The following is a 72,089-nucleotide window of genomic DNA, read 5'->3' on the forward strand; positions in this document are numbered from 1 at the left end:
ATGAATAAATTGTAGTACATTAATATAATTTGGTATTATAGAGCTATGAAGTGTGTTGAACTGGCACTAAGTGGATGTATTTTATTTAAATATATAATATTTAAACAAAAATAGGTTGGAGAAGACATATAATACTATTTCCAACATTATTTTTATAAAGGTCAAAACAGATAAACCTAAATAATAAGGAAACATTCAAATGTAATAAAATAATAAAGGTAAGAAATGTTAAACATAAAATTCGGGGTAATACCTACATCATTGAGAGTGGAAGGGAGAGAAATGGTGGGGGAAACATGGGGAAATTTAGTGGAATAGGTAAAGTTGTATTTATTAAGTTGGGTAATGGGTACATGTCTTGACCATAATTTCATTATCTTTTATGCAGAATATAATCGTTGAGATATTTTGTGCATTCTTTAAGTCATTTTTAAATATATGAAATCACAAATCAAGTAATAAAATATGCTTTTTGTTTATCAAATTTATATGGTATCTTTTGACTCCTATGGTGAAAACTACAGGATTTTGTGTAATTGCAGTTACATTCCTTGTCACTTTTCCTTCTCTAAACACTGATATTTATTAGATTACTATATTTATGTTGTCAAGTATTATAACAACACTTTCTGTTTTAATTGCATTGAAGCCTGCTGAGCTTTCTCTAAAGGTTGAGTGTGAATATTTAACTGCCGTAAGCATTTACATTTTCATCACTTGGTGGCTCACATCTGTAATCCCAGTACTTTGGGAGGTTGAGGCTTGTGGATCACCTGAGGTCAGGAGTTCGAGACCAGCCTGGCCAACATGGTGAAACCGTGTCTGTACTAAAAATACAAAAATTAGTCGAGCATGGTGGCGGGTATCTGTAATCCCAGCTGCTCCAGAGGCTGAGGCAGGAGAATTGCTTGAACCTGGGAGGCGGAGGCTGCAGTGAGCCAAGATCGCACCACTGTACTCCAGCCTGGGTGACAGAGCAAGACTCTGTCTCAAAAAAAAAATAAAATAAAATAAAATACACTCTACTACTTGAACGTAAATTTAAAATGTTATGGTCCCATGGATTAGCCTCAATTTTTTTGAATTCATCAGTAATTGTCAAACTTTATTGCACATTAGAGTTACCTTGGGAACTTTGAAAAATGTTGATAACCGAGTGCCACTCTTAGAGACTCTGATTTTTTTTCCAGCCAGGTTTGAGGGTAGAAAATTTGGGTACAGGATTGAAAATTTTACAGTCAATTCTAATCTAGTTATACCATGATTCGTTAGCTATTATTTCTATTAAAGAGTATCCCATATTTTCTTCTTGTTAAAAAACATTTCTTCATTTTTTTTTTTTTAGCTTTCTACTGAATTTTCTTCAAGTAAATCTTTCTTTTTCTGGATGATATATAAGTTTCAGAGTACTTGCCTATTTGAAAATTTCTTATTTTGGTCTTATATATTTGATTGCCAGCTTATCTGAGTATACATTTCTTAGGGCAAAAACACATTCAAAGAAATTGTATTTCAACATCCAGTGATGTTGAGAAGTGTGATGTCAGTTTGCTTTTTAAATTATGTGGATTTATGTTGATTGTTAAAGTTTTTAATATTTTGTCTTCATTCTTGGGGTTCTAAGTTCAACAGGGTGTCCTGCTATAGGTATTTATTATTCTTAGCACTAGTAAGCTTCTTTCAATATGAATACTATTATTATCCTATATTACCTCTGGAAAATATCTTCTGATTTTTTTTTTTAACTGATTTCTAGACCTCCTTTTCTCCATCTGTTCTCTATTTCTGAAACTTCGTTACAGCAATATCCAATAAGCATGTAAGGAAAGACATTTATGTAATTTTAAATTTTCTTATAGCCACATTTAAAAACTAAAAAGTAACCACTGAAAATAGTCCAAATACATTTAAATCTAACACGTAAAAATAATTTAAATTTTATTTAGTTTTATATAAAATTTATTAAACATGTAGATAATATGAAATTTATTGAGACATTTTGCATTATTGTAATTTTTGTTAAGTTTTTGTGAATTTTACACTCTGTATTTCCTCCCACCCCTCGTCTCTCCTTTTTCTCCTTTCCCTTCTCTTCCCTTCCTCCCCTCTGTCCCTTCCCTCCTTTCTTTATATATCATACATTCATTTGCCAATAATTATGTCATATTTTGTCTTGTTAATGGGTGCAATATTTCCTCAAATCTATCTTGGGTGAAACATTATTGTTACTTCCTATTCATGAATGAAGCATGTGAGTGATTAGTACAGGTGATGGATATGTCCCATGGAAAAGATGACCATCTGTTCCACACAAATATCATGCTGACAGGAGGTCTTCTCTTGAGCTGCAGTAGAGGTGAAGAAGGCAGAGGTTTTGAAGCTTGAGGATTTTAATCTGGAGTGTGTGTGTGTGTGTGTGTGTGTGTGTGTGTGTGTGTGGTGTAGCTCTTGGACTATGAATTCCCTGGGGATGGAGAATATGTCTCCTTTTCTCTTCCTTTCCTTTCCCTTCCCTTCCCTTCCTTTTTTTTGGTGGGGGCGGTAGAGTGGTGTAGGGGTGGGGGCGGCAGTTTCTCCTCTGTCACTAAGGCTGGAGGGCAGTGGTGCAATCATAGCTCACTGTAGCCTAGACCTCTCAGGCTCAAGGAATCCTCCCACCTCAGCCTCCCGAGTAGCCAAGATTACAAGCATGTGCCACCATAGCCAGCTAATTTTTAAAATTTTTAGTAGAGATGGAGTCTCACTATGTTGCCAGAGCTGGTCTTGAACTCCTGGCCTCATGCAATCCTTTTGTCTTGGCTTCCCAGTATTGGGATTACAGGTATAAGCCGCTATGCCTGGCCTGGGAACATGCCTTTTCTATTTTTTATTATATATTGTCCAGAGTTTTACACAGTTTACTTGACAGTTAGTAGGAATTCAATAGTTTGAAATAATGAGTGATTGCTTCTTTTTATTCTTCCTTACCACTTACTTTAGTTTTCTATCTTTTGATACTTGATTTTTGCTTTTCTGTAGTCTTTTTATTTGGAAGCTACATAATTCTAACAATAGCTACCTTTATAACTTAAAAAGTGTTGGATTTAAAGCTATATGTCAAATATAAATGTGTTTGTGTGTATATATATGTAGATAAATATATATACACATACAAAATGTCCAGTATAAAAGTGAATGTGTTGACTCCCTTCATAACACATTGTAAAACTGATTAACTTATATTATCTCCTTTCTCTTCCTTTTCTACTTCTCTTTCATTGGCATATTTATGATCTTAGTCCCAGTCCACTATTAACAATTCATTATGACTATTACAGGTTTCTTTCAGGATTTATAAAATATATACATCTGTTTGTCCTCATTATGAATAATGTTATTGACCTTCTTCTACATTCAGATTTGATGCTTTCCGCCTGGTCTGTCTTTCTACAATTAAACCACTGAATTAGAGTTTTTAAAATTCTAATTCAGCTTTTGGTTCCTAGGATTTTTCATCTTCAAATGGGTGTGAAATTAAGAAAACATTAACACTCTGTTTCCTGATTTTTTGTTTGTTTAGGAAACTGTCTTCCAACTGGAATAAAAACTTAGGTGCGTGCACAGTTTTTGAGTCACATCTTTGTTTCCGAGACATTGTAGATCAATGTCCTGGCATCTAATGTTGCTTAGAAGAGGAGTCAGAGGCTGGCTCTATTTATTTTTATTGCTGAATGCCTTGCAGGTTTGGACCGGATAATTAGGAAATTCCTTTATTTTTGAGTTTCTGTAAATCTACTGGGATATGCTTTAGTGCAAATTCCTTTTAATCATCTTTCCTTTGAATCTTACATCTCAAGGTCTTTTATTTCAGGAATTTTTCCCCATATTATATATTTGGAAATTTTTTCTTCCATGTGTTCTGCAAGAGCAATTTTCTTCCTTGTCTTCCGCAAGAGCAATTATCCATAAATTTGTTTTCATTGCCTTTTCTTCATGGCGTTGTTTTCTATGTAATCATTGCAATCTCTTTATCTTTTTATTCTGAATTTCGTGTGATTTCTTCCACCCTCAAACGTTACCTTCTTATCACTGGATAGACTTACTCTACTTTAATTCAATTCTTTCCACTTTTTACAGGGTTTCAAATACTTTAAAGGTTTTAATTTTCTCTTCAGTTTCTTTCTCAGGTTTGTCAGCTACCTTTCCATTGTATTCTATTTTTGAATATCTTTTGATATCTTGCATTAGTTTTGGTGTCTTTTATCAGTTTGTTCACAGACTCTATGTTGTCTTTAAATTCCTTAGGAATACAGAGAATTTTTTCACATTTTCTTCTGTTTCCTTTGGATACATTTTCCAAAGAATTTTTCATCTATATTGCAGTTGTCTCTTTCCTTATTTTATTTCCTGTTTTGCTTATTGCCTTACACTAATGAAAGCAATTCCTTCCCAGGCTACTATTTGCCCCCAGATTTTGAAAGAAACTTTTTCTGGACTTTCCTCTTTGTTAATCTTATCATTTGAATTGTCTCCCTCAATCCTATCTCTGATTATTTTTTCTCTGTCTGGAGAATCCGTTAATTACCCTAGCCAAGGGAACTAAGAAGCTAACTACACTAGTATTTCGACACAATAAATAGATGATTAATGCATTATTACATATAAAGTTTTCTATTAAGACTTGTTAAGCTCAGACAAAACATATCCTTTCATTAAACCTTTTTCTACTATCCCACATCACAGTAATATTTTCCATTTTTGTATTCTTATGAAGCTTCCTGTTAACATGTGATGCTATGGTAAATATATACTACTGTCGGCCGGGTGTGGTGGCTCACGCCTGTAATCCCAGCAATTTGGGAGTCCCAGGCAGGTGGATCATGAGGTCAAGAGATCAAGACCATCCTGGCCAACATGGTGAAACCTCGTCTCTACCGAAAACACGAAAATTAGCCAGGCGTGGTGGCACATGCCTGTAGTACCAGCTACTCAGAAGGCTGAGGCAGGAGAATCGTTTGAACCTGGGAGGCAGAGGTTGCAGTGAGCCGAGATGGTGCCACTGCACTCCAGCCTGGTGACAGTGTGAGACTCCGTCTCAAAAGAAAAAAAAATTATACACACACACACACAGACACACACACTAATGTCATGTAATTTTCTCCTTAGTTTCTCTTGGGTCAGTCATGACTTTCCAGCTTCATGACAAGGAATACTACCTTTTACGTCTGTTTCTTCTATGACTCCAAGCACATTGTAGAGCATAATGTAAATATACCAGTAGTGATTCTTGATTGGCTTATTGTCTTAACTATTATCTTTTGGAAAGATAAGGTTCAACAATCTTTTTGATTCAAGCAATTAGATTGGAAAGGAACAAATATGTTTAGAGCATCTACAATGTCCCAATAGTTCCTTATGTCCTAGTATTTGATGGGTACTATCAAACTCATTGCATATTTTTTTATCCTTTGATAACTTAGTGTTATTGACAACATTCTGTGGATTAAAATACTGGCCCAATGATGAATTACCTCCCAAGGTCTTGCAGCTAATAAAGGATGAAATTAATAATTAAAGACATCTTTTTAACTCCAAAGCTCATGCTTTCTTATTCAAGGTGCTGATATTCCTGCCATCATTATTTCTGTAAGATATGCTTTCCATGGCTTGCAAGTTATTTCCTCAAAATTTAGACAAGATGTACCCATGTTTTAGAATTTAGTAGTTTGAAATTTGTACCTTGTATAATTAATCTGAAAAAGTTTCATAATTTTCTTTCCACTTGATCCTGACACTCCTAAGATATGGAACTGATCCTCATTATCCAAAATGACTGCTAGGTCTACAGCCATCACTCATGTTAACAAGCAGAATGATGGAGGAGGAGGGAAAGATAGAACTTCATTGAAATCATGTAGCCACTTCTAGCTGTTGTTTAAAGCTGATTTTTTAGGTGTCCATAGGACCTTTAAAGAATGGGCAGAGGAATCAGATGGCAATTTGGGTTGGCAGAAATTCTTATAAAAATCACTGCAGCCTAGGAGAACTGGAACTAGATTGTGTGACTAGATCTTGTTAACTACAGCAATCATCATCCTGTGGATTCAGAAGATATTAAAAGAAATGAAGAATAATTGACAATATTTTATGCTAAAATGCATATTTGAAGAGACTATTATGAAAGAATTGTGTGTAACAGGGTTCCCCTTCTCAGAAATATCTCTCCTTACTAAATGAGGGGATACCTTAACTTCGAGTTGATCTTTCATTTCGTTCATTCAACAATTTTAATGGCTTTGTTAAGATATAATTCACCTACCATAGTATGCATCCATTTAAATTGTATAGTACAGTGGTTTTTAGTATACGGTAGTTCCCCCTTATCTGCAAGGGTTGTATTTCAGGACCCTTCAGTGGATGCCTGAAACTCTGGATAGTACTGAATCTTAACTATACCATGTTTTTTCCTATAGATACAAACCTAGGATAAAGTTTAATTTATAAATTAGGCACAGTAAGAGATTAACAACTACTTATAAAATAAAACAATTATAACAACATGCTGTAATAAAAAATACGTAAATGTGGTCTCTCTATGCTGCTAAGTAACTATGGGTTGGGTAGCATAGATTGCGTGGGTGGGTGGTCCAGACAAAGGAATGATTCACATTCCATGCAGGGGTGAAGTGTGATACTTCACACTACTCAGGATGGTGTTCAATTTAAAATTTATGAATTGTGTATTTCCGGAGATTTTCATTTAATATTTTCATACTGTAGTAGGCAGTGGGAGTACTATATTTACAGAGTTTCACTATCACCACCACCGTCTAATTTTTGAGTATTTTCATTATCACAAAAGCCCCATATCCATTAGCAGTCTCTCTCCATTCCTCACTGCTCCCCTACTCTTCTCTGCTGCAGGCTTAGGCATCACTTATCATCTTTGGATCTCTATAGATTTGTTAATTATGGATATTTGACATTTATGGAGTCATACAATACAACTCTTTAGTGACTAGCTTCTTTCCCTTAGCATAAAAATTTCAAGGTTCATCCATATTGTAGCAGGGACCAATAATTCATTCAACAACTATTTTTGAGTGTGAGTTGTATACCAGGCTCTCTAACTAGGAATGTAACTACAAATGGGGGAACATGATGCCTGTCCTCATACAGCTTGAAACCTAGTGGGAAGATTTTAAACAAATAGTCACATAATTAGTTGACATAAAGCTATTATGAGAACCCATGCAAAGATATCAAAGTAACTTGAGATGTTAAAGACTGTAGGTGAAAATCATATACAAATCCAGATCTCACCTATGAGAAAGATTTGGCCAAAGAAAGAGACAGCAACGTATAATTATTGAGCTCCTGCTGTATATACTAAGCAAAATACAAGGTCAGAAACTAGAGAGATAAAGGTCAAGGTTATTCTATTGAAGCAGTTTATAACACAGTGAGGCATGAAAATAAATCAATACAAGCTGGTAGTATTGTGATCAATTCCATAAAAGTGATATACTTGGTGATTAGGAAATTGGAGGAAAGGCACCTGGCATGGCTAGCAGACTGAGGTTTAGGGAAGTCTTCGTGTGAAACATGGTGCATCAGCTGAGCTCTAACAGACAAGAAGCTGCCCACTTGATGAATGATGAGAAGGCTGCTCCAAGCAAAAGAAACAAAATCATCAGAGCCTTGAGATAACAAGAGAGCAGGCTGCTTTTAGGAAGTGCATCCAGTAACAGAGCTTCTAGAAAGTGCTATGATTAATTCAGGGATCTGTAATGGGCTCTAATCTTCTATCTATTTTCTAACATCATACAGATTTGGATTATCTCCAGTCATGAGAGATGTAGCTTCAAATCTTGAATGTGTTCATTTTATGCAAAACATTTTAATAAAAGCTTCAGTATTCTAAGAATGTAACTACCTCATCACATGAGATTGTTCTGCACTGGTGCGTGTTAAAATGAATCATTGTGTGTAGCACTTATTCCATATCCGGGAGATTACTCTGTAGATCCGCATTTAGTTAGGCTGATTGAATTTGGTTCGCATTATCCACATTATTGTGGAACTAATAATGGACGTGTGTTTCATTCTTCACTGGCAAGGCATTCTAGTTATAACACTCTAGCCACAGCTAGAACTGGAGCTCAAGAGATAGTTTTAATAAAATATCCCATTTATAGTTTATAGTGAAAAAACACCCCTCTGGTATAAAGACTTAAGTTTACAGAAATTTAACTTGGTGACTGAAGGGATATTTTGTTGAGTTATACTACCTAGATCTTTGAGAAAAAGGTTAGAGGAGAGAGAATTCAGGGTTTGTGACTAGGAACTCTTGATCAGGCATTCAGCTTTCAGACAGCCTTAGAGCTGTCACAAAGAAGATCTAATCTATTGGCTGAATAAGAAAACTCATGAGCCTCAGATTCAAATCAGGAATTTGTCTAGGGTGTACTTTGGCCCTAACTCTACTTCTGTGCTCTATTTCTAGAACATAATATGGAGTGTGAATAATGGAACAGGTCTGGAAGCCAACTTTGTATGATCAGCCCACTGAACCCTCCTCACAGAAAACCCACTTAGCCTTTATGATTCAGAATATGTTGGAGGGAGAACAGGAGCTGTTGCTATTGTTTTTAAGATCTCTGAAAAATTTGTCCTCCAACATCTCTTACACAATTAGAGCATCCTAATGTATAAAATAATTCACCTAATTTTCATCTGAAAGTTTGGAGAAATCTATATGTCTCTGGACTGCACTGTGGGTGCCCATCTTTAAGCCATCTTGTCTCTACTCTCATTCCAACCATTAACTCCTCCAGGAGTTTTCTACCATTTTTTTTTGGTGTTTATTTTTTACCTGGTGCCTTAGGGAATAATGAAAAATGAATAACATTTAGCAGCAGGGATTGCTAAAATGTATCTTCATATATATAAATACAGAAAAGGGATGGTACAGGGTTTGTTTATTCAATAAATGGTTCTTGAGCAGCTACTATGGGCAGTTCCTGTTTTAAGTTCTGGCAATCAGTAGTGAACAAGAGACAAAGTCGTTAACCTCATGGAACATGTGTCCCGGTGTTTAATTACAGTCTAGGAAGGGCACAGGATTGAGAAGAAATGCTCTGGCAAGATGAGGCTCCTTAATATTTCTGGTCCTTGCTCTCTGGTATTTGTGTTCAGAACACGCAGAGGTTAGAGTGGTTGTATTTAGGTGACAGGTGTAGAAGAAGGCTTCTGTATAGGAAGTCATAAAAGGAACTTGACCCAAGATATGGAAACAACTGAAGTATGCATCAATAGATGAACAGATTTTTTTAAATGTGGTAAATATACATAATGGAATACTTCAGAAATAAAAAGATAAAATCCTGTCATTTGTGGAAACATGCATTAACCTGGAAGATATTCTATTAAGTGAAATAAGCCAGGAACAGAGAAACAAATACCACACGATCTCACTTTTATTGAGGATCTTAAAAAGTTGAACTTACAGAAGTAGAGCATAAAATGGTGGTTTCCAGAGGCTGGGGGAAGGGCGTTGAATGAGGAAAGGGAGACATTGGTCAAAGGGTACAAAGTTTCGGATAGGAATAAATTCTGGTGATATATTGCACAGCATGGTTACTACAGTTAATATATTGCATATTTCAAAGCAGCTGAAAGAGAGGATTTCAAATGTTCTCATCACAAGAAAAGAATAAATATTTAAGGTGATGCATATGCCAATTAGCCTGATTGGAATATTTTACAATGTTTACATCTTAAAACACTACATTGTACCCGACAAATAAGCACAACACAATTGTCAATTAAAATTATATATATTTTAAAAGAGGAACTTGAACTTAACCAGGAGACATTTCCATAGCAGACCCATGCTAATGAGTTGACTATTCCTTGTGTGAAATGTAATCTGACTTCCATCTAATATTACATGCTTATTTCAATTTTGCTATCCTTTAGCCTTTTCTAAAGTCTCATCTTAAACTACTTATTCTTTTCTAGGTTTCTAATGAACTTATTGCCCTTCTTCTGTTAAAGTAGCTTGATAATTCCATGATCCTTGTCTCCAGGGATAGATAAAACAAAACTCAAAAAAAGTTTCTCTCTGAGGTATGTTTCAAAAGCTTAGATCCTAAGGAAAAATAAAATCACTTACAACAAAGCTGGGCACAATGGCACCTGTAGTCCCAGTTACTCTAGAGGCTGAGGCAAGAGGATCTCTTGAGCTCAGGAATTTGAGACCAGCCTGGGCAACACAGTGAGACATAAAATAATAAGTAAAATAAAATCACTTACAACAAAGGTAGCAAGATTGAGACAGTTCAGTGAAAGCAACTGGAGCAGAGTCATCAATTTCTCAAGACTAGCTATTTCCCCCGAATAAATCCTGGGGTGAAGAACTCCTAGATAGGTTTTTGGGATCTGAGAAGATGATTATTTGAATCCATTCTGAGGTAGAGCTCCCATGTAAGACGGTAAGATGCTGGAAAAGAAATGGCTGAATGATGCATCTGGGCAGAGGTAGTCTTAGGTAATCTCAGTTTCCCAAGCCCTGGCATATTGTCAAAGCAACAAAATGGTTGCTCTGCAATTCAGATGGTGGAGGCATAATAGAGCTGTCAGACACAAAGGTGCCATGTGAACAGAAATGAGCTTCATATCTGTGGCAGCCTGTGTGGTCAGGTCTACAAAGCCCTGGAGTAATGATATCACAGGATCCTTGGGGTGTTACTTCACCAGCTGAAATCTCTGTGACTGGAAGCACCTTCTGAGTATTGTTAGTGCTTGCTGGGCTCATTCCGCCCACTGAGTCCAGCAGACTCCACTTGGCTCATGCTCCTGGCCCAGATCCCACACCTGCCAAGGATGAGCCAGACATGGAGTGGTGAGGGGTGAGTGAGCAAGTGTGGGGTCCAGTAACTGTGCACAGCTATGTGTGTCACCTGCAGTAGAGTGGGCAGCTCCAGGCATTGGCACAGGTGCCATCTCTTCAAGGCTGTGGCTGGACTAGGCGTATGGCAAGCAGCTTCCACTGCAGGCACCAGGGAATGCAGTGGCACCTGGGAGCTTGCAGATGTCAGGAACTGCAGAGCCCCAAAGAGGGTGGGCCACTACCCTGCCCTGGTACAGCTACAGCTCTTCTCTCCTTGTCACCTGCAATGTGGTGAGCAGGGGGCATGTTTCAGCCCTGTCTGTGTTACAGCTCTTTTAGTCTCGCCATTCAGTAGGTCCTGAGTTCTTGTTTCATGTCCAGGAAGAATGAGGTATGCGGACAACTGGAGTAAGGCAGAGAGGAGCTTCACTGAGCAACAGAACAGCTCCCAGAAGACCCAGAGTGGGTAGCTGCTTTCTGCAGGCAGATCTTCCCATTGAGTATCCATCTCTCAATTCAGAGGAGACCCAGAGTGGGTAGCTTCTTTCCACAGAGGTCTCTCTGAGTCTGGCTGAGTCCAGGGGTTTTATGGGCTTCAGAAGAAAGAGTGTGCTGATTGGTCCATGGGTAGCCACGGGTGGGCCCAGGAAAAGAATCCTAAGTTCTCACTTGGGGCCTGTGAACTCCACCTAGAACTGACAGCCCAGCCCCCATGCTTCAGGCTGTCCCTGGCTTCAAGGTGGAACTTCACTGGGGACCCACTTCTTTCTACTCAGGAGCCTGTCTGCCTTCTGCCACCATCAATCATATCGTCCATGGCAACCAGGTTATTCCTGCTGAGGGGCACCTGCAGGACTGCGCTAAGCTGTCCTCAGCCCTACCCCAGGCTCTCTCCTGTGCTTGTTGGCAGCCACAGTCCATAGGGGGCTGAAATGGCAAAGGGTTGCTGTGTCAGCACCACCCCAAGCATGTGCACACCCAGCTGGGTTGTGACAGCACCTGGGCTTGGCCTCAACTTTGCTCCAGATTTGGAGCAGTTGCCAGGAGTGAGGAGAGGCCAGGCCCAGGAGCAGGAGCAGACATTTCTGAGCCTGTGTGAGAAGTGGGGCTTCCTGGGTCCCCAAGAGCACAGGGATGCCTGGGTCCACAGCTGCAGCTGTGCCCAGAAGGGTAGGGATCCTACCCTTTCAACTCAGAAGGGGGCTGGTCTCCTGCCTATTTCCAGCTCCTGACAGATCCATGGAGTGTTCATCCCCAGCTGCAACTCCCCTGCTGCAGCTGGCATCTTTACAGCAGCTGCTCCAGATTGGCCACCACTGCCATCAATGAGGGGTGCCTTAAGGGGTTCATGTTTGGTCAGTTTATACTGACTGTCTTGTGTTGCTTCTCCCTGACAGACCCACTCTAATATACCCATAGAAGTTCTGATATCTGGTATTTACATGAATCTCCCATGGCAGAAACACATCTACGGCTGAACAAAGGTCCTAAATAGAAACAAATGGAAAGAAGGAAGGAAGGAGAGAGGAAAGGAAGGGAGGGAGGGAAGATATTTTGTAGACTGAGATTCCTACTTGCTTTACTCGATTTAGTATTTCAGCCTTGTCTCAGTGAAGCTGGAGACCATTATGAAAAGGGTCTTGTGAATCAGCTTAAGAGTGTTTTAAAGCAGCCTAGCTCCTCCTCCTCTCCAGAGCAATAGTAGAGTGAGTCACTATTCATAGAGAGGATGATTCATGAGAAATGTATGGTGATTCTGGTGTAGATCATGTTTCTCATGTGGAGGACTTCCCTTTGTTTCCAATGTGGTAGATCTGGCTTTTCATTAGAAAGATGGTGGGTTAGTCCATTTCGCATTGCTATAAGGGAATATCTCAGGTTGGGTAATTTGTAAGAAGAAGTTTATTTGGGTTATGGTCCTGCAGACTGTATAAGAAGCATGGGGCTGGCATCTGCTTCTGATGGGGCCTCAGAAAGCTTCCAATCATGGGGGAAGGCAAAAGAGAACAGGTGTATCACTTGGCCAGAGAAGGGTACCAGAGAGAGAGGAGAGGTGCCATGTCTTTAAATAATCAGCTCTCAAATGAACTCACTCATTACTGTGAGGACTGCACTAAGACATTCATGAGGGATCTGCCCCCATAATCCAAACACCTCCCACCAGGCCCCAACTCCAGTATTGGGGATCACATTTCAACATGAGATTTGGAGAGGACAAATATCCAAACTATATCAGGTAGTGATTTTTTTTTCTACGCAGTATGTCTGATAACTTTATAGTATTTGGATGTCATTGCATTCTACTGTGCCTTGTTTCCTCCAGAGTCTTCCACTAGTCCCTTATTCCTTTCAAAAGAGAATAATAGCACTTATATGCATAAAAGTCACAAACTAAATTTAAACTACTTTCCACTTACATTCGGTTTTCATGTATTTCACTACTTACTATAAACATATCCTTGGCATACTGTAAAATACAGAATCGGGGTCCTGGGAGGTCAGGCTCCAAATTGTGACCTTTAAATTGTTACTTCTTACTTTTTCTTTATCTTCCCAGTCAGTGTCTTAAATTAGAGTTCTTTTATTGGTAAGAATAAAGAAGACATTTCTTTACCATAGCCAAGGATATGGGGGTGGGAGGGCGGGTGTTGAGAAGCAGCAGTATAGAAAAATCTGTACTTTTAGTGTATATTGATACTGTTGAAATTACTTCTTAGATTCCTGGCAAATACTGGGAATTCCTGTCTCAAAATAATGTGGTGAAAAAACTTTTATCCATCTTTATTTTAGCTTAATTTTATCTCTAAGCACCTCTCTGAGTTTTTTTATTGTTCTCTGTTTTTGAGTTATTAAGATCTGATAATGGTTAGTAAAGAAGAAATCTGAAAAAGCACTAATGTTTCTCATTTAAAAGTCACAAAAAAGAACATGGGAAGTGGTTATTAAATTCTTTGTTAGATTGTTAAATGAAGTAGAAGGTTAAATAGAAAATCTGTTGGGTTTAAATTATTGGGAAGATGTGCATTTATAGTGTCATTGAATAATTTTATCTTCACTTTTGAATTCTTTATTTTAAAATGTCTTTCTCAATAAGATATTTGGGCTGATAACAGTGAGGCTAGAGGGAGAGGAAATAACTTATTCGTAATGTGGAAGAGAGAGCTGATATTAGTTATCTGGGTTCATTGGTGATATTAATCCATACGGATTCATGGAGTTCTAAATAAGAAGCAGAAGGAAAATCCAGTGGGGGAATTATTCTGAAGTTCGTATTTCATTCCAGCCTCTAGAAAGTAAGGCTATAAAGTAGTTGGGGCAGGCTTTATGAGGAAAAGGTGGGCATGAGGTCTGCTTTACTAATTTGTATTGTATTAAAGGAATGTCTGTGTGCTCTGGCAATGAGTTCTATGTTATCTCTCAGTTTGGTATATTGATGTCACCCTACTTCATGCTCTGTGCCTCAGAGTGCTTCTCTGGAGGTTTCTGATACTATTGCAAAGAGGTGTCTCTGCTTCTGAATAGTTATTTGTCTTATTCTTTATGTCATAAGCCCCATACAAAGTATCACTGATTACAAAGGACTGGAGCAAGCCCTGCAAATGCCTGAATAGAATTTTCCTAACTGGCGAGAGGTTGAATCAACATTTCCCCTCTCAACTCAGAAAACAAGTGTGTAATGGATAGACAAATTAGCACCTTCCAGAAATGTGGTAATGAAGAATGTAATAGAAGGAAAATAAGCTCAACTCTCAAGAAAGGTAATAAAAATAAAGAGAAAGCTAAATTTTCCTTATTTACCATGATAGAGCTGACCTTCTCTAATGTCAACATTAAAAAGGTTTAAAATGTCACTATTTTACTTGGACTTCTGATGTCAGCTCAAATTTTAATTCTAACATACATTTGCAATGCAAGTTTGAAACGAGCAATGTATATGCGATTTCATTTTAATTAAGCCATCTTAGAATGATGGCACTAAAAAAGCACCTGCTTTAAGACACAGGGTTGTGCCTATTTCCTTCCGTTCCTATTCCTGCTCAAGACTGTCATTCTATGCTGCCTTTTGAGTTTCTAGCTATTTAAAGTAAAAGTTTTTATCAGGCTTGATGTCACTGTTGAACATTCATAGCCATATTTTGGCAAGGAAACCAGAGCCTGGCAGTCTTTTTCTATAATTTTATATAATGCAAGAGGGCTTAATGCCCCTATTATAGAACTGATTCTATTATACTCTCCTTTCCAGAACTAATGGAGCACTTGACTTATTCATGTTAAAGAAAATGATTGGATATGAAAAGCTTCCAAACCCTGTTTCTTGCCAGGATGAAAACTGCTCTGTTCTTTATACTGACCAGAAAAGTCACCCTTTAATTAAGTTTATTGTGATTTTTCACCTGCCAGGAAGTCCTGTACAATGCACATAAAAGCCCATTTGTTGGAAACTATTTTAGATCTCTCTTTAAAACCTTTATTTTAAAATATACAATAATGATAGCTAACATTTACTGAGTCCTTACAACATTACAAATACTCTTTCAGTTCTTTATATGACTTGATTAAAATCTCACAAAACCCTAAGAACCTAGGTACTGTTATTGTCACTATTTTATAGATGAAGAAAGTAAGGTTTGAAGAATTTGAATAGATAATAGAGTAGAGATTTAAATATATACCATCTGAGTTATTAACGACTCTGCTAAGCTCTTTTTTTCACTTGGCTAAGAACCTAAAAAAGTGAATTAAGCTTGTAGATTTGGAAGCAATACATTTATTAAAAATTTACTGAGTGGCTAATGTTTGCAGCATAATTATAGTAGCAAAGTAGGCTAGATACTAATGCAGGTAAAATATAGTTGCTTAGTTAAGTAAACTTTTCATTCAGCAAATTAGATAAGAAGGAACTAAGCTAATTAAAATGTAAGGTAGTGGGTATTGTGCTATACTACAAGTACAAATTGAATAGCAGGCTCAGAAGTATAAATTTATAATTATTCTTACAGCATCAGGTAAAGTTTTATGGAAAAGGTGACAATTGAGCATGCCCTTGAAGATTTGTGGAAGGCTTGGACAAGTACAGTCTTGGAGATGCAGTTTCAGGGTAGAGGAAAATGTATACATCACAGAAAAGAAAGGCCAGGCTTGTTTCTAAATTGCTTATTTTAGTAAGGGAGGGAGTCAGTTTGAAATTTTTATAGCATGAAGGTAGCATAGAATGAGATAATATTAGATTTGGATGAATCCACAGAGATGGTTTCCTCTACAGAATTTTCAGTGATGTAGAAATCAAATCCCAAATAAATATTTTGCATCTATTTTATTTTTATGAGTGCTTATTGCAGAAAGAAAGAAGGTTGCAAGAGAAACATTAACTTGAAAAAGAAAAATGACATTCATCTTACGGATGAAATAATTATTTATAGATGAAATTTCATCTTATATAATAATTGAATGTTCAATTTGGGAATTTACATTCCCGTGAAGAACCAATGAAGTTTTTTCTTTAAGTATGCTTGGCAGTCTATGCTGGTCTCTGGACTCAGACCAGAATTTAAATTCTACTTCTCACCTCTAGCACTCACTCACTGTATGATTTGGGGCAAGTTCATTAATCTGTCTGCTAATGGTAAAACTATTTCCCTTAAAGATTTACTTGAGTATAGCTTAGATATTGTGTGTGAATTATTTAGCTAATATGTGGCATGGAGTAAGGATATCATTCACGTTCAAGTTTTATATCCATGGCTTGATAAAATTGGGTTTTAGAATAATAACTGATGACAATGTAGGTCATATTTTTCAAGATGTAGACATTGGAAACAGGTTGGGAGACATTATAAAATACCAAGAAAGAGGTGAAAAGTTACTAAACTGGATAATTAAGAGAAGAAATATGGGTCAAAACCCATAGAATGTGGCCACTGATTAGATATGGAGAGTTCATAAAGGAAGTGTAGACAATAACTCTGATCCTCAGAACATGAATGACTAAGAGAATAGTGAAGACATTGCTTGATATAGGGTGCAAGAGTCAAGACACAGGTTGGGAATGTGCTTGAGGAGTTTCAGATTGTACATTTTGTGGGAGGTCTTTTGAAGGTAGCTGGAAAGATTTAAAGATTAAGAGGGAATCTGGAATTAGAAAACAAGCCCAAGAGTAATCTGTGGAATCAAAAATCATATCTGTGAAAGGACATTTTAGGAAGGTCTGCAAAATAGAAAAGGATGAGGAAAGAGAAGACAGCAAAGAAGAATGAAAATTGCAAAAAAGTTCATCAACTGAGTGTATAGCAAGGAAGTGATGACATGATTTCCACAAAAAGGCACTGTTGAGTGTTCTGCTGCTGCAGAAGGGGAAAAACACTAGGAAGTGCCTACTGGATTTATGTTGCTGACTTTTAGGACGGCAATTACTTTTTAAAAATATTGAGATTGAAGACAGTTTATCTTAAATTGTGGAATGACCAGAAGAAGATTAGAAGCAGGATATAACCAACATTTTAGTTTCCATAGTTAGTACAAAAGATGGTGTAATGAGGGCAAGTAGCATTCAAGTCAGGTTTATTTTTATAGAGAATGTCTGAGTATTTATGAAGAATGGTCCACAGGTGAAAAATGAATTGAAGATACATAAAGATCCCCAGGGGAAGCTTTTTTGAACATGACATAGGGTAACATCAGGTGTAAAGTCTGAAGGATTTACTCTGAAAAATAACAAGAATAGGGCGAGGCCAAGATGGCTGACTAGAAGTGGGCAATCCCAGGCTCCCATCTAAAAGAACCATAACAGCATGCAAATCCTGCACCAGCAACTGAGGTATCCAGGTTCTGTCATCAGAATTGACTAGGCTGCTGGTGTGACCCATAGAGAAGAAGGAAGGGCAGTGTGGTAAGGTGGCCCACCTGAGAGCCACGTGGGGCAGGAGCCAAGAGAGGTGGTGAGTGAGCATACTACCCAAGAAGGATTACCCAGAAGGGCATTACATAATGGTAAATAGATCAGTTCAACAAGAAGAGCTAACTATCCTAAATATACATGCACCCAACACAGGAGCACCCAGATTCATAAAGCAAGTTCTTAGACACCTACGAAGAGACTTAGATTCCCACACATTAATAGTGGGAGATTATAACATCCTACTGTCAATATTAGACAGATCAATGGGAGAGAAAATTAACAAAGATATTCGGGACTGAAACTCAGCTATGGATCAAGTGGACCTAATACACATCTACAGAACTCTCCACCCCAAATCAACAGAATATACATTCTTCTCAGTGCCACATGACACTTATTCTAAAATCAACCATATAATTGGAAGTAAAAGACCTCTCAGCAAATGCAAAAGAACTGAAATTATAACAAACAGCCACTCAAACCACAGTGCAATCAAATTAGAACTCAAGATTAAGAAACTCACTCAAAACCACACAACTGCATGGAAATTGAACTACCTGCTCCTGAGAGACTCCTGGGTAAATAATGAAATTAAGGTAGGAATCAAGAAGTTCTTTGAAACAATTGAGAACAAAGAGACAATGTGCCAGAATCTCTGAGACACAGCTAAAACAGTGTTAAGAGGGAAATTTATAGCACTAAATGCCCACATCAGAAAGCTAGAAAAATCTTAAATCGACACCCTGACATACAATTAAAAGAGCTAGAGAAGCAAGAGCAAACAAAACCCAAAGCTAGCAGGAGACAAGAACAACTAAGATCAGTAGAACTGAAGGAGGTAGAGACCCAAAATCCCCTCAGAAAAGTCAATGAATTCAGGAGACTATTTTTTGAAAAAAATTTATAAAATAGACTACTAGCTAGATTAATAAAGGAGAGAGAATCAAATAGACACAGTAAAAAATGATAAAGGGGATATCACCACTGACCCCATAGAACTATAGACTATCAGTGAATACTATAAACAACTCTATGCAAATAAAATAGAAAATCTAGAAGAAATGGATAAATTCTTGGACACACACATGCTCCCAAGACTAAACCACGAAGAAGTCAAATTCCTGAATAGACCAATAACAAATTCTGAAATTGAGGCAGTAATTAATAGCCTACCAACCAAAAAAAGCCCAGGACAAGATGGATTCACAGCTGAATACTACCAGAGATACAAAGAAAAGCTGGTACCATTCCTTCTGCAGCTATTCCAAACAACTGAAAAGGAGGGACCCCTCTCTAACTCATTTTATGAGGCTAGTATCATCCTGATGCCAAAACCTGGCAGAGACACAGCAAAAGAATAAAACTTCAGGCCAATATCTCTGATGAACATTGATGTAAAAATCCTCAGTATGATACTGGCAAACTGAATCCAGCAGCACATCAAAAAGTTTATCCACAACGAAGAAGTCAGTTTCATCCCTGAGATGCCAGGCTGATTCAACATATGAAAATCAATGTAATTCATCACATAAACAGAACCAATGAGAAAAACCACATGATCTAAAATTCATATGGAACCAAAAAGAGCCCCCATAGCCAAAGCAAGACTAATCAAAATGAACAAATCTGGAGGCATCACACTACCTGATTTCAAACTATACTGTAAGGCCATAGTCACCAAAACAGTGTGGTATTGGTATAAAAATAGGCACATAGACCAATGGAACAGAATAGAGAACCCAGAAATAAATAGAAATACTTACAGCCAACTGATCTTCAACAAAGCAAACAAAAACATACAGTGGGGAAAGGACACTCTTCAACAAATGGTGCTGGAATAATTGGCTCGCTACATATAGGAGAATGAAACTGAATCCTCATCTCTCACCTTAAAGAAAAATCAACTCAGTCTTTAATCCATCTTGAATTAATTTTTGTATAAGGTGCAAGGAAGGGATCCAGTTTCAGCCCTCTACATATGGCTAGCCAGTTTTCCCAGCACCATTTATTAAATAGGGAATCCATTCCCCATTGCTTGTTTTTGTCAGGTTTGTCAAAGATCAGATAGTTGTAGATATGCGGCATCATTTCTGAGGGCTCTGTTCTGTTCCATTGATCTAGGTCTCTGTTGTGGTACCAGTACCATGCTGTTTTGGTTACTGTAGCCTTGTAGTATAGTTTGAAGTCAGGTAGCGTGATGCCTCCAGCTTTGTTCTTTTGGCTTAGGATTGACTTGGCCCTGGATTAAAGACTTAAATGTTAGACATAAAACCATTAAAATCCTACAAGAAAACCTAGGCAATACCATTCAGGACATAGGCGTGGGCAAGGACTTCATGTCTAAAACACCAAAAGCAATGGCAACAAAAGCCAAAATTGACAAATGGGATCTAATCAAACTAAAGAGCTTCTGCACAGCAAAAGAAACTACCATCAGAGTGAACAGGCAACCTACAGAATGGGAGAAAATTTTTGCAACCTACTCATCTGACAAAGGGCTAATATCCAGAATCTACAATGAACTCAAACAAATTTACAAGAAAAAAAGAACCCCATCAAAAAGTGGGCAAAGGACATGAACAGACATTTCTCAAAAGAAGACATTTATGCAGCCAAAAAACACGTGAAAAAATGCTCATCATCACTGGCTATCAGAGAAATGCAAATCAAAACCACAGTGAGATACCATCTCACACCAGTTAGAATGGTCATCATTAAAAAGTCAGGAAACAACAGGTGCTGGAGAGGATGTGGAGAAATAGGAACACTTTTACACTGTTGGTGGGACTGTAAACTAGTTCAACCATTGTGGAAGTCAGTGTGGCGATTCCTCAGGGATCTAGAACTAGAAATACCATTTGACCCGGCCATCCCATTACTGGGTATATACCCAAAGGACTATAAATCATGCTGCTATAAAGACACATGCACACGTATGTTTATTGCAGCATTATTCACAATAGCAAAGAGTTGGAACCAACCCAAATGTCCAACAACGATAGACTAGATTAAGAAAATGTGGCACATATACACCACAGAATACTATGCAGCCATAAAAAATGATGAGTTCATGTCCTTTGTAGGGACACAGATGAAACTGGAAAACATCATTCTCAGTAAACTATCGCAAGGACAAAAAATCAAACACCGCATGTTCTCACTCATAGGTGGGAATTGAACAATGAGAACTCATGGACACAGGAAGGGGAACATCACACTCCAGGGACTGTTGTGGGGTGGGGGGTTGGGGGAGGGACAGCATTAGGAGATATACCTAATGCTAAATGATGAGTTAATGGGTGCAGCAAAGCAACATGGCACATGGATACATATGTAACAAACCTGCACATTGTGCACATGTACCCTGGAACCTAAAGTATAATAATAAAAAAAAAAGATGAAAAAAAAAAAAAAAGAAAAATCAACTCCGGATGGTTTAAGGACTTAAACCTAGGACCTGAAACTATAAAAATTCTAGAAGATAACATTGGAGAAACCCTGCTAGACATTGGCTTAGGCAAGGATTTCATGGCCAAGAACCCAAAAGCAAATGCAATAAAAATGAAGATAAATAGCTGGGACCTAATTAAACTAAAGAGCTTTTGCATGGCAAAACGAACAGTCAGCAGACTGAACAGACAACTCACAGAGTGGGAGAATATCTTCAAAATCTGTACATCTGACAAAGTACTAATATCCTGGATCTACAACGAACTCAATCCGCAAGAAAAACAAACAATTCTGTTAAAAAAAAAAAAAAAGGGAGCTAAGGACATGAATAGACAATTCTCAAAAGAAGATACACAAATGGCCAACAAACATATGAAAAAATGCTCAACATTACTAATGTTCAGGGAACTGCAAATCAAAACCACAATGTGACACCACCTTACTCCTGCCAGAATAGCCATAATCAAAAAATTAAAAAATAAAAAAAACAGTAGATGTTGGTGTGGATGCAGTGATCAGGGAACACTTCTACACTGCTGGTGCAAATGTAAACTAGTATAGCCACTATGGAAAACAGTGCGGAGATTCTTTAAAGAACTAAAAGTAGCACTACCATTTGATCCAGAAATCCCACCACTGGGTATCTACCCAGAGGAAAAGAAGTCATTATTCGAAAAAGACACTTGCACACACATGTTTATAGCAGCACAATTTACAATAGCAAAATTGTGGAACCAACCCAAATGCCTATCAATCAATGAGTGGATAAAGAAACTGTGGTGTGTGTGTGTGTGTGTGTGTGTGTGTGTGTGTGTGTGTATGTATATATACATATGTATATATATATATATATATGTATATGTACATATGTATATATATATGTATATGTACATATGTATATATGTGTATGTATATGTACATATGTGTATATATGTGTATGTATATGTACATATACCTACACATATATATATATGCAGGTCTAATATTCAGAATCTACAAGGAACTTAAATCTACAAGAAAAAATTCCATCAAAAAGTGGGCAAAGGATATGAACAGACACTTCTCAAAAGAAGACACATGGCCAACAAACATATGAAAAAAGGCTCAACATCACTGATCATTACAGAAATGTAAATCAAAACCACAATGAGATACCATCTCATGCCAGTCAGAATGGTGATTATTAAAAAGTCAAGAAACATCCCAGCACTTTGGGAGGCCAGGGCAGGTTAGGTCAGGAGTTCAAGACCAGCCTGGCCAACATGGCGAAACCCTGTCTCTACTAAAAATACAAAAATTAGCCAGGCGTGGTGGCTGGTGCCTGTAATCCCAGCTACTCGGGAGGCTGAGGCAGGAGAATTGTTTGAACCCAGGAGACAGAGTGAGCCAAAATCAAGCCATTGCACTCCAGCCTGGGTGACAAAAGCAAGACTCCATCTAAAAAAAAAAAAAAAAAAAGAAACAATAGATACTGGCAAGGCTGTGGAGAAATAGGAATGCTTTTACACTGTTGGTGGGAATGTAAATTCATTCAATCATTGTGGAAGACAGTGTGGCAATTCCTCAAGGATCTATAAGAAGAAGTACCATTTGACCCAGCAATGGAATTGCTGGGTATATACTCAAAGGATTGTAAATCATTCTACTATAAAGACACATGCACATGTATGTTTATTGCAGCACTATTTGCAATAGCAAAGACATGGAACCAACAAAAATGCCCATCAGTGACAGACTGGATAAAGAAAATGTGATCATAAAAAGAAATGGTATCATGTCCTTTGCAGGGACGTGGGTGAAGCTGGAAACCATCATCCTCAGCAAACTAACACAGAACAGAAAACCAAGCACCACATGTTCTCACTCATAAGTGGGAGTTGAATAATGGGAAAATATGGACATGGGGAGGGGGAACAACACACACTGGGGCCAGTTGGGGGCTTGGGGGGCAAGGGGAAGGGAGAGCATTAGAACAAATAGCTGATGCATGTGGGGCTTTAAACCTAGATAATAGGATGATAGGTGCAGCAAACCACCATGGCACAGGTATACCTATGTAACAAACCTACACGTTCTGCACTTGTATCCCGGAACTTAAAAAAAAAAGTAACAAGAATACTTGGTCCTCTGACATAATAGAGAATGGCAACGTAATGGGAAGATACACAAATGAATTAAACTTGTTGGCAGGTAAGCTGAGCTAGTTAATATGGGATGAATTCATTTTTCATCAAAAAAGAGATCAACCACTGGTGTGAAGAAGCAGATGTTCCATTCATGAGACAGCAACTCTATGTAAGAAAACAAACTAAGAAAGACTAATCAGTTATATTACAGTTGCATTTAATATAGAAGATACCATGAATTTTTAGAGTTGCCAATAGTTGCAGTGTGTGTGTATACACACATATATATACATACACACTATATATAATGTATATTAAGTTTATACTATATATATATTCTATAGATATAATTTTTTTCTTTATTGCCTTGGATTAGAAGCTGAAGAATATAAAATGTTTGTTTTCATTGAAATGTAATTGATAAAGAAAATATGGTGGGATATAAAGAAAGAGAAGTTCTTGACCTCTAGGGAGAAGATTTGATGTGGCCAACATGAAGTCTTGATATAGATGTGAAGAGTGTTAAGAATTAGGAACAATCATGAAGCTAAAAGGAAATTTTAAAACAAGACACATGGAGTGGCAGAGGTGGAAGCATTGTCCATTAACAGAGATCATTCTCCGCACTTGAAATTTAGAGAAAGAAGCATTTTGAACTATGGTGAGATAATTTGTAATAATGTTGATGTATGAATATTTTTCATGAAGAACAGGACATAGGCGCAGTAAAGGTTTTTAAAGCTTTATTAAGATATAAATCATGTAACATACATGCCATTATTTAAAGTGTGCAATTAAATTGTTATTAGGATAGTCATAGGGCTGCATAACAATCATCACATGAATTTTAAACATTATTGTTCCTGCCCAAAAGAAATCCCTTAGCAGTCATTAGCAGTCACTGCTCTTCCTCTCTCCTTATCACCCCTTCCCATCTTTTCCCTACCAAGCCCTAAACAATTGCTAATCTAATTTCTGTCGCTATATATTTGCTTATTCTGGAATTTCATAGAAATCAAGTCATAGAATATATATTCTTTTGTGACTGTTATCTTTTACTTACTGTAATGTTTTAAAGGTTCATCATGTTATAGCATGTATCATACTTCATTCCGTTATGTTGCCAAACATATTTTGTTGTGTGGATTGATCACATTCTTTATTTATCCTTTAGATTATGGACATTTGGATTATTTCCACTTCATTTGCTATTATAAATAATGCTTCTATGACCATTCATTTACATTTTTGTGTGAATGCATTTTTCCATTCTCTTGAATGGATATAAGCCTAGAAGTAGAATTTTTGGGCCACAGGTATCTGTATGTTTAACACTTTGAGCATCTGCTAACATGACTTATAAAGCAGATGCAACATTTTACTTTGCCCACAGCAGTGTATGAGGCTTCCAATTTCTTCACATCCTTGTCAACACTTCTTATTGTCTGTCATTTTGATTATAGCCATCTTAGTGAATGGCTGTGAAGTGCTATCTCATTGTGGTTTTGATTGACTTAGTAGATAAACATCTTTGAATGTGTTCATTGGTCATTTGTATATCTTCTTTGGAGCAACATTGATTCAAATATTAATACTTTTCCAGTTTTTAAAATTGGTTATTTACCTTTTTATTATTGAATTATGGAAGTCCTTCTTTACTTTGGATATATAAGTCCCCTATCAAAAATATATCTGCATATATTTTCTCCCATTGTGTGGCCTGCTTTTTTACTTTCTTGATAGTATCATTTGCATAACAAAAGTTTTATTGTTAACAATGTTCCATCTATTTTTTATTTTGTCATTTGTGTTTTATTGTCATACTTAAGAAATTATTGTGCAATCCTAATTTAATTAATTATATTTAATTAACCCTAATTAAATTAAAATAAAGGATTTAATTTGATTGCTCTTTACGTACTTAGCTCATATATAGGTGTATTATTTATTTTTAATTAATTTTTGAATATGGTCAAATTTTTTGAGTATAGACAATCACAGAATGGGAGAAAATATTTGAAAAATTATGTAATCTGACAATGTACTTGTATCCTGAATATATAGAGACTCTTACAACTCAATGATTAAAAAAAAATATTAAAAACGGACAAAGTATATAAGCCAATATTTCAAGAAATACATAAAAAGATGCTCAAATCAATACCAATTTGGGAAATGTAAAGCATAAGATATCAATTCATAGCCAATATGATGGCTATATCAACAAGATGGACAACAATGTTTTGATAAGTAATTAGATCCTTCATATGCTCCAAGTAGGAATGTAAAATGCTGTAGCTTCTTTGAGAATAGTTGGGCAGTTCTTCAGAAAGATAAACCTCTATTTACCAATGACTCAGCCCTTCTACTTCTAGGCATATATCCTAGAGAAATGAAAACATGTTGTAGTGAAGGTTTATTAGTCTATTTTCCTGGGGAAATGTAAAGGAAGAAGACTAGTTGGAAAAACCACAACTACTGTAGCTGGTTTCCAAAAGTAACTGATGTTCACCATTTCCCTCCTATACTACTCACTCTGGATTGCCACCATCCTGAGAAAATACCGCTGCTGGTCTTGGTGACTTCCCTGGTGGTGACACCTTGAGAGGTCTGAATCTTTGGTTACCACACCCTTCTTGGTCAGTGGTTACTGCACTTGCCAATTGCCTTCACAATTAGACAGTGGAACACTGAAAATATCCCTGTGTGTTACCTGGGTGCCAGGCATGTTCTGTGCTTTCCCTGTTGTGTAATAACAGTTCTAACTACTCCTGATGATCAAATGAATTACTCTGCTAGTGTGAAAATTCCTTTCCTTACATGCTGATCTCGTGACACAAGGAGCTTTTGGTCACAACGCAGCCATAGCTTAAAATTTAATGTGACTCTAGCTATGCCATCTGGTAAAAAATGTTCCCTTCTGGGAATCAAGACTAATAGACCCACAAAGCTTAGAGTTATGGAAAAGGGAAATACAAGTTTTCTGAGTAGATTACTGGGAAGTTAGTATAGCCACATCTACTTCTGCTCTTTGTTCCTGAACCTAAGCATGCTGCTTATTGGGGACACAGCACTGTATAACAATCATTGACTAAAGGTGTCTACTGTCTTGGAAGTTAGATTTCTATTCTTAAAGGGTAAGTTCTCCAAACTTGTGCCTCAGCTACAACTTCATTGTGCAGTTTCATTGTTGTATAACAGTGTTTCTTAACCTCAGCACTGTTGACATTTTGGTCTATATGTGTATATATAGACCAAATATATGTATGTATATATATATATGGACAGATTTTGTTATGGAACTGTTCTGTGCATTGTAGAATGTTTATTAACATTTCTGGCCTTCACCCATTAGGTGCCAGTAGTATAACCAAAAATATCTCCAAGCATTGCCAAATGTCCCCTAGAGGGGAAAACTGCCTGTGATTGAGAAGCACTGATGTAGAGTTTATAATTACATCTAGCACTTTTACAAGCAGAAATTACTTACATGCACACACACAGCTTCTCCTGACCTTACCAGCCTGTGGGTACAAATTGTATAACGTTAAGTTTAATAACCCACATTTCAGTAAATCTTTAACTATCTACTCATATAAGATCCAGACCTCTGTTTTAGACCTTATTAGTGCTTCATACTTTCTAGTTGAAGAAGGGGACAACTGTGATTGGTTGGGGTCATATGATGAGTCCTAACCAGAGATGTCTGTCACTGCCAGGCTGAAGACTTTGTCAATATGTAGTTTCCAGGTTCTCTTTTCCAGCTTCATTAACTGAGGTTGCAACTAGAGGAAGCTGGAGACTGCATTAGCCCAGATCACTGACTTGCCTGGAGAACCTGTCTAGACCCACTACACATTTTCTGTGAGTGAGAAACATCCGTTTGCTGGGTTAAACCACTGAACATTTATAGTTGTTATGATAGTTCTGTGTAACTTAACCTATCCTGATTAATGGAACCTTATTACTAAATCCCCACCATACATGCAGCTACTTTTTGATGTTCTATGTTATATTCACATGCTTTCAGAAACAAATCCAGTCTTTCACAATATGGTGTCTACTGGTACTGCTGTTACTTCTGGAAGATATCACCTTATCACCTGAGTAGTACACAGCAGACCCTGTCAAGCCAGGTTTCCATTTTTTAACCTGATACTGCTCTTATGCATCTGGTCCTGCTTCTGCTTCTGCACTGGCAACAGGCCCTTGAGATACCAAAAGTATTCAGTGATAAAAATGGAGGAAATCTCTCTTTCTCTTCCCTTTCCACTTTTCGTTAACCAAAACAATGAGCTCATAATCCTTTGTACCCACTTTGTCTTTTCATCTCAGTTAGGAAAATTACTCTATCTTTCCTTCCATTATTTACCTGCAGCTCTTTCTGTCCCACAAGGACAAAATCATGAGGCAATAAGGCAACAACTTCGTGGTAATTATCCAGCCACATTCCACAATGTTTCTATCTTGCAACAACTAGGATTTTATAGCCGGGTAAAGTTTGTCTGGCTCCATTTTCATTCAGATGAATTCCTGGCTGTCCGCCTTCAGTAATTCAGCAGATATATTCAGACATTTCTGAACTTCAACAGTAAATATTATTTAGGCTTAAGATGATAGCTTTGAGCAGGTTTGATATAAAATTTTAGAGAAAAGCATAGGCATCATCTTAAGGCCAGAAATGCTAAAAGAACATAATTAAGGAGTGTAGGCAGATTCTATAAGGTAAAAATCTTTGTACAGTCATAGTGATGAAAAAATGGGGTGATCTAACAGGTTAGTGGATTTATATAAGGTATTTTCCAATTATATCAGATTTATAAAATATATGAATGAAAGTTGGAAAAATTGATAAAGAAAATCTCAAAAACCCACACATTTGTACACATATAGTTTTAGTCATGTGTCAGTGTCAGGAAGAAAAAATTTCAAAGTAAATGGTTTTTAAATATATCATATGGTGATTTTAAATTTATGTTTGGAAAAAGGGGAGGAACTATTATAATACAAGACAAACCCATGCCATGTGAGAAATGGTTACCTGGTAGGTGATAAGATCTTCCAAGAGGTGACAAGTATAAGACTAGGAGCAGTTGCCCTCTCTTTTCCAGGTCAGGGAAGGTTCAATTCGATAGAGACTTACTTGCAGGGAAAGCATAAGTGAGAATGCATTAAGCCAGTTGTGATGAATACAGAAAGGAATATTGGCAGAAGAAATAAATGGTTGCCACAGAGGCAGTCTCCACCATTTTTCACTGGAAGAATCTGAAAAGAAAAGACAAAGGAAGGGATTTTACTAAGGATAAATGGTTTTCTTGAGACATCAGGAGGAGGCTCAACAGGGAACAGAAGGAGAGTGATGCAGACACTGCATGCTAAGCCCTACTCTTTATTTTCTGTTTTGCCCCAAGTCAGAAGACAATGATTTTGCTCAAGGTTGGCCCTTCTTATGTCTCTGCATGCATATTGGTACGTGTGTGGGTGTTCATTGTATTTGTTTAACCATTGTCTTCCATAATTTATTGTCAATTCCATGAGAGAAGGTACTATGTTATTTTTTTCCACCTCCAAACTTAGATAGAAGTCCTTGATATCTCAGAGGTGCTCAGAGAATATCTCAGGAAACGCATGAGTATTAGCCAGATGCTGGCTTATAAACTCCAACTAGGAAATGCACATGACAGCTGCTTGAGAGGGCATAACTTCCAATGGAGAGAATGCACTTTTTGTCTGTTTCAGCCTTCTCTAGCAGAAAAAAAAGAAAGATTAGAAAAATGTTGATTAATTCCAAATCATAGGAATCTGGATTAAAATGGCATCTGAGTTGAGAAGACTGAAGGGGACTCTGAACTCCTGACTCTAATAGCAAAATACATAGAGAAGAAAGAAAACCTCACACCACTCACAGAAACTCAGAATGACAGTCAAGTTGTGGCCACACAGCAGGAAGATTTACCAGTAAATCCAAGATCATTAGGACCGGGTTGAAAAATTATAGTTGAAGATTCACTTGTGCTCTCCTGTCCAAAGCAGCAATCTCAACCACTACATGGAGGTTGCTAAATAATTTACCTTTTTTTCTCTTTCTAACTCCTATCTCAGAATTACAGGGGCCTTACTGGCCATAAAATTTGATAGCTACTTGAATGTCTATTTTATAATGTACAGACCTTCCGAAGCAGCCGAAAGATTCTTTCTGCCTTTCCCACGTCATTGTGCTTTAAGTACCTTTAAGAAATAGAACATCCAATCTTCTAGAAAGAAACAATATTAGAAGTAAAGTATATAGGTTTCATTGCATACTGGAAAGATAAATCTTCTTACAGGTTAAAGAAAAAATGTTCCCAGAACACATTGTATATGGTGGTTTGATTTCATTATAATATTCCATCTTTTGGGAGTTCCTGACAGCCAGACAGTGACGATTGTAGAGATTTTCTCCTTAGTCAAGTGGGCTAACCCTATATGAATGCCTGCTGGATGTTGAGCTATTTGCGAGTTGCAATTTGTCCTTCAGAAGTTTGTCTGAGAAGAGGGTCCAACTACTGTACAAGACAGATAATTAGTGATGTAACTGGAAAATTGTGAAACTGGACAAGTCTTTTCTCATTTGAAGATATGTCTCAATAAAATTCATATTAAACAGAAGACATTTATAATATAGGGAGATAAAACACTGAAAACAATATATATTTGAGTCTTGGTAAAATTGTACAAAACAGTGTGTAGGATTGCTGATAAAATGCAACACAATGTGGAATCCTTTCCTGTGCTCCCCCTACCCTTGCAAAAGACACTAAGTTAAACAAAAAGTAAACAATGTATGAAAAACTATAGAATAAAATGAAAAGGAAGTTGAGGTGAAATTATAAGAATTTCATGAAAATTGTAACTACAATAGCAGAATCAGAATATTTATCAGAATGGGTAGTTAAGCACTGAACAAATAAATTCATATATAACAGAATTGACAAAATTTTGAAAATAATTACAAAGGATGTGTAAGAAAACTTACACTAACAAAAGTAAATTGGACTTATGATCCAATTATATATATTTTGAGGAAGAAACATAATAAAATCAATAACCAAAGATATAGTTAAATGTATTTTAGACTCTGAGAATAGAGAATGAGGAATAAAAATGATCAGGCAATATCAGTAAAAAGAAGACCTATAACTAGGCACATGCTACCAAATTTCTGAAATCTAAACATAAAGATAAAAAGCAATCCAAGCACAGCAGAATGAAACTTTTCATGAAACAACAACATCAATTTTAAAATAACAGCTTTTATCACTGGAGGGTTGCGTTTGACTGCTCCAATTCTTTCGCTGTATTTATTTTTGTGTGTTTTTTACTTTCCCACATTTGTCATGTGTTACTTCTAAAGTAACGTAAAGTCACAATACAATGCAATTGATATATATCATGCTATATGTGTCAAAGTTGAAACTGTGTATATTTTGAGTAGCTATGTTTATCTCGTTGTACACCAAGATAGTAATAATGACTATAATTTAGTAGTAAAATAGTTATGTTCATTTTTATGTTTTTGCAAAGATTCATATAATTTTATTATCTAAAAAGAAAGTTTATTTTTTAAGTATGAAATGCCTCTCCTTATGTAAAAATATATTTTGAATGATTATAAATGTAATTAAAAAAACAAAATCTTAGGAAAAGATGAAGGAGACTAAGTGTACTCTAGTCTTGGGAAATAACTTCTTAACCAAAAAAGACAACTGAAGCAATACAAAATATTTGTTTTTAATGTTTAAAAAGGGAAATGGATATGTTTGACTACATAAAATTATATTTTTGGTATCAAAAATATCCTTAACAAAGTATATAGATAAATATTAGATATGAAAAATAGTTCCTAGCAAGATGACAAATATTTAATAGTAATAACATACAAAGAACCCTTATAAATTGTTAAAAGTGACAAATACCTCAATAGAAAAAAGTAAGTAAAAGGTATGATTATACAATTTATAAAAGAACACATCTGAATGTGCAATAAACACATAAAAATGCTCAAATTCAGTTTTTCTCAGCAAAATACAATTTAAAGTAACAAGGAGTACCAGACTGGCAAATGTTTAAGAGAATGATAATCCTTTTTGCTGGCAGGATATAGGATAAATGATTTATCTTGTCATGTATTGCTAATATAAATTTTAGCAGGATTTTCTAAGAGGAATTCAGCAGCATCCGTTAAAATATGAGACTTGGTTTAGCAATTCTATTGCTGGGCATGTATGTAATTATATTAAACATTTTTATATATAATGACATTTAAACAAAGTGGCATTATACGCACTGGCAAAGGAAAAAAACAAGAAAAAAGAAAAGAGCTAAATTCCCTCAATCAGGGAAAGGCTGAGTAAATTATGGTAAACCCAAATCAGAAATATCAGACAGCCATTATGAATTAGTTAAAACAATGCTAGTTGACTGGGAGGAGTTTTTGATGATGGTTGAGAAAAGCAAGAAGCAAAAGAATGGAAAATGTGGTTTATATTTTGTAAAATCAACTGATAATATAATTTTCCTTATTTATATGCTTTTATTTTGCTCATACAATTATACATGGAAATGTGTGACATGGGTTACATGCAAGCCGAGACAAAGATAACACCATGGATGGAGAATGGCAAGAAAAATAGTAAGTCTTAAAATTCTAGGCATTGCTCCAAGTGCTAGAGATGTAAAGGTGAATCAAACCTAGTCTTTCTCTTAAGAAACTTATAGCTCAGAGAGGGTAAGAGTTGGTCAGCAAAGTGAGTGGCTCACAAGGCATATTCTGATAAAACATTTCTAACATGAGATCAGCCACCCAGGAGAAGTGTGGGCACGACATTTTAAAAGGAAGTCGAATGCAGCATCAGAAATTTCCCAGTATCTTGGGGGAAAATCAGTTAGCTAGCACTTTCCAGACAATGTGTATCCAGTAGGAGAGAGTAGTTGGAAGACAGCCCAGAGATAGAAAGAAGACTCAATGTTTTAACAGGTGAACAAGCAGGCTCATGTGAGTGAGGCTAATGAGTTGAGGATCAAGGTGAGATTTGTCCTGTTGTTGGCATAAATATCCTTTGGAGTAGAGATGGATAGGACTTAAAAGATTGTTCAACATGGTAGGGAGAAGACACTCCAACTTTAAAGTTCTTCAACAGGTCAAATGGGTTTACAAATTTAGAAAAATCAGGGAAGTTACTGAATACTGGGTAGTAAATATTACAATTCTAGCGTTATTTTTCAGATATGCAAGGCTTACACAATTTTTTTGCAGGACCTCTGTCTATATAAACAATTTGATTACAATTACAAAATTTACAGGCCCATGGGTGGTACAGTGAGCTATCAAAAATGCACATACACCTTTGTGTATCGTCCTGTCTGCCTCTGAGGATTCTTTGTAGTGATCAGACACCATTGCTTCTTTTCCAAGTTCTGGAATGCTGTTTTCATGCTTCATATTGTTGAATGCATCATTCCTCACTAATTTCGTATCTCCCCCTGACAGAAAAAGGTAGGAATGCCATTCATATTCAAATTGCTTTGGCTGAATTATAAGAATTGTATGAAAACAATATGGATGTTCTTGCTTCTGTCATTCCCTAATACCATTTATATAATGCTGGATATATGGTTACCAATGATGCTGCATCTTCCATTGTGTAACCCATGATTGCTAGTTTCCAATGACTTACTCAAAGGTTGTTACTATGATTAATTGATCCTAATTACAAAGATAAATACTATCCAAAGTATGTAGGAAAATGTGAATAAGAATTCATTTTCTGGTCATGTTAACTTTGTGATTTGAAGCATAAAATAACACATTTCCAACCGCATCTTTTCTCGAACTTTCCAGCCTGTAATCACTACATTCCTAGAATGTTGTCTATAGCTCTAACTTTCACACACTGTCACCAGTGGAAAGAAAAGAGAAGGACCCAGTGTTCAAAGCAAGAAGAATGACCCCATTCATATAAGGAATTCATGTAAAGAATCCCTCAAATAGCATGGCTTAAGCCTGACTCAGGAGAGCACCACATCACCACACTGATTAGACGGAGAGAGAACATCAATAAGAAGGGCCCTTTGGCACTTCAGAGTAAGTTTCTCATAAGCCCTCTGAGGAATTAGGTGCCATATCCCCGAGGGATTGCCTAGAAGATGGTGCCGAACTGGTAGAGGGTGTGGGTGGCCTCCCTGGGTACTGATGGGGATGGTCCCAAGAGTAAATATTGGCTACTGCCATCCCTGTTTCCTTCAGATGCTGTAGACATGAGGCAGTACTGAGACCAACAGGGAAGAGTGAAAGTCCATGTAGGGACCCACTCATGAGGCTCATACTCAAGAGCTGACAATACATCACTGGCAGCCCAAAGCCCTGAACGTGTTGTACATTCTTCTTTGGGTAAAAGTGATCTAAAACCAGTGTGTCAGCATCATTCTGGTGGCCCCATCTCACACCATGCCATGAAAGAAACACCATACCAGCCAGCAAGTACAGATCACCCTCGTGGAACTGGGATCCAGCCATAGGGCCCCAGGAGGACTCCACTGGCCCCAATCTTGGAGGTCATTATGGCATCTGGTCAATACCAAAAACTAGGTAGAGGGTTAAAGAATATCCGGAAGGGGAGAAAAAGGAGATTTCAGCTCACACAACTCCTGGTGTGGACTCATGGTACCCCACCTGGCAAGGACTACTAGCCTTAGCAGGTTCCAGTTACTTGAGTGGAACAAAGGAAATGTCAAGCTTGATGCTTCCAGTGAGGGAGACTGTCAATGGCCCAGGTCTGGGCTCTAAGTGTGCTGCCAAGAGAACACTGCTGTCCTTGGTTAGTCCCAGGCCCAGGAGAGTGCCTTAGAACATTTTCAGGAAGGCATTCCAAAATGTGTGGACATCTGAAGCATGGGGGCTTAGAGCAGGGGGACCCTAGCTCAGGTCTAAGGATGATACTGAGAGATACTGCTATTAGTTTATCCAAACCTATTTCCCTTTTTTCAAGTCAGACAAATCATATTTTCAAGGCTTCCTTGAAGTTAAGTTCTAGCTAGTAAAATGTGGACAGAAGTGATTTATGTCATTTTCCCAACCTAACTCATGAACACTTCTTATATAACCTTCTCCTCTCTTTTCCCTTGCTTTATGGGAAGTATATCGACACACAGGGTAACCTGTCTATGTACTAAAGATAGTCTTTCCACCCCAGAGTCCTTCCTCCTCACCACAGATTGAGTAATGAATGCATTTCTATTGCCTTAGACCACTGAGATTTCAGGGCCTCGCTGTTACAGAAGATAAACGAATACATTAGAATTTTAAGACTATATTTCTGTCAGGATTCTTTTTTTCAGTTATGTTTATTTTTATTTTTCTCTATTTTTTTTATTTCCATAGGGTTTTGGGGAACAGGTGGTTACATGGGTAAGTTCTTTAGTGGTTGTTGGTGAGACTTTGATGTACCCATCACCCAAGCAGTTTACACTGAACCCAATTTGCAGTTTTTTATTTATGTCAGAATTCTTAAAGCTATAATAAAAATTGGGCATGTGAAATAATTTAGAAAAGAGCATTTTTGCCACTAAGGGCAAACATATGTTTGCTGAGCATTTTGCCCTAAAATTAGATGTAGATGATAACATCAATAACTTGGGACATAAGAGAAATAACTTATGTTCCAGTTTATCTTAGTTTCAGCAAAGAAATTGGCCATGTCTCTCACAGATCCCTTTAAGCTCTATACTTATTATTGTAAGGGTGATGTGTAATGGACTGTGTCGACATGAAAGGAAATGTTAGTAAAATTCCACAAAGCTCCATTATTCACAATATCTGATTCCTCACTTTCAGTAGTAGCTTAAAGATAGATGAGAAATGTCATTATCTAATGTATAGGTGATGAAAACCAGAAAGAGATAATATGATATGCCAGAATCAGGATTCAAAATGATAGACTGAAAAGATGGGCTGAAGCAAAGAAAATGAAATTTAGCAAAAATAAACATAGGACACTAAATTTAGTTTTAATGTAAATTACCTTTATAAGATAGATACAACTTATTTAAAAGGACAAAAATGAAGGCATTTCAGAAGGAAGTGGCATTTCTTCAAAATTCACAACTTGCCAGGTATACCACTAAAATGATTCTATAGTTGTTCCTAAAAACTGGCTCAGAAAAAGAATAGGAGAACAGATATATCTGGAATCCTTATAACAGTGCTTCTCAGTGGAGATGTTTTGAAAATTTATGGGTGTATTTTTTTTAAATTGTCTTAATGCTTTTTGTACTGTGAGTATTACTGGCTAGCAATGCTAAACATTGCACAAACTAGGTCAAATTCCAGAGAACCCTTCTACAATATTTATGAACTTGAAATGTCCTGAAGAATATTATTATAGGTAAAAATTGTTTATGATCATCTGAGTTTAACATGTGACTTCATGCAACATAAAATCTCGAGGTATTTTTGCAAGATATTAATATGTTGAATTTCCCAGGGACACGACTATGTATAAAATGGTAGATTATACTTTAGGTTTTGTTTAGGACTTTACCAGGAGCTATTTATAATTTCAGAAAATTATGTTACTGCTATATCATTCACACTTTTATCAGCCTATGTTTGAGGTTGATGCATTAATGGACATTATATGCAAAAGTGTAACCATCTATTTTATTTATTATGCACACCATTGTACTCTTGTGCAAACATTTATATATTGAAGTACATGTTACATGTTACCTTTTAAAAATGTCTCATTTATATTACATGTAGGATATTATATTGATTTTTTGAAGTTATTTTATTAGGTCGGGTAAATTTCTACTAATGTATCTTGAAGATAGTAAAGACAGCATAGCAAAATATTATAAAAAGAGGTGTCATGTCACATAGATTTGAAAAATATTGCCATAAATATCTGCATCTCGCTTACAAAATATTTAATTTCCTCTAGAATTTAGAATTCTAATGGACATAGTGGCATGCGATATGATAATAAGGAATCCAGAATACAGGGCATTTAGAAAAATGCCAGCTATCTGGGCATGAAGAGAATGAGAAAGAAAAATTTATTGAATATATATTATAGACCAAATACCACACTTATTTACTGTCCTTAATTTCATTACTTACTTTAATGTTCACAATAACCTGTTTAGGTAGATGTTATTTCCACATTTGAAACTAAGAAAACAGACTCAGAGCATTTAAATAACTATTCTAAAAGCAAAAACTGTTTTGTTGTGAATATAGGATTCAAACCCAACTTTATTTCGCTTCAAAGCCTAATCTCTTAACCACTGTAGAAGAGAAGATTTACAGGAAAATCTCTGTCTTCAGTTACAAAAAGAGCTGATCTCCAAAAGGAATAGGTTTCACCTGGGCCATTCCAGAGGTTCTATAGCTCAGAATAAAGAAAAGTTGTTAAACATAGGTAGATTTTAGCTCATTTTAAATAATTGTCTGAATTGGTTATCCCTCAACAGAATCGACTGCCCCAGGCAGGAGGTGCTGACCAAAAAGGATAATGACAACTAAAAACAGTATTGATTATCACTAAAAAAGGATTTTCAGCATTTGGGTGAGATATTTGGTCCAGATGTTAACTCACTCATAACGTTAACATTTAGTGACGTTTTTCATCATTTAGTTGAATCTTTCACTTGGAATTCCCTTCCACACCACTCTGGCATGTGATTGTGGAGGCACTAGACTTATTTCAGTTCAAATAATGAGACACCTACTATTTCTTGAATATTCTTGTCTATACTTAAATTATGTAACTTTCCAATATTTTATTTATCTTTGAATAAAAACTTAAATTCATTTTGAAGCAGTAGGAAAACATGTTTCCCCAAAGAGTTTATGTCATTGTGAGACAGCACAAAGGATCAGATAGATTTTTCTTAGGTTGAACTTCTTTTTTCTATTTGTTGGGTTTTAAAATATTTAAAGCTGGTGATCATGTTTTTGTATAGTTTTTGATAATGAACCATTGCTCATTTGACCTGGCTCCCTATTTGTTGGCCAGCCTCTCTGGTGATACTTTAATTAAAAAACTTCTTTTATGGCATGGACACCAGAATGAAATGCAATTGTGCATGCCATCTTCATAGAGAGGTCAGTGAGCTAATTAGCTCTGGTCAGTATCTTGCCAGTCTTTCAGGAAATCTAGGAAACCTAAGGGGTTAAAACTCCGAAGTATAAGAAAAAATCAATTACACCAAATCAAGTACACAATACTGACTGGTATGTTTGTAAACCTCCTTAAGATTATGTTCCATGATTTTTTTTTGTCTAACACAGCTACACAAGTCTTGGGCAGATGAAGATGAGCTTTTTCCCTAGGTGGATCAGAACATGAACTTAAAAAGGTCTTTTCAGCTCCTGGGGGATCACCTAGAGTCATGTCTTACAACTACAGTGCTAAAAGCAAATATAAGAAATACATTTTTGTTAAAAGGGTCAGTGATGGATTGCCATTAGGCTGCCTGGAACACTGGTCTGGAGACTTGACCCCAGTGTCCTCAGATTGTGTATTTCACAGACTTGAACCTTGTTGACATTTGCTTGTTTGACTATTTGCATGTTGCTTCTTGATTGCTTCCACTGTACTACATAATAACATGGAAAGGAATGTAAATTTCCTTTCAGTTAAACAGATATAAGCCATATGAAGGACATTAAGCAGTACAGATCACTTATTTGGAAAATGAGTGAGAGATTAAGCAGTACATATCTCTCACTCTCGAGTTCTAGGCCATATATTCAGATTTAAAATATCACCAGTGTCTTGAGTGCCTAACTTCTACTGCCACTCTAAAAATCAATGGGACATGCCGTAATGTTCAGGGATAGTGGCTGTTCTCTGACAGAATTGGAAGCAATTATGCTTGTATAACTGAATATTTCTAGAACTTAATTATTTCAATAGTAATATATAATGGCCTAAGAAGATAAGATAATTGGAGAGGTTGTAGATACCTCTGATCATTTATTATATTCCCATCATTCAAGGTCCAGTATGTTAAATTGTTTGCCAAGGTCACACAACTAATTATTAATATAGATTGACTTAAAAATGACACCTACATACAGCTAGCCTGAATCTTCTTCCATAATTCCATATAATTATGAGATGCTAGAGGGGAGGATTCACATGCTAGTCTTTCTATGCCTTATTTATCTAGCAGGATGCCTTAAACTCTGAAAGACTGTGATATGTATGTGTTGAATTGAATAGACATCACACACTTTCCCCTGACCTAAGCTTTTTCTTCCCAATGGGCCTCCCTTAACTTCGCTCTGTTCTTTAGCTGTTTGTTCCCATGAGTAAAGTTAGCCTTATAGAAAGGCATTGTTAAAATCCCAACAGAGAGTACAATGAAGCCTTTGGAGGGATTCTTCTCATTATTATTATAACATGGATTTATTAATCATTTAGTAAATGGAGCACAATAAATGTTACAAGATATATAAGCCTTGCTTGAAGACTAAAATACATTATTATTTCTGACAGGCGGTTTAGGTCAAGGTGCATGCAGGCAGTAGAAGAGTGGACCATTTATAGAAATGGTTGGGGTTTAGGTGGGGTAATAAAATAATTTATGCACAAAATGAGATACTTTTTGAGATAAAATGGGATATTAGCATAACAGGTACAAACTATACTGCCTCATAAAAGAGATATATTATCATGCTAGGCAGGTATGAGGGGATCTCAGGCCCTTGACACTACAAAAAATTTGTGTCCCAAAGGCCGCCCTAGGGAAGTGACTCATGGTCCTGAGGGCTTGAAATGGTCAGAAAAACTGATTTGGGCAATGAAAAATTTACTTGATCCACAATCTTGCCCACTTTGGATGTTCAAAGCCAGATGTCTCTTGGAGGAAAAAAGAAAAAACAGGTACACTAAATAGCATAGCACCGTTTTGCTTGTGTCCATAAATATAAATATCAGAGCAAGCTCTATTTGAGCTTCAACCTGCAACCTACTTGCAAATGATGTCATTATGCAGACCTAGCTTTGGCACGAAGACTTAATTAGTATTCAGTCTGACAGAAAACCATTTCATTTAATTCCACTGGCTGAGATCCAACCAGCAGTATCTATATGACAGCATACGAAACAGGCACTTAGGGTAAAAGCAGGCTTGGCATTAATATGTTGAGCAGTGACCTGGAACAGGAGCAGGGACAGAGCAAGTTCGGAAGGAGGAAAGAAGCAGAGGGAGCTGTCATTCCAGTTCAAAACCCCTCTGAGTTTGTGTTTTAGATACAAAGAATGAGGTTTATTTAATACAGATTCTTAAGCCCTGTTAGTTATGCTGTCTGACAAATTTAGGAACATAGTCATGATTAACTTTTAACCTGAAAAAATTTAAAAAAAATCCTCCCAGGAATTTACCTGGAATGAGAATCTGATCCCACACATTAAATGTCTTATGCAATATGAACCGAAAGCTGTATGCTGTTTTTGAAAAAACATGCTAATTCTATCTCCATGAGCTGAGTATTTTGATTGAGCTAAGAAATGCCTGTGAGAAGTACTTAATTGACTTAGAGATTACAATTAGCCAGTGATGACATTTAGTGCTCCAGATCCATTCTCCACTCTTCTCTTTCTCATTCTATGCCGAGAGAATGACCCGTACAGACTCCACAGGACTATATCCCTAGTCCTGTGGCTTCTGGTTGGATTTTCTCAATGGGAGACACCAAAAAGAGGTCTGGAGGCTGTGGGAAAGAGTGACTGTGGGTTCCTTGTCTTCTACCAAGATCCACAGTTCCTCTTAGGTAGCACTTTCCATAAGAACTCTCTCTGAGTTATTGCTTCTGTCCCTTATCTTTTTCAGGCCTTAGGGTAGCCCCCTGATCTCAGTAAGCCTGGGATGCCACATCATTGCATTTTCCCCTACAAACCTTGACCGTGTCTTTGAAAATGGGCCTTTATTAATGTCACTTTAAATTGTCTAGCTTTGGTTTGTCATCTGTTTTCTGCTATAACTGACAATTACAACTTCTGACATTACTGGAAAGTCAGAATCATCCAGAGGAAGAAAAGAAAATGTAAGCAGAGAAGACCAGGAGACTGTTGCTTCACAGGAATGGAAAGTAGTAGAATTAATTGATGAGATTATGCATGGAAAGGAGTCTCAGATATCAGAGATTGGTTTGATAATTCATTGTCTTGAGATGTGGTCAATAATGTTTCTATTATTTCTTCATTAGTAGAGTGCATGCTTTGATGATTGTTACATAAATGAGGACAAACTTATACTTTTTAAAAATTTATGATTATAGTTTATGGCCATAATAGTTTTTACTGGTCAATATGAGAAGCTTTCCATAATTGTCTTACTAACATCCTTTTTAAATCTGTATCCCAGTGTTATCATCCTTAGCTGAGGTTGATAGTTCAGCCATCATAAAAGGGAGGAAAGCAAGGCACAGATACAAGTGTGTAAATAGATGTGTTGTGAGAACTTATGGAAATCCTCTTGATTTCTTCTGTCTTCTTGGTCAAAAGGAAGCGATGTCATCAGCTGAACATAAATATTGGGGCAGAAGGGTTGGTGTTTGAGGAGAGGGTAACTTAGGAAATAGTTGTTTGTGGGGAAATGATGAAAGGTAGCTATGAAGGGCCTACCTGAGATTCGTGGGTGGCTATCAACTGAATCTGAGACCAGCCAGCAAGCCTGACTTTTCTCCAGCTACTTCTCACCTGCAGCATAGAAAAGCACTGGATTTTACCAATTAAATGGAAGCGAGAAAGCGACAAAAAATTTGAGGTGAATGCAATGAGGGATTTTAATTTGGACCATGTTCTCTAAATTGGTTACGGCAGGAAGTAAAAATTGAGGAAAATAAAGGGCAGCAAAAGGAGGGCAAGATTCATGGATTATAGGGACTGATGGTGTTGAAGAATTGTAGAAGTTGAGGTACTAGATAGAAGAAACTAGAAAGATAGGAGGTGATGGATAGGGAGTAGGGTACTTAAAAAGGAGATTTGAAAAGGGAGTTGTAGTTTTTGGTAATGATGGAGTATGGGATATGACCATGAAGTTATGGCTTTGGTGGAATGGGAAATAAATTAATTTTAGATAATTAGGGAATTAGAAGTCTGGGTTTTGGAATAATCATCTATTGGAATTTTAAACTACTAATATTTGTTACAATATGTCATAGAAAGTGACAGTCAGTCATTAGCTAAACTCTTCAAGGATAAGTATGAGTGACACTTCCAAGGTGATATGTGGTAATAACAGGGATGGGTGGTGGTGGTATAGTTGAACTGCAGGAGATTCAACGTTTGCTGATTTTTAGCCAGGGTAGAAAGAGGATGGTTTATAACCAGCAAGGAGTACACAATCCCCATGGTAGAGAGGGTGTGAAAGAGAAAACAACTATTAATTTGTAGGACTTACAGGAAAGTCAGGTTTTAGTACAGAGGGAAGTTGAAATGGAAATACAAAAGAAAGGTGAAGAATACTTGTATTTTGCCAATGGCTGACTATGAATTTCAAAGGGAAAAGTGAATGAGTTTCAGGAGTTGGCAAGAAATGGGAAGTGGGGCATAAAGAGCTTCTACAGAATTAGAGTTGGGGGTTCAGAGGTAACCTGAGAGTTGTGGGTTTCTTATGGTGACAGAAAAAACCAGGTAAAATTAGGACAATGGATCTTAGTGCTGTTGGTCTCAAGGCAAGTGGGGCTGGGTTGGTGAAAAGGGAGGAGTAGGCATATTTTTAGTAGCATACAGAGTGTGGGATCACATTTTACCTACCAGAGATGTGTGGAGGGTGGAGGATGAGATGGCAGTGGTCTTACATAGATTAACACACATGGGTATATTAAATGATAATCTAATAAATTGTATTGTCATGGAAATATATTTAAAACAGTTAATCATCATCATCATTATCTTACCTATAACTATGACATATCAAGTACTAATTCTGTGCCAGGTACGATAATTATAATTTACATATACTTTATATTGTAAACTTCTCATAAAAGCTGATGTTGTGGGTCAGGTGTGGTGGCTCATGCCTGTAATTCCAGCACTTTGGGAGGCCCAGGTGGGCAGATCACTTGAGGTCAGGAGTTCAAGACCAGCCTGGCCAATATGGTGAAATGCCATCTCTACACGGTGGCAGGTGCCTATAATCCCAGCTACTGGGGAGAGTGAGGCTGGAGTATTGCTTGAACCCAGGAGGCAGAGGTTTCAGTGAGCGGAGATCACACCACTGCACTCCAGCCTGAGCAACAGAGCAAGGCTCTGTCTTAAAATAAATAAATAAAAAAATAAAATCTGATATTGTGAACTCCATTTTAAATTTTATTATTTATTTTAATTGATAAGGAAAAATGTGTAAGTTTATGATATACAACAAGATGTTTTGACATATGTATACATTGTATTATGGCTAAATTAGGCTATTTAAGATATGCGTTACTTCACATACTTAATATTTTTGTGGTGAGAAGTCTTAATATATACTCTCTTACCAACTTTCAAACATATGAAATATTGTTATTAACTATACTCATTATGATGCACAATAAATCACTTGAGCTTATTCTTATCTAATTGAAATTTCATGTTCTTCGACCAACAACTCTTCAATTATTCCACCTCCAGTCTACAGTAACCATCATTTAAGTCTGTTTCTGAGTTAAACTGTTTTAGATTCCACACATAAGTGAAATCATGTGGTATTTGTCTATCTTTGACTGGCTTATTTCATATACATAACGTCCTGCAGGTTCATCTATGTTTTCTCAAATGACAGCGTTTTCTTTCTTTTTTTTTCTTCTTTTTTTTTTTTTGAGATGGAGTCTTGCTTTGTTGCCCAGGTTTGAGTGTAGTGGCACGATCTCGGCAACCTCCGCCTCCCAGGTTCAAGTGATTCTCCTGCCTCAGCCTCAGCCTCCCAAGTAGCTGAGACCACAGGTGCTTGCCACCATGCCCAGCTAATTTTTTTGTATTTTTAGTAGAGATCGGGTTTCACCGTGTTACCCAGGATGGGCTCAATCTCCTGACCTCGTGATCTGCCCGCCTTGGCCTCCCAAAGTGCTGAGATTTACAGACGAGAGCCATCGTGCCCGGCCTGTTTTCAGTTTTTAATTTTTATTTTTTATATTTCTTTATTTCCATAGATTATTAGGGAACAGTTTGTGTTTGTTTACATGAGTAAATTCTTGAGTGGTGACGTGTGAGATTTTGGTGCACCCATCACCTGAGCAGTATACAATGCACCCAATTTGATTTTTTGGTTATGGCCATTCTTGCAGGAGTAAGGTGGTATCTCATTGTGGTTTTGATTTGCATTTCCCTGATCATTAGTGATGTTGAGCATTTTTCTATATGTCTGTTGGCCATTTGTATATCTTCTTTTGATAATTGTCTATTCATGTCCTTAGCCCAATTTTTGATGGGATTGTTTTTTTCTTGCTGATTTATTTGAGTTTGTTGTAGATTCTAGATATTAGTCCTTTGTCAGAGCTATAGATTGTGAAGATTTTCTTCCACTTTGTGGGTTGTCTGTTTACTCTGCTGATTGTTCCTTTTGCCATGCAAAAGCTCTTTAGTTTAATTAGGTCCCAGGTGTTTATCTTTGTTTTTATTGCATTTGTTTTTGGGTTCTTGCTCATGAAATACTCGCTTAAGCCAGCGTCTGGAAAGGTTTTTCTGATGTTATTGTCTAGAATTTTTGTAGTTTCAGGTCTTAGGTTTAAGTCCTTAATCCATCTTGAGTGGATTTTTGTAGAAAGGTCAGTGATGAGGATCCAGTTTCATTCTCCTACATGTAGCTAGCCAATTATTCCAGCACCATTTGTTGAAAAGGGTGTCCATTCCCCACTTTGTTTTTGTTTGCTTTGTCAAAGATCAGTTGGCTCAAAGTATTTGGATTTATTTCTGGGTTCTTGATTCTGTCCCATTGGTCTATATGCCTATTTTTATACCAGTACCACACTGTTTTTATGACCATGGCCTTATAGTATAGTTTGAAATCAGGTAGTGTTATGCCTTCAGATTTGTTCTTTTTGCTAAGTCTTGCTTTGGCTATGCAGGCTCTTTTTTGGTTTCATATGAATTTTAGATCATGTGGTTTTTGTCATTGGTTCTGTTTATGTGATGAATTATGTTTATTGATTTGCATATGTTGAACCAGCCTTGTATAACAGATATGAAACTGACTTGTTTGTGGTAGATACACTTTTTGATGTGCTGCTGGATTCAGTTTGCCAGTATCTTATTGAGGATTTTCACATCAATGTTCATCAGGCATATTGGCCTGAAGTTTTCTTCTTTTGTTGTGTCTCTGCCAAGTTTTGGTATCAGGATGATACTGGCCTCATAAAATGAATTAGGGAGGGGTCCCTCTTTTTCAATTGTTTGCAATAGTTTTGGAAGGAATGGTACCAGCTCCTCTTTGTATCTCTGGTAGAATTCAGCTGTGAATCTGTTGGGTCCTGGGCTTTTGTTGGTTGGTAGGCTAGGCTATCAATTACTGCCTCAACTTCAGAACTTGTTGGCCTATTCAGGGATTTGACTTCTTCCTGGTTTAGTCTTGGGAGGGTGTATGTGTCCAGGAATTTATCCATTTCTTCTACATTTTCTAGTTTATTTGCATCGAGATGTTTATAATATTCTCTGATAACAGTTTGTATTTCTCTGGGGTCAGTGGTGATATCCTCTTTATCATTTATTATTGAGTCTATTTGATTTTTATCTCTTTTCTTCTTTATTAGTCTAGCTAGTGATCTATTTTGTTAATTTTTTCAAAAAAAATCTCCTGGATTCCCTGACTTTTTGAGGGGTTTTTGTGTCTCTATCTCCTTCAGTTCTGTTCTGATCTCAGTTATTTCTTGTCTTCTGAGGCTAGCCTTTGGTTTTGTTTGCTCTTGCTTCTCTAGCTCTTTTAATTGTGATGTTAGGGTGTCAATTTGAGATCTTTCTAGCTTTCTGATGTAGACATTTAGTGCTATGAATTTCCCTCTTAACACTGTTTTAGTTGTGTCCAGACATTCTGATATGTTGTCTCTTTGTTCTCATTGGTTTTGAAGAATTTCTTGATTTCTGCCTTAATTTCATTATTTACCCAGGAGTCACTCAGGAGCAGTTTGTTCAATTTTCATGTGGTTGTGTGGTTTTGAGTTTCTTTTTCTTTTTTTTTTTTTTTTTTTTTTTGAGACAGAGTCTTGCTCTGTTGCCCAGGCTGGAGTGCAGTGGTGCAATCTCAGCTCACTCCAAGCTCTGCCTCCCGGGTTCACGCCATTCTCCTGCCTCAGCCTCTCCGAGTAGCTGGGACTACAGGCGCCCGCCACCATGCCCGGCTAATTTTTTTGTATTTTCAGTAGAGACAGGGTTTCACTGTGGTCTCGATCTCCTGACCTCGTGATCTGCCCACCTCGGCCTCCCAAAGTGCTGGGATTACAAGCATGAGCCACCGCGCCTGGCCTTGAGTGAGTTTCTTAATCTTGAGTTCTAATTTGATTGCACTGTGGTCTGAGGAACTGTTTGTTATAATTTCAGATTTTTTTTGCATTTGCTGGGAAGTGTTTTACTTCCAATTATAAGTGTCATGTGGCACGGAGAAGAATGTATATTCTGTTGATTTGGGGTGGAGAGTTCTGTAGATGTCTATTAGGTCCACTTGATCCCAAGCTGAGTTTAAGTCCTGAATATCCTTGTTAATTTTCCGTCTTGTTGATCTGTCTAATATTGAAAGTAGGGTGTTAAAGTCTCCTACTATTATTGTGTGGGAGTCTAAGTCTTTTCGTAGGTCTGTAAGAACTTGTTTTATGAATATGGGTGCTCCTGTATTGGGTGTATATATATATATTTAGAATAGTTAGCTCTTCTTGTTGACCTGATCTGTTTATCACTATGTAATGCCCTTCTTTGTCTTTTCTGATCTTTGTTGGTTTAAAGTCTGTTTTGTCAGAGACTAGAGTTGCAACCCCTGCTAGTGTGTTGCCTCCAGATTTGATCTTTTGCTTAGTCTTGCTTTGGCTATGTGGGCTGTTTTTTGGTTCCATATAAATTTTAGGATTGTTTTTGCTAATTCTGTGAAAAATGATGATGGTGTTTGGATGGGAATTGCATTGAATTTATAGATTGCTTTTGGCAGTATGGTCATTTTCACAATATTAATTCTACTCATCCATGAGCATGGGATGTGTTTCCATTTGTTTGTGTCATTTGTGATTTCTTTCAGCAGTGTTTTGTATTTTTCCTTGCAGTGGTCTTTCACCTCCTTGTATTTCTAAGTATTTTATTTCCAAGTATTTTATTTTGTTTGCAGCTATTGTAAAAGAGGTTGAGTTCCTGATTTGTTTCTCAGCTTGGTCGCTGTTGGTGTATAGCAGAGCTACTGATTTGTATACTGATTTGTGATTTCATATCCGGAGGCTTTGCTGAATTCTTTTATCAGTTTTAGGAGCTTTCTGGAGGAGTCTTTAGGGTTTTCTAAGTAAACAATCATATCATCAGTAAGCAGTGACAGTTTGATTTCGTCTTTACTAATTTGGATGCCCTTTATTTCTTTCTTTTGTCTGATTGTTCTGGCTAGGACTTCCAGTATTAGGTTGAAGAGGAGTGGTGAGAGTGGGCATGCTTGTCTTGTCACAGTTCTCAGAGGGAATGCTTTCAACTTTTCTCCATTCAATATTATATTGGCTGTGAGTTTTTCATAGATAGCTTTTATTACATTGAAGTATGTCCCTCATATGCCGATTTTGTTGAGAGTTTTAAGTACAAAGTGATGCTGGATTTTGCTGAATGCTTTTTCTGCATCTATAGAGATGATGTGATTTTTGTTTTTAATTCTGTTTATGTGGTGTATCACATTTATTGACTTGCATATGTTAAACCATCCCTGCATCCCTGGTATGAAATCCACTTCATCATGATAGATTATCTTTTTGATATGTTGTTGGATTTGGTTAGCTAGTATTTGGCTAAGAATTTTAGCATCTGTGTTCATCAGGGATATTGGTCTGTAGTTTTCTTTTTTGGTTATGTCCTTTCCTGGTTTTGGTATTAGGGTGATACTTGCTTCACAGAATGATTTAGAAAGGGTTCCCTCTTTCTCTTCTTGTGGAATACTGTCAATAGGATTGGTACCAATTCTTCTTTGAATATCTGGTAGAATTCTGCTGTGAATCCATCTGGTCCTGGACATTTTTTTGTTGGTAACTATTTTATTACCATTTCACTCTTGTTGCTTGTTATCGATCTGTTCAGGGCATCTTATTCTTCCTGATTTAAGCTAGGAGGGTTGTATATTTTCAGTAATTTTTCCATCTCCTCTAGGTTATCTAGTTTGTGTGTGTCAAGGTGTTCATAGTAGACTTGAGTGATCTTTTGTATTTCTGTGATGTCAGTTGTAATATCTCCCGTTTTGTTTCTAATTGAGCTTATTTGGATTTTCTCTCTTCTTTTCTTGGTTAATCTTGCTAATGGTCCATCAATTTTATTTATCTTTTCAGCAAAGCAGCTTTTTGTTTCATTTATCTTTTGTGGTTTTTTTGTTTGTTTCAATTTCATTTAGTTCTGCTCTGATCTCGGTTATTTCCTTCCTTCTGTTGGGTTTGGGTTTGGTTTATTCTTGTTTCTCTAGTTCCTGCAGGTCTGACCTTAGATTTTCTGTTTGTGCTCTTTCAGACTTTTTGATGTAGGTGTTTAGGGCTATGAACTTTCCTCTTAGCACCACCTTTGCTGTACTCCAGAAGTTTTGATAGGTTCTGCCACTATTGTCATTCAGTTGGAATAATTTCTTAAATTTCCATCTTGATTTCATTTTTGACCCAATGATCATTCAGAAGCAGGTTATTTAATTTCCATGTATTTGCATTGTTTTGAAGATTCCTTTTGGAGTTGATTTCCAGTTTTATTCCACTGTGGTCTGAGAGAGTGCTTGATAGAACTTCAATTTAATTTATTGAGGCTTGTTTTGTGGCTTATCATATGGTCTATCTTGGAGAAAGTTTCATGTACTGTTGAATAGAATGTATATTATGTGGTTGTTGGGTAGAATGTTCTGTATATACCTGTGAAGTTCATTTATTCCAGGGTGTAGGTTAGATTCATTTTTTCTTTGTTGACTTTCTGTCTTGATGACCTGTCTAGTGCTGTCAGTGGAGTATTGATGCCCCCCACTATTATTGTGTTCCTGTCCATCTCATTTCTTTGGTCTATTAGTAATTGTTTTGTAAATTTGGGAACACCAGTGTTAGATGCATATATTTTTAGAATGTGATATTTTCCTGTTGGATAAGGCCTTTTATCATTATATAATGTCCCTCTTTGTCTTTTTTAACTGCTATTACTTTGAAGTTTGTTTTGTCTAATAAAAGAATAGCTACTACTGTTTGCTTTTGATGTCTATTTGCATAGAATGTCTTTATCCACACCTTTACCTTAAGTTTATGTGAGTACTTATGTGTTAGGTGAGTCTCTTGAAGACAGCAGATGGTTGGTGAGGTCTTATGCATTCTGCAATTCTGTATCTTTTAAGTGGAGCATTTAGACCATTTACATTTAACCATAGTATTGAGATGTGAGGTACCATTCCATTCATCATGCTGTTTGTTGCCTGTATACCTTGTTTTTTCTTTTTTTAATTGTATTTTTGTTTTATAGGTCCTGTGAGATTTATGCTTTAAAGAGGTTCTGTTTTGATGTGTTTCCAGGATTTATTTCAAGATTTAGAGCTCCTTTTAGCAGTTCTTGTAGTGGTGGCTTGGTAGTGGCAAATTCTCTCAGCATTTGTTTGTCTGAAAAAGACTATATCTTTCCTTCACTTATGAATCTTAGTTTCACTAGATACAACATTCTAGGCTGATAATTGTTTTGAAGAGGCTGAAGATAGGGCCCCAATTCCTTCTAGCTTGTAGGGTTTCTGCTAAAAAATCTGCTGTTAATCTTACAGGTTTTCCTTTACAGGTTAACTGGTGCTTTTTTCTCACAGTTCTTAAGATTCTTTCCTCATCTTAACTTTGGACAACCTGATGACAATTTGCCTAGGTGATGATCTTTTTGCAATGAATTTCCCAGGTGTTCTTTGAGCTTCTTGTATTTGGATGTCTTGATCTCTAGCAAGGCTGGGGAAGTTTTCCTTGATTATTCCCCAAAATATGTTTTCCAACCTATTACATTTCTCTTCTTCCTCAGGAATGCCAATTATGCTTAAGTTTGGTCATTTGACATAATCCCAGACTTCTTGGAGGCTTTGTTTATATTTTCTTACTCTTTTTTCTTTGGCTTCGTTGGATTGGGTTAATTCAAAAACCTTGTCTTTGAGCTCTGAAGTTCTTTCTTCTGCTTGTTTGATTCCATTGCTGAGACCTTCCAGAGCATTTTGCAATTCTATAAATGTGTCCATTTTTTCCTGAAGTTCTGATTGTTTTTTATTCATGCTATCTATTTCATTGAATATTTCACCCTTCACTTCTTGTATCATTTTTTTGATTTCCTTAGGTAGGGCTTCACCTTTCGCTGGTGCCTCCATGATTAGCTTAATAACTAAACTTCTGAATTATTTTTTAGGTAAATCAGGGATTTCTTCTTGGTTTGGGTCCATTGCTGGTGAGCTAGTGTGATTTTTTTGCAGATGTTAAAGAACCAGACGTCATAATACCAGAATTGGTTTTCTGGTCTCATTTGGGTAGGCTCTGTCAGAGGGAAGGTCTAGGGCTCAAGGCTGTTGTTCAGATTCTTTTGTCCCATAGGGTGTTCCCTTGATGTAGTACTCTCCCTCTTTTCCTAGGGTTGTAGCTTCCTGAGAGCTGAGCTGTAGTGATTGTTATCTCCCTTCTGGATCTAGCCACCCAGCAAGTCTACCAGGCTCCAGGCTGGTACTGGGGGTTGTCTGCACAGAGTCCTGTGATGTGAACCATGTGTGGGTCTCTCAACTGTGGATAACAGCATCTGCTCTGGTAGAGGTAGTGGTGGGGTGGGGAGTGGGGGCAGTAAAATGGACTCTGAGAATCTTTGACTTTGGTCACTTAGTGTACTATTTTTGTGATGGTTGCCCTCCTGCCTGGAGGTGGTGCTTTCAGGGGAGCATCAGCTGTGGCAGTATAAGGAGGAAGAGGTGGTGGATGAGGCCCTAGAACTCCCAAGGGTATATATTCTTTGTCTTCATTATCAGGGTGGGTAGGGAAGGACCATTAGGTGGGGGCAGGGCTGGGCATGTCTGAGCTGACTCTCCTTGTGCGGGTCTTGCTGCAGCTGCTGTGGGGGATGGTGGTGAGGTTCTCTAGGTCAATGGAGCTATGTTCCTAGGAGGATTACGGCTGCCTCTACTGTGTCATGCAGGTTGTCAGGGAAGTGAAGGAAAGCCAGCAGTCACAGGCCTCACCCAGCTCCCACACGCCAAGCTCCCACCCAACTCCCACTCCCACCATCCCACCCACCCCCGCAACAACAGCAGCACCAAGTCTGTCTCCAGGCAGTGGGGTGAGCAGGGCTGAGAACTTGCCCCAGGCTACGTGCCTCCCAGATGTGAAAGCAAGTAGGGAGTTTGTTCTTACCCCTCCTGTGGAATCTGCACACCAGATTCATGCCCTCCCCTGAGTTCTGGCCAGGAGACTTCTCAACTGGTTCACATTGTTACAAAGTTCAGCTAGAGGTTTCCGTCTCCCTGTGGACTTCTCCCAGTGCCTCTGGGTGCCATCCTCAAAAACCTCTGTGAGGCAGAGAAGAAATGGCTTTCTAGGGGACTCTGTGAGCCCACAGGGCTTTTCCCGCTGCTTCCTCTGCCCCTGTATTTCTCTCAGCTTTCTAAATTGACTCAGCTCCAAATAAGGTCAGAATCTTCTCCTATAATCTAGACCTTCAGATTCCCCAGTAGGAGTGTGTGTTTCAGGGTGGACAATCTCCCTTTCCCACTTCCACAGTTTGGGCACTCACAGTATTTGGGGTGTCTCCCAAGTCTTGCAGGAGAAATCCACTTCTTTCAGAAGGTCTGTGTGTTCTCTCCATTCCTGCAGTTGTTCTGGAGCAAAAGTTCATGATGTGGGCCTCCACACACTGCTCTGTCCATCTGAGTGGGAGCTGCAGTATAGTCCTGCCTCCCCTCCGCATTGAGCCCCAAATGACAACAATTTTTTTAAAGACTGAACAATAGCCCATTGGATGGATACACACACACACACACACACACACACACACACACACACGCACCACATTTTCTTTATTAATTTATCCATTTATGGATGCATAGGTTAATTCTCTATTTTAGCTATTGTGAATAGTGTTGCAATAAATATTGGAATGCAGATATTTCTTACATTCTAATTTCATATCTTTTGGATATATACCCAATTGTGGGATTGCTGGATCATATGGTAATTCTATTTTTAATTTTTTAGAAAACTCCATACTGTTTTTCATAATGGCTGTCCTAGTTTACATTCCCACCAACAATGTACAAGGGATTTATTTTCTCCACATTCTCACCAACACTTACCTTTTGTCTTTTTTTTGAGACGGAGTCTTGCTCTGTCGCCCAGGCTGGAGTGCAGTGGCGCAATCTTGGCTCACTGCAAGCTCCGCCCCCCGGGTTCACGCCATTCTCCTGCCTCAGCCTCTCTGAGTAGCTGGGACTACAGGCGCCTGCCACTACACCCAGCTAATTTTTTTGTATTTTTAGTAGAGACGGGGTTTCACCGTGGTCTCGATCTCCTGACCTCGTGATCCACCCGCCTCGGCCTCCCAAAGTGCTGGGATTACAAGCGTGAGCCACTGAGCCAGGCCAGTGGCTGCATTTTTAAGATGGCTCCCTCACATGGCTAGCAAGTTGGTGTTAGCTGTTGGCTGAGAACTTGGCCTAGTCTTTCGTTAGGGTAACTTGGTTGTGATCCATAAAGGCCCACTGACAGAATGCTTGGGCTACACCATTGGCAGAGCAGTAGAGTTCCTAGAATGAGTATTCTTTCAGTTGAGTGTAATCTGCAAGACTCATTCTGACCTAGCCTCAGAAGTCCCAGAAGACCACTTTCACTGCATTCATTGATCAGCCAAATTATTTAAAGCAACTCAACTCCAAGAAGATAGAAAATAGACTCACCCCTTCAGTGGTAGTTTAGCAAAGATATAGCAGACATCTTTAACCTATCACATCAAGAAAAACTGTAATTGCTAGATTTTTAACTACCCCCTCCACTTTACACATTATCTGGTGATTCTCAGAAGTGTCAAAAATATGTATTTAATTTATTCATTGCATCTCTTTCCACTCATAATATTTAATAAACACTTTCTGATTGCTTTGAAACTGTGGTTCAATCAATCAATCAATCAATTCCATTTCTTTTTCTGATGATTACTTCTTTCCTTCCTAACCATTCCCATATTGAGTACAGTACTTCAAATGCCATTCTGGATCTTGAATAACTAATCTACTCAGTAACAAATAATGTAATCTTCAACGTAACATTCTCTCTGAGAGAGTGCAAGGCAGACAATGGAGACAACAATTCAAAAACACTTTCCAAGTTGAAGTACAATCTTAACAATGGCAGTGTTTTTGAGATATTTAGGTGGCTTTCACACTGTCCTTTTTTTATGCCCCAAGGTGTAAGGGTAACAAATAAAGCAGTTTTCCAGATCTTATCAGTAGACCCAAAAGTAGAAATTAACTAGTAGTAAAAATCACTTATATTAAACCCCTTTCATTTGCATATATTTGCATATGAATACCTAATTGTTTTGAAGTAACAAGAGAACAATGGAGGAAAAGGGGCTTAAGGCTGCAACAGTCACCTGGGAGACTGTATTTTAAAAGTTTGTATTTTTACATATTTGATTTTATTTCGTAAAGAGAAAGGTGTGCTGAGTCATGCACACAAAGTACTACCAAAAGAATTAAAGTGGGAGAAAGTTTCAACCTAATGATGCTATTTTCTGATAGACACCTCTTTAATTCTTCCCACTTAAATCTTGAATAACAAAGCCTTGTAATGTGTATAGAAACCAAAATTCTACAGATAGTGCTAAAGCAATTTTTAAGATTCCCTTAACAAGCTCTTAAGTTGATAATGGCCCCTGTTTGAACTTGTATTTTTAAATAAGTAGTTGTGTAACATTTCTTTAGTATACAGAAAACCCTGTACACTATCAGTAGGATCAGGTGGCCTTCCTTTCCTCTCCTTTGTTGTCCTGAACAATTCAGCTCTGGCCCCAAATTAGCATCATCCACTCAGCAAAACAAATGCCCTGTATTTAACTCCTCTTACTCTTGTTACAATTTAGCAAACATCTGTGTTTTCTTGAGCATGCTTTGTGGCATTTACTCCTACAATTGATTTTTTTTTTCCCACTTAACATTTATCCCTCTTCTGATAGTGGCACTTTGATTTTTCTTTATACAACCTCATCTCATAGTCTCAGTCTCAGTGGCTTCTGATGAGACTCACCACCAGCTCTAAGAATTGAGCCAAAAAAGGGAGGCATAGTTCAGAAATAGAGAGAAATAAATCAGAGTAAGATAAACATAAGAAAAAGGAGAAGAAAAAGACAAAGGGAAGAAGTGGAGCTGGGACACTGATGACATTGTTTGAGATCTTGGATCCAGTCATGCTTCAAACTGTATTTTTCAGTTATACAAGCTAATTAATATTTGCTCTAAAACACACACACACACAGACACATATGCATACACACACACAGACATATTTTATTTATTTATTTATTTATATATTTATTTATTGGGATTTGCTTAAGCTGGTGTGATTTGAATTCCTGTCATTTAAAATTAAAGTTTCAAATTAGGCTTTACCAATACAGCCATTTACCAATTCAAAATATATTAGCAAAGTATTTCTTCTAGTTATTTATAGAACTGTTCTTGAAATGTATTGTGAAATCTGAACTAGTACATAAAATTGACTTCACTGGCTTTAATATATGTGCAAACCAATAAAAGGCAGCCTGTTCAAATTACTTATATTTATTATGAGATTACTCAGTATTACTAACCAAAATAAAATTACTAAATGTGTGCAAATTAAACTTTTCTATTAATATACAACACACTCGTGTATTTTTACAGAGTCAGAATAAAAGGCCACAAAACCACAAACCTGTAGGTGGGTGCACATCCATTAGCATTCCTATAAATACGTGTATTTGGTGGCTTTGCTGGAGTAACAAACTACCTCAAAATCGCGGTGTTATATGAAACAAAGGTATGTTTCTTGTTCATATTGCATGTAGGCTTCAGGCTACCTGAGGATCTGCTCCCATTGTGCTCTGCTCTATCAGTCTTCTCAGCTAGACTTCCAGGCTAAATAAGCAACCTCTATTTGGAAAGCACCATTCTCAGAGCAGGAAGCAGAAGCAAGATTACCATGTCATCCTATTTAAAGCTTCTGCTCCAACATGGCTTATATCATATTCACTCAAATTGCACTAGACAAATTTAAGAACAGGACAGGAAATTTCATGCCATCTACACAGCTGTACTGCCAATTACAAGGCAAAAGCAAGGATCTAGAAGTGCTTACAAATATGAGAGTCAATGATTTTGAACACTAATATTACCTGACAAAAGAGACATGTCCTGTCTTTACCTACCTGCTTTCTAATACACTGCTGTGGCTTAAGGGTAGTACCCAGGTTTTCATTGCAATTTTAGAGTCACTAAATGTAAGAATTTATCTTCAAGTTGTAGAATCAAAAAGGGAAAATTTCTCCTTTACCCTCTGAAGACTTAGTGAAAATGAATTTACTATAGTCAGATTAATAGGAGAAAAAGGCACACAAAATTGATCTAACAGGCAAAGGAGAAATATCACAGGAGAGTGAGTGCTCAATTTTTTTTAAAAAAAGAGAAAACCAAATTCTAGTTTTGTTTCAATGTACTTTTGATATTAAGGCTCAATATTAAAACCCTTTAATAAATTTATTTAGCTTGAGTTCGTTTAACCATATAAGATTTTCTTTTACTCTCTTTTATTTTTCCAACTTTTTATATTCATTCGTTTTGCCTATAAGAATTTTTCTCCACTTGTTCATTTTGAAACAATATTTAAGCATACTCTACACTAGACAAAATTAATTTTTCTTAAAATCCATTATCTTCATGCATTCCTTGCAACCTTCCTCACCAAAAACACATCCCTGTACGCTCTATGTACAGAACTGTTTTTCTTATTTTTAGTAGTTTTAATTAACTACATTAATCAGAGCTTCAATTTTTAGCAATTGTAAACCAACATTCTGTAGACTTATGAACATCATTTTATAATTTATAAAAATGTATCTTTCTTAATGGAACTTTTTTAAAAAAATTGGAACAAAAACAGGTGTGAAGTGATATCTCATTGTAGTTTTAATTTGCATTTCTTTGATGATTGGTGATGTTGAGCAGTTTTTTATATATCTGTTGGCCATTTATCTGTCTTTTTTAGATAAATGCCTATTCGATTTCTTTTCCATTTTTACTATTGAGTTTGAGTTTTTAAATATATTTTAGATATTAACATCTTATCAGATGTATGGCTTGCAAATACAATTTCTTATTCTGTAGGCTCTCTCTTTATTCAGGTGATTCCTCTGGTATAAAGGAGCTTTCTAGTTTGAAGTAATCCTATTTGTCTATTTTTGCTTTTGTTGCTGTGGTTTTGGAATCATATCCAAATTTTTTTTGCCCAGACTAATCATGTGAATGTTTTCCCTTGAGTTTTCTCCTGGTAGTTTATCATTTTGATTTTTTGTTTTGTTTTGTTTTTGGTACATGTCGTGAAATGAGGGTGTAGTTTCATTATTCTGTATGTGGATATCCAGTTTTCCCAACACTATTTATTTATTTATTTATTTTGAGATGGAGTTTCACTCTTGTTGCCCCGGGCTAGAGTGCAATGGTGTGATCTCAGCTCACTGAAACCTCTGCCTCCCAGGTTCAAGCGATTCTCCTGCTTCAGCCTCCCGAGTAGCTGCAATTACAGGCATGTGCCACCATGCCTGGCTAATTTTTTTATTTTTAGTAGAGACAGGGTTTCACCATGTTGGCCAGGCTGGTCTCAAACTCCTGATCTCAGATGATCTGCCCACCTCAGCCTCCCAAAGTGCTGGGATTACAGGCGTGAGCCACTGTGCCCAGCCCCAACACAATTTATTAAAGAGACTTTTCTTTGATCATTGTGTATTCTTGACATCATTGCTGAAATCAATTGACTGTAAGAATTTATTTCTACGTTCTCTGTTCTATTTCATTGGTCTGTGTGTCTGTTTTCACACCAGTACCAGGCTGTTTGGATATATAGCTTTGTAGTGTATTTTGAATTCAGGTTATTGTGATGTCTCTGGCTTTGTTCTTCTTGTTCAAGATTGCTTTGTCTATTTAGGGTTTTTGGTGGTTCCATACAAATTTTAGAATATTTTAAAATTTATATAAAAAAGTTATTAGAATTTTTATACAGATTGCATTAAATTACAGTGTAGTATGCACATTGAAACAATATTAATCCTTTGAATCCACGAACATGAGATACCTTTCCATTTATTTGTGTCTTCTTTATTTCATCAGTCTTTTATAGTTCTCAGTGTATAGGTCTTTCACATTCTGTTTAAATTTATTCCTAAGTGTTTTAATTATTTTTGTAGCTACTATAAATGAGATTGCTTTCTTGATTTCTTTCTTTGATAGTTCATTGTCAATGTACAAAAATGCTAGGTTTTTGTATGTTGACTTTGTATCCTAAAACTTTAATGAATTTATTAGATTTAACGGGTTTTTGGTGGAGTCTTTAGGTTTTTTGTTTTTGTTTTTTGGTGTTCTTTTGAGGGTCCTGCTCTGTTACCAGAGTTGAACTGAAGTGGCACTATTATAGATTACTGTAACCTTGAACTCCTGGGCTCCACTGATCTTTCGTACTTGGCCTCCCAAAGCACTGGGATTACAGGCATGAGCTTTTGTGCCCCCAGAGTTTCTTTTTTTAAATACATATATAAAAGTTAAGCTTATCTGAAAACAGAGGAAATTTAACTTCTTTCATTATGCTTTGAGTGGCTTTTATATTTTTTCTCTTGTCTAGTTGCCCTTGGTGAGGACTTCTAACACTATGCTGAATAGAGTGAGAATGCTTTTCTTATTCCTGATTGTGGGTTAGAAGTGTTCAGCTTTTCAGTGTTGAGTATAATGTTAAATGTGACCTTGCTGTATACGACTTTTATTGTTATATAAAGGTACATTCCTTCTACTTTTAATTTGTTGAGAGTTTGTATTATGAAAAAATGTTGAATTTTTTTGAATGCCTTTTCTGCATCTACTGGGATGATCATATAGGGTTTTTTGCTGTTGTTCTTTATTCTGCTAGGGTAGTGTGTCACATTTATTGTATTGAACCATTCTTGCATCTCAGTGATAAATCCCATTTAATGATGTTATATGATCATTTAAATGTGTTGTTGAATTCAGTCGGCTAGTATTTTCTTGAGAATTATTGCATCTACACTCAACCTGGCTATAGCCTGTAATTTTCTTTTCTTACAGTGCCCTTGTCTGGGTTTAGTCAAGAATAATACTGGCCTCATCAAATGAGTTTGGAACTATTTCCTACTCTTCAATTTTTCTGAAAGAGTGTAGGAAGGATTGATATTAGCTCTTTAAATATTTGGTAGAATTCAGCTTTGAAGCCATCAGATCCTAAGCTTTTTTCTCTGACGGGAGACTTTTTTATTACTGCGTCAGTCTCCATATTAGTTATAGGGGTGCTCAGGCTTTCAATACTTTTCTAGTTCAATCTTAGTAGGTAGCATATGTCTAGGAATTTATCCATTTTTTTAGGTTTTCCAATTTTATGGTGTACAATTGTTCATAATAGTCTCATGATCCTTTATATCTCTGTGGTATCACTGGTAATGTCTCCTCTTTCATTTTTGATTTTATGTATTTGAGTCTTCTCTTATTTTCTTAATTCATGTAGCTAAAGATACATTGATTTTATCTTTTACAAAACACTCTTTGTTTTATTCATCTTTTCTATTGTTTTTCCCAGTCTTTACTTTTATTTCTGCTCTCTGCTTAATCATTCCGTTTTTTGTGCTAGCTTTGGGCTTAGTTCATTTTTCTTTATTTCCTTGTGGTGTAAAGTTAGGCTGTTCATTTGGGATATTTCTTCTTTATAATGTAGCCATTTATTAATGTAAACTTTACTGTGAGAATTGCCTCTGCTGTATCCCATAATTTTTAGTATGTTGTATTTCTATTTCTGTCTAAGGTATTTTTTAGCTCCTCCTTTAGTTTATTCTTTGATCCATTGCATGTTCTACGATGCGCTATTTAATCTCCCCATATTTGTAAATTTTATGACATTATTTCTATAATTGATTTCTAGTTTCCTACCATTGTGGTCAGAAAAGATACTCAATAAAATTTAAATCTTCTTAAATTTGTTAGTATTTGCTTTTTGACTTAACATATCATCTATCCTGGATAATGTACCATGTGTGCTTGCAAAGAGTATGTGTTTTGATGTTGTTGGGTGGAATGTTCTGTATATGTCTGGTAGGTCCATTTGGTCTAAAGAACAGTTCGAGTCCAATGTTTCCCTATCGATTTTCTTCCTGAATGACTTGTCCATTTTTGAAAGTAGTGTTGAAATCTCCTAATGTCATTACATGTATCTTTTCATATCTATTAATATTTGCTTTATATATTTAGGTACTCCAATATTAGATGCATATATATTTATAACTGTTATAACAATTATAATTGATGAGTTCATCTTCATGAATTGATCCCTTTATCATTATATAATGACCTTATTTATTTCATTTTATAGTTTTTGATGAAAGTCAATTTTATCTGATATAAGTATAGCTATATTGTTCTCTTTTGATTTCCATTTCCATGGAATATCTTTTCCCATTTCGTCACTTTTAGCCTGTGTGGTCTTAAAGGTGATGTGAGCCATATTGACAACATATAGTTGTGTCTTATTTTTTAAATCTATTCAGCCATTTTATGTCTTTCAATTGGAGAACTTAATCCATTTGCCTTCAAGGTAATTACTGATATATAAGGGCTCACTACTGCCATTTTGTTAATTGTTTTCTAGTTGTTTTGCAGTTCCTTTGTTCCTTTCTTTCAGTTTTCCTTTGTGGATTAGATGACTTTCTCTAGTAGTTTGCTTTGATGCCTTAAATTTTATATTTTGTAGCTCTACTTAGATTTTTTTTGTTACTACTTTTTATTATTTTGTTATTACTTTATTACTATTAGGTTCACATAAAATAGTTTACACTTATAACAATCTATTTTAAGCTAATAACAGGTTAGCTTTAATCACACGAAATATTAGTTTGGTGCAAAAGTAATTGCAGTTTTTGCCATTAAAATTAATGGCAATTACTTTTGCACCAACCTAATAATTCTACACTTTTACTCCACATCACGTCACATTTTATGTTTTTGATGTCACAATTTACATTTTTAATTGTGTCTTCCTTAAAAATTTATTGTACCTATTATTTGAAATAATTTATTTTTCTAATGGTTTTATTAAAGATATAAGTTACTTCCCACCGTTATAGTACTAGAGTGTTCTGAATTTGGCTGTGTATTTTTGCCAGCGAGTTTTATATGTCCATGTTTTCTCGTTATGAATTAGCATCCTTTTCTTTCATCTTGAAGAGCTCCCTTTAGCATTTCTAGAAAGACAGATCTTGTGGTGATGAACTCTCTCAGCTTAGGTTTGTCTGGGGAAGATTTTTTTTTTTTTTTTTTTTTTTTTTTTTGAGACAGAGTCTTGCTCTTTTTCCCAGGCCAGAGTGCAGTGGCGCGATCTTGGCTCACTGCAAGCTCCGCCTCCTGGGTTCACGCCATTCTCCTGCCTCAGACTCCTGAGTAGCTGGGACTACAGGCGCCCACCACCACGACCAGCTAATTTTTTGTATTTTTAGTAGAGACGGGGTTTCACCGTGTTAGCCAGGATGGTCTCGATCTCCTGACCTCGTGATCTGCCCGCCTCGGCCTCCCAAAGTGCTGGGATTACAGGCGTGAGCCACTGCGCCCGGCCTGTCTGGGGGAGATTTTATCTCTCCTTTGCTTCTGAATTATGGATTTACTAGGTAAACTATTCTTGGGTGGTCAGGAAGTTTTGTCCTTCGGTACATTAGCTCTATGTCCTCTAGCCCTGTAAGATTTCTGCTGGGAAGTCCACTGCTACCCGTCCTGGAAGTTATTGATAAGTGATATGCTTATTTTCTATTGCTGTTTTCAGATTCCTTTTTAAAAAAGTTTTTGACAGTTTACTTATAATATATCTTGATATATTGTTTTTAGATTGCATCTAATTGGAGACCTTTGATTTCCTTGTGCCTCGATATTTATATGTTTCCTCAGATTTTGACATTTCTTTTTCGCTATTTCTTTAAATAAGCTTTCTGGCTTTTTCCTCTCTTTCTTATTGTTCTTGATATCCTATATTTCAAATATTTGCTCTTTTGATGCTGTCCCATAAATTGTGTAAGCCTTCTTAGTTGTTTTCTGTATGTTTTAGGGTTCTCTAGAGGGACAGAACTAATGGAATATATATATGTGTGTATATACATATGTGTACATATATATGTATATGTGTGTATATATGTATATATGGGTGTGTGTGTATATATCTATATATCTATATGTATGTATGTGTGTATATATATGTAAACGGGTGTTTGTTAAGTACTAACTCACATGATCACAAGGTCCCACAGTAGGCCATCTGAAGGCTGAGGAGCAAGGAGAGCCGGTTCAAGTTCCAAAACTGAAGAACTTGGAGTCCAATATTTGAGGCCAGGAAGCACCCAGCATGGGAGAAAGATGTAGGCTGGGATGCTAGTCCAGTCTCTCTTTTCACATTTTTGTGCCTGCTTGTTTTCTAGCCATGCTGGCAGGTGATTAGATTGTGCCCACCCAGATTAAGGGTGGGTCTGCATTTCCCAGCCGGGCTCAGATGTTAATCTCTTTTGCCTACACCCTCCCAAAAACACCAAGGATCAATACTTTGCATCCTTCGATCCAGTCAAGTTGACACTCAGTATTAACCATCACAAGTCCACCCCTTGTCAACTTGAACAATTACACATTCCCTGAGATCATAGTTAATTTTCAATAAAGACAATAAAGTCATAATTACACCTAAGGTAATACAACTATCCTTCGTACAACCAGAAACACATGAATCCCCAACCCACATACTATTACATAAAGTTAGCAATACTTAAATGCTGATGAGAAGACAATAAATCTTTTTTTTTTTTATTATACTTTAGGTTTTAGGGTACATGTGCACAATGTGCAGGTTTGTTACATATGTATCCATGTGCCATGTTGGTGTGCTGCACCCATTAACTCGTCATTTAGCATTAGGTATATCTCCTAATGCTGTCCCTCCCGCCTCCCCCCACCCCACAACAGTCCCCAGAGTGTGATGTTCCCCTTCCTGTGTCCATGAGTTCTCATTGTTCAATTCCCACCTATGAGTGAGAACATGCGGTGTTTGTTTTTTTGTCCTTGCGATAGTTTACTGAGAATGATGTTTTCCAGTTTCATCCATGTCCCTACAAAGGACATGAACTCATCATTTTTTATGGCTGCATAGTATTCCATGGTGTATATGTGCCACATTTTCTTAATCCAGTCTATCGTTGTTGGACATTTGGGTTGGTTCCAAGTCTTTGCTATTGTGAATAGTGCCGCAATAAACATACGTGTGCATGTGTCTTTATAGCAGTCCTTTGGGTATATACCCAGTAATGGGATGGCTGGGTCAAATGGTATTTCTAGTTCTAGATCCCTGAGGAATCGCCACACTGACTTCCACAATGGTTGAACTAGTTTATGGTCCCACCAACAGTGTAAAAGTGTTCCTATTTCTCCACATCCTCTCCAGCACCTGTTGTTTCCTGACTTTTTAATGATGGCCATTCTAACTGGTGTGAGATGGTATCTCACTGTGGTTTTGATTTGCATTTCTCTGATGGCCAGTGATGATGAGCATTTTTTCATGTGTTTTTTGGCTGCATAGATGTCTTCTTTTGACAAGCGTTCTTGTACACCAATCACAGACAGAGAGCCAAATCATGAGTTAACTCCCATTCACAATTGCTTCAAAGAGAATAAAATACCTAGGAATCCAACTTACAAGGGATGTGAAGGACCTCTTCAAGGAGAACTACAAACCACTCCTCAATGAAATAAAAGAGGATGCAAACAATGGAAGAACATTCCATGCTCATGGGTTGGAAGAATCAATATTGTGAAAATGCCATCCCCATCAAGCTACCGGTGACTTTCTTCACAGAATTGGAAAAAACTACTTTAAAGTTCATATGGAACCAAAAAAGAGCTCGCATCGCCAAGTCAATCCTAAGCCAAAAGAACAAAGCTGGAGGCATCACGCTACCTGACTTCAAACTATACTACAAGGCTACAGTAACCAAAACAGCATGGTACTGGTACCACAACAGAGACATAGATCAATGGAACAGAACAGAGCCCTCAGAAATGATGCCACATATCTACAACTGTCTGATCTTTGACAAACCTGACAAAAACAAGAAATGGGGAAAGGATTCCCTATTTAATAAATGGTGCTGGGAAAACTGGCTAGCCATATGTAGAAAGCTGAAACTGGATCCCTTCCTTACACCTTATACAAAAATTAATTCAAGATGGATTAAAGACTTAAATGTTAGACCTAAAACCATTAAAATCCTACAAGAAAACCTAGGCAATACCATTCAGGACATAGGCGTGGGCAAGGACTTCATGTCTAAAACACCAAAAGCAATGGCAACAAAAGCCAAAATTGACAAATAGGATCTAATTAAACTAAAGAGCTTCTGCACAGCAAAAGAAACTACCATCAGAGTGAACAGGCAACCTACAGAATGGAAGAAAATTTTTGCAACCTACTCATCTGACAAAGGGCTAATATCCAGAATCTACAATGAACTCAAACAAATTTACAAGAAGAAAACAAACAACCCCATCAAAAAGTGGGCAAAGGACATGAACAGACACTTCTCAAAAGAATAAATCTTATGTCACATGATAAAAGAGAAAAGAAATAATAAAAATATTTTCTTAGTTCAAGTGTATTCATGCACAAACATGTTTAACAAAAGAAGGAGGAAATACTCATGACAATTACAGTCCTCTTTTCTACAGGTGGTCTCCTGTTCGTAGCTGGTATTGATGACTACCTTCTTCTACTACCCATTCTGTATTCCCTCTGCCTTCAGCAAGCACCTCTGCAGGTCGTGGGTTTTTTCCTGTTGGAGTGACCCAAACCTTTGTTCCTGAAGGGTCTGGGTCATTTGTAGTCCTGCCTCAATTGGGCTGTTGTAGTTTTCATTGACCTTAATCACAGGGCATGGTAATAGTAAGAGATGCCCTAATGGATCTCCTGTATTCCATGCATATTCTTCCTTACCTCTGTTGTGGAGTACTAGACTGATTTCATCTTGATAGTCAAGGTCAGCCACCCCAGCCAACCATGTAACTCTCTTGTTAGCCTGTTGACTTCAAGGTAGGAGGACCCCAAAGTGTCCAGATGGCAAACTTAACTTACAGTTTAATGGAATCATTGTTGTATCTCCTGGTGGCAGCATTTCTCCCTTTGGAACTATGGCCTCTAGGCTAGTGGAACATAGTGTCGCAGAAACAGGAAACTAAAATTTTGCTAGTGGATCACTCCGGGTAAGGGTAAGTGGTGCCACTTCCACTTCCACCCCTTGATTCCTGGACCTGTGAATCCTAGCTATGGGAGAAACAGTACTATATATTAGATGCTGATTCAGAGCATACACAGACTTCTGGAGAACTTTGCCGCAGCCCTGCAAAGTATTGTCACCTAGTTGGCCTTGTAATTGTGACTTCAAAAGGCCATTCCACTGTTCTATCAATCCAGCTGCTTCAGGATGATGGGGAACATGGCAAGACCAGTGAATTCCATGAGCATGAGCCCACTGCCACACTTCTTTAGCTGTAAAGTGAGTGCCTTAGTCAGAGGCAATGCTGTGTGGAATACCATAACAGTGGATGAGACATTCCATGAGTCCATTGGTGTAGTCTTGGCAGAAGCATTTTGTCCAGGATAGGCAAACCCATATCCAGAGTAAGTGTAAGTGTCTTTGCCCTTTCCATGATTGAAGAGGTCCAATATAATAAATCTGCCACCAGGTAGCTGGCTGATCACCCCAAGGAATGGTGCCATATCGAGGGTTCAGAGTTGGTCTCTGCTGCTGGCAAATTGGGCACTCAGCAGTGGTTGTCACCAGGTCAGCCTTGGTGAGTGGAAGTCCATGTTGCTGAGCCCATGCATAACCTCCATCCCTGCTACCAGGGCCACTTTGTTCATGGGCCCATTGGGCAATGACAGAGGTGGCTGGGGAAAGAGGCTGAGTGGTGTCCAGAGAATGGGTGATCCTATCCACTTGGTTATTAAAAATCCTTCTCTGCCGAGGTCACTCATTGGTTATCACTCACATGTGATACAAATATCTTCACAGTTTTTGACCACTCAGAGAGGTCCATTCACATACCTCTTCCCTAAATTTCTTTGTGACCAATTTTGCTATCATGCTTCTTCCAAGTCCCTGACCATCCAGCCAAACCAGTGGCTACAGTATATAATCACACATCTTGCCATTTCTCCTTCCATGCAAAGTGCACGACCAGGTGCACTTCTCAAAGTTCTGCTCACTAGGAAGAATTTCCTTCACTGCTGTCTTTGAGGGATGTCCTAGAAAGGGGCTGTAGTGCTGAAGCTGTCCACTTTCAGGTGGTGCCTGCATATCATGCAGAAGCATCTGTGAACCAGGCCCTAGTATTCTCTTCTTCTGTCAACTGATCATAGGGAACTCCCCATGAGGCCATTGGTGCAGGCTAGGGGAGAGAAGGCAGGGTGACAGGAGTGGAGACCAATGGGTATGTGAGCCACTTCATGAAACTTACTTGTGCCTTCAGGACCTGTTTGAGCCTGATCATGTATATACAACTTCCATTTGATGATGGAATGCTGCTGTGCACCACCCACTTTATGGCTAGATGGGTCAGATAGCACTCAGTTCATGATAGGCAGTTAAGGTCTCATGGTGACTTGATGACCCATAGTCAAACGTTAAGTTTCTACCAAAGCCCAGTAACAGGCCAAGAGCTGTCTCTCAAAAGGAGAGTAGTTATTTGCAGAAGATGGGAGGGCCTTGGTCCAAAATCCTAGAGGCCTCCCCTGTGATTCACCTATGGGGGCCTGCCAAATGCTCCAAACAGCATCCCTATCTGCCACTGACACCTCAAGCACCATTGGATCTGCTGGGTCCATATGGCCCAAGTGGCAGAGCAGCTTGCACAGAAGCCTGGACCTGTTGTAGAGCCTTCTCCTGTTCTGGACCCCACTCAAAACTGGCAGCCTTTCAGGTCACTCAATTAATGGGCTGGAGTAATACAGCTAAATGAGAAATGCGTTGCCTCCAAAATCCAAATAGGCTCACTAGGCATTATGCCCCTTTTTTGGTTGTAGGAGGGGCCAAATGCTGCAACTTATCCTTCACCTTAGAAGAACTATCTCGACAGGCTCCACACCACTGGAGCCCTAGAAATTTTACTGAGGTAGAAGGTCCCTGAATTTTAGTTGGATTTATTTCCTATCCTCTGGCATGCAAATGTCTCACCAATAAGTCGAATGTGTTTGCTACTTCTTACTCATTGGATCCAATCAGCATAATGTCATCAATGTAATGGACTAGTGTGATATCTTGCAGAAGCAAAAAAGTAATCAAGGTCTCTCCAAATAAGATTATGTCACAAAGCTGGAGAGTTGATATAGTCCTGAGGTAGTACAGTAAATGTATATTGTGGCCTTGCCAGCTGAAGGCAAATGGCTTCTGATGGACCTTATGGACAGGAATGGAGAAAAAGGCATTTGCCAAGTCAATGGCTGCATACCAGGTACCAAGAGATGTGTTAATTTGCTCAAGAAATGAAACCACATCTGGCACAGAAGCTGCAATTGGAGTCACCACTTGGTTAAGTTTACAATAATCCACTGTCATTCTCCAAGATCCATCTGTCTTCTGCACAGGCCAAATGGGAGAGTTGAATGGGGATGTGGTGGGAATCACCACCCCTGCATCTTTCAAGTCCTTGATGGTGGCAGCAATCTCTGCAGTCCCTTGAGGAATGTGGTGTTGTTTTTGATTTACTATTTTTCTAGGTAAAGGCAGCTCTAATGGCTTCCATTTGGCCTTTCCCACCATAATAACCCTCACCCTACCACTCAGGGCACCAATGTTGGGGTTCTGCCAGCTGCTAATTATGCCAATTATGCATTCTGGCGCTTGGAAAATGACCACAGGATGAGTGTGGGAACTCTCTGGACCCACTGTAAGTCAGACCCGAGCTAAAACTCCATTAATTACCTGACCTCCATAAGCTCCTGCTTTAACTGGAGGACCACAATGATGTTTTGGGTCCCCTGGAATCAATGTCAGCTCAGATCCAGTGTCCAGTAGTCCCAGGAATGTCTGATCATTTCCCTTTCCCCAGTGCAGTTACCCTAGTAAAAGGCTAGAAGTCACCTTGAGGAAGGATGGGAGAAAGATTCACTGCATAAATTGTCAGTAATGTAGTGGGGTCTTTCCTCAGGGGGACCTGGCCTCCCCTTCACTCAAGGGATTCTGGGTCTGTAAACTGGCTCAAGTCTGGAAATTGAGGGACCATGATTCTCTGTTTTTGTAATTCAAATTAGTCTTTTGTTCATTCAACCTAGAAGTTTTCTGCTTGTATAAATTAAGTAGGAATGCAGATGGCTTCCTATCAATTTCACTTCTAGGAACACCGTGATTAATTAGCCAATGCCAGAGCTCTACATGAGTCAGACTATTTTGATTGCCGCTTTGTCTCTGCCGTCCATTACAGTTGACTGCTCCCACCTGGCCTCTGCCACCTTAAGATCCAATTATTTCCATTGTATTTAAATTTTGTAGTGGAGTGACTGTGGTTCCCACCATTAGATCTGACATACAGAGAAGAGCAATTGTAGGGCTTTTCAAAAATGCAGGTGCTACCTTCACAAATCTATTTTGTGAGGCATTGATCAAGGGTATATCTTCTGGACCCTCCCAGCTTAGAGGAGTAAGTCTAAAGTGACTAATCCACTCCAACATTCCAATCTCCCTAAGCTTTTGGATCCCTTTCTCTACATTAAACCAAGGGAGATCAGGCATTCCCAGCTCATTCACAGCGGGCCATCTTTTAATCCATATTTCAGCTAACCAAGAAAATAAACTATTAGAACCTTTTATAACTCCCGAGCTGCAACATTAAATGTAGAGTCCCTGCTTAGTGGGCCCAAATCAATAAATTCATCCTGCTCCAACTCTGTGTTCCTTCCACCATTATCCCACACCCTTAAAATCCATTCCCATGCCTGTTCTCCAGATTTCTGTTTATATAAATTAGAAAACTCAAGCAGTTCTTTTCAAGAATAGTGCATCTCCTCATGGGTCATACATGGGGGTGGCTCCTGAGAAGAATCAATGTTATCTTTCCTAGCAACTGCCTCAGGGAGGCCATCACTGTTAGGCAGTGTAGGGTTTATGTCCTCAAAGGTGGAAAGGCTGAGGGCAGCTTAGGTCGAGGAGGGGATGTTGCCACTACTGGGGATGGGGAAGCCATCTCTTCTGACAAAAAAGTTTCATCAGAGTTTACAAACTCAGCATCCTCAGCTTCATCAGTGTCCTCCCACACATCCCCATTCCAAGTTGCAGGTTCCCATTATTTTCCAATCAATGCCCTCACTTTAACAGTAGATACCTGACGAGGCTGTGCATGCACCTTTCGCTGCAGGTCAGCCAGTCACAAAAGACCTTGTTTCTGTTTTTCTACAGTTTCAGCTCTTTCTCTACAGGAGATAAGACTCTCACTCATGGCAATCTTAGAAAATTTGAGGCTCAGTATTGGCTTCTAGAGCTGGGAGATAGAATCCCTGAGTGCATCATTTTCTTTCATCACTTTGTTCACTGAATTTAGGAGCAACCAACCAACTTCATTATGTTCTTGGTTCTCCACATACGGTCAAAGGTTCTGTGTAAGAGTCACTAAACTCCTTGTCTCTCATGAGCAATGAATCAGGAGTGTCAAAGGCATTTGTTTTGCATAACTCTCTAAAGAGTTCACTCCAATGACTATCAGTGTTCTCCATACTATTAGAAGTAGAGTCCTTAGCATTTTATGGTCTAATCATATTGAGCATTCAAATCCAGAAACCCCAAAACCAATGAAAGCACTCCATCCTTAATATTCTGCTCCTCTAGAACCACTCCTGGTACCAAAATCTGTATTAGTCAGGGTTCTCTAGAGCGACAGAACTAATGAAAATATATATATATGTATATGAGTTTATTAAGTATTAACTCCATATGATCACAAGGTCCCACAATAGGCCATCTGCAGGTTGAGGAGCAAGGAGAGCCAATTCAAGGTCTAAAACTGAAGAACTTGGAGTCTGATGTCAAGGGCAGGGAGCATCCAGCACAGGAGAAAGATGTAGGTTAGGAGGCTAGGCCAGTCTCTCTTTTCACATGTTCTTTTTGCCTGCTTCTATTCTAGCCATGCTGACAGCTGATTAGATTGTGCCCACTCAGATTAAGAGTGGATCTGCCTTTACCAGCCCACTGACTCAGATTTTAATCTCTTTTGACAATACTCTCTCACACACATACCCAGGACCAACACTTTGTATCCTTCAGTCCAATCAAGTTGACACTCAGTATTAACTGTCACACTTCTCATTCTTTTTTTTCTTTTGATTGTACACGTTCCAGTAACCTGTCTTCAAGTTAACAGATATTTTCTTTTGCCTGACCAATGCTGCTGTCAATACTCTATTGCATTTCAAATTTTATTCATTGTATTTTTTTGGCCATAAAATTTATATTTAAAAATTATTTCTATCTCTCTGTTATATTGCTTGTTTGGGTTGTTTATTGTTTTCTGATTTTGTTAAACTGTTGCTCTGTATTTTCTTAAATAAAGTTTACTAAGTTTCCTTAGAACATTTTGAATTCTTTGTCTAGCAGTTTTTCTAATCTCCATTTCTTTGGGATAAGTTACTGTGAAATTATTGTGTTCTTTTGGGGGTGTTATATCTCCTCTGTTTTTCATGTTTCTTATTGCTTTATATTGATGTCTATATATTGATGGAGCTATCTCCTCTTCCAGATTGTACAGCTAGTTTTTCTGGAAGATCTTCCCCTACAGGGTTTGTGAGGGCGCTTCTGGATGAAGTGCAGTGGCTCTGATACAAGCGAGTTCAGCTCTGTAGTCTCTGTACAGCTTTGTTAGCTGAGATTGGTGTTGACAAAGATTGCAGGGATCCTCAGTGGCTGTAATGGTTATTGAGGTCTTCAGAGATGATGGCAGCTAAGATCCTCTCAATCTCTTTTTTCTCCCACTGGAGATGTTTTAGCTGAGGGGATCGATCACTCTTGGCCTGCGTCTGGGTTGCAGGCCAGTTCATGGTGATGGTGGTATTGCTGTCTGTTGAGTAGCACCCAGGCAGTGGCCACTTACCTGAGACCTGACACATTAGCATATGTAAAGGACTATAGTTTTGGGATTTGGGATGTTAAGAGCACTGGTGCCCAGGACACAGGTACCTCTACTTCTGTTTTGGTACCAATATGCAAGTAGATGCTTGTGAAGCAGCTGGGGAGCTGAAAATAGAAACACAGGCTTGTACAGAGTTATAGAAGCTGTAGAGTCAGGGTGGGGTCACTCTCTTTAGTGGCTGAGCTGAAGTTTGGGGTGCAGGTGCCTCCACTTCCATTTATTGGCAGAAGGAGGGCTGTGCCAATGTCTCCTGTGGATTTCCTCAGCATGATGGGCTGTTCATTACCTCAGCAGAAAAAAATGCCACTGTCCTCTGCAAAGGAGGCCACTGGGAACCACAGTGGTTCCAGATTTGTGGGTAATACCTGTAGACTTCCCCCTTCTTCTTTGTTTCTAGCTGCCTCCTGGTGTCCTAGGTATGCTGGTCTCACTAGCATACCTAGTACTGGTCTCACTAGTGATCCTTTATAAATGGATATTCTCCAGGTTATTTTTTTTTGAGGCTTGGGGAAGGGGGAGGGTGGTCCAAAGTGTTGCTGCAGCTTCTTTAATGGGCCCTTGAACCCTTTTTTAACTACTTATGTTTATGGCTAGCTGTCTATGTTTGTCTTTTGGTGGGAGAATGTAGGCTGATAGATCTTACCATACCATCTTTATGACATCATATCTAAAGTTTTAAAAAATTGTTATAACTAAGACTTAAAGAGATTGAGTAACCTGTCTGAGATCTCACAGTGAGTGCTGAAGTAGAATTAAAACCTGGGCCATATAGTTCTCAAATCACTTTTTTTCTTTTAATATTAACTGCATCTTCGCTAATGCACACACCCATTGTCTCTTTCTAATTGTCTCGTGGATGTTTTTCTTCTCAGATAGCAGATAAAAATGTATACATAGAACAAGTATAAGAAGGCTTTTCTATTGACGGATAATTTTCTGAGGTGATATTCTTAGGGAGGACTACATATTAAATGAAAAACTGTCCGTTTTATTAGTGATGTCAAACAATGATTTCTCCTGAGCTTGGCACTGTCTGACAGAAAAAAATTCCAATTGTAGACTAATTGATTTTTGCCGTAACTTAAGAAAATAGGAATTTCCATGACCTTTGCTTAAAATAGAATGCAATTATTTTTGCTTTTATTTATGTGCCTTACCACTACAATCTTTTTAAGCCACCCCATTCATTTAAATGCTCTTTTCAGTATTTAGCACTGCACTTTTTCTGGTGATTAATACTGGGCTAATTTAATGTTAGCTTGAATTTGGTTATCTAAGGAATTGGTACTCTAGATAGTATACTGACTGGCACCAAACTAAAGCATTTATTATCACAGCATAATAAATAACAAACCTGATATACTTTGTCTCTGTGTCCCCACCCAAATCTCATCTCAAATTGTAATTCCCATGTGTTGAGTGAGGGACCTGGTGGGAGGTAATTGGATCACGGGAATGGTTTCCCCCATGCTGTTCTTGTGATAGTGAGTGAGTTTTCATGACAGCTGCTGGTTTTAAAGTGTGGCACTTCCTTGCTCTCTCTTTTCTTTCTCCTGCTGCCATGTAAGATGTGTCTTGCTTCCCTTTCATCTTTTGCCATAATCGTAAGTTTCCTGAGGCCTTCCCAGCCATGAAGAACTGTGAGTCAATTAAACCTTATATATATATATATATACACACACACACACATATGTGTATATATTTATCTATACATATATGTATATATACATATATATGTATATATACATATATGTATAGATATATATGTATATATATACATATATACATTTATTATATATAAATATAATATATATATTATATATAATATATATATTAATATATATATATATAATATATATAAATATATATAAATATATATATACATATATACATTTATTTATGTATTTATATACATATATGCATACAATACAGTATGTATATATGTATGTGTGTATATATATATAATTATATATAAATATATATAAAATTATATATAATTTACCCAGTCTCAGGTAGTATCTTGATAGCAGTGTGAGAATGAACTAATATAAAACCTCTACTGCCTTTGGCAATAGTGTTTAAGTATTTGTATTAGAAACCA

The sequence above is a fragment of the Nomascus leucogenys genome, chromosome 13 (assembly GCF_006542625.1).
Source record: "Nomascus leucogenys isolate Asia chromosome 13, Asia_NLE_v1, whole genome shotgun sequence".
NCBI lineage: Eukaryota > Metazoa > Chordata > Mammalia > Primates > Hylobatidae > Nomascus > Nomascus leucogenys.